Source organism: Salvia splendens, chromosome 3, assembly GCF_004379255.2.
Source record: "Salvia splendens isolate huo1 chromosome 3, SspV2, whole genome shotgun sequence".
NCBI lineage: Eukaryota > Viridiplantae > Streptophyta > Magnoliopsida > Lamiales > Lamiaceae > Salvia > Salvia splendens.
The window spans coordinates 3,596,882-3,648,097 of NC_056034.1; the positions used below are offsets into that span (position 1 = coordinate 3,596,882).

General features: G+C 36.6%; 5 protein-coding genes and 1 pseudogene across 5 annotated transcripts; 1 reads left to right on the top strand and 5 right to left on the bottom strand.

Annotated features, from left to right (window-relative positions):
- Positions 1-1,196, bottom strand: part of LOC121794427 — a 2,439-nt pseudogene extending 1,243 nt beyond the window's left edge.
- Positions 1,197-12,460: 11,264 nt separating this feature from the next.
- Positions 12,461-13,812, top strand: LOC121797423 (auxin-responsive protein IAA1-like). The gene is made up of 4 exons (XM_042196179.1): positions 12,461-12,503; positions 12,767-13,046; positions 13,130-13,314; positions 13,399-13,812. The coding sequence occupies exons 1-4, from the start codon at positions 12,476-12,478 to the stop codon at positions 13,572-13,574; spliced, it is 669 nt and encodes a 222-aa protein (XP_042052113.1). The 5' UTR covers positions 12,461-12,475; the 3' UTR covers positions 13,575-13,812.
- Positions 13,813-15,609: 1,797 nt separating this feature from the next.
- LOC121794428 (transcription factor UNE12-like) lies at positions 15,610-18,747 on the bottom strand. The gene is made up of 6 exons (XM_042192585.1): positions 18,254-18,747; positions 17,835-17,954; positions 17,672-17,737; positions 16,924-16,989; positions 16,395-16,472; positions 15,610-16,307 (listed from the first exon to the last, which is right to left on the bottom strand). The coding sequence occupies exons 1-6, from the start codon at positions 18,608-18,610 to the stop codon at positions 16,077-16,079; spliced, it is 918 nt and encodes a 305-aa protein (XP_042048519.1). The 5' UTR covers positions 18,611-18,747; the 3' UTR covers positions 15,610-16,076.
- A 1,064-nt stretch (positions 18,748-19,811) lies between these two features.
- Positions 19,812-26,548, bottom strand: LOC121794429 (histone acetyltransferase GCN5-like). The gene is made up of 13 exons (XM_042192586.1): positions 25,831-26,548; positions 25,041-25,105; positions 24,797-24,877; positions 24,538-24,609; positions 24,041-24,209; positions 23,208-23,251; positions 22,832-22,931; positions 22,596-22,664; positions 22,361-22,412; positions 21,189-21,307; positions 20,729-20,822; positions 20,094-20,235; positions 19,812-20,016 (listed from the first exon to the last, which is right to left on the bottom strand). Exons 1-13 carry the CDS (start codon positions 26,395-26,397, stop codon positions 19,950-19,952), a joined length of 1,641 nt encoding a protein of 546 aa, XP_042048520.1. The 5' UTR covers positions 26,398-26,548; the 3' UTR covers positions 19,812-19,949.
- A 2,187-nt stretch (positions 26,549-28,735) lies between these two features.
- On the bottom strand, positions 28,736-29,197 carry LOC121795595 (3-ketoacyl-CoA synthase 9-like). Its single transcript, XM_042194128.1, has one exon. The coding sequence runs from the start codon at positions 29,195-29,197 to the stop codon at positions 28,736-28,738; it is 462 nt and encodes a 153-aa protein (XP_042050062.1).
- Positions 29,198-43,406: 14,209 nt separating this feature from the next.
- Positions 43,407-46,692, bottom strand: LOC121797369 (protein LONGIFOLIA 1-like). The gene is made up of 4 exons (XM_042196124.1): positions 46,347-46,692; positions 45,084-46,283; positions 44,816-44,972; positions 43,407-44,167 (listed from the first exon to the last, which is right to left on the bottom strand). Exons 1-4 carry the CDS (start codon positions 46,461-46,463, stop codon positions 43,623-43,625), a joined length of 2,019 nt encoding a protein of 672 aa, XP_042052058.1. The 5' UTR covers positions 46,464-46,692; the 3' UTR covers positions 43,407-43,622.
- Positions 46,693-51,216: the final 4,524 nt, after the last annotated feature.

The window sequence follows — 51,216 nt, forward strand, 5'->3', positions numbered from 1 at the left end:
ATGGATTTCTCGGACTACATATTGAAGAATCAGAATGTATCATATACGAATTTTAATTATACTGACCAAGACCAAAAAAGGAAAATGAAGAAACACAAAATCAACTCAATGTATCTTGCCAATGCAGGATAAGCAGAAATCTCGAGTTCTCTAGTTTGTGCATCGAGGGAGCTGCAAACGCCTTCTAATGCTACTTCTAATGCTCGAAATTCAAACGGGAAATCTAGCATAGTTTCAGCAAACACCAACAATCACAGAGATAGAAAAGAAATGTAGGAATTGTCAAAACTATTTTGAAATGAAACCTGTTACTAGTTCATTAGAGTCTACTTCACCAATGCGCGTTTCAAGCAGCTCCTCTTCTTCTCCTTCACCGCGACCAATGCGCCTCTGCAGCTCCTCAACAATTGGGGCCACATTCTCATCAAGAGGATCCCTCAAGAGAGAGAGCAAACACATTCACTTTCAATTCGGAGATTCATTCATATTCATACCAAGATTTGCACAAAGATCCAATTACACACACACATTTTGCCTTCAAGTTGGAAGATTCAAATTCATATTAAATGACATATGAACACAAATCCAACAACACCTACACAAACACATTCACATTCTAGTTGGAAGATTCATATACATAGACCATAGTGATAACAAGATTTGCATAAAAACATAGAGAGGGAAGCCAAAGAATTTTATAAACTGACCTCATCTGTGGTTATAATCGCCTTGATATGCTGCAAAACAATAAATGAATCAAATTAAAAGAGTAAATAGGGAGAGAATTAAATAAAATGAAAAAAAAGAATTACCTCCAAATTGAGGACAATGGCGGTATCTCTGACAAGAATAGCAGAAGGGTAAGAGAGGAGAGAATCAAGAATCCTAAGGTCTCTGCCATTAATGGGGAGGCGTCTCATGATATCAAACTTATCCCAATCGACAATCATCCCCTCACCGCAGCTTTCTTCATCACTACTCTGCTCCATCATCATCAACAACAACAACTATCTTTTTTGCAGCCAAAAACAAACTCACTAGTTGAGCGGTGGAAAAGCTCAATCAAATCTTGATAGTAGTATTATTTGTGTGATTGTGATTTGTGAGAGTGGAGGGGCCATGTTGATCTATCTACTGTGTATGTTTGCTTGCTGCAGTTTGCATGGTTGTCTACTCACCTTGCCCATTATAATTGTTTTTGTTGCTTTCTACACTTATGGTCCACTTTCTTTATCCAACATACTACTCCTATTATCTTCTTCATCTAATGTTTTAGACAAAACTAATTCATAAGAGAAACAAAACAACATATAATTAGTGTTGCTTACATACACATTTATATTCTTATTTCTACTTGAAATAAAATGTTAAATTTTCTAAATAGTAAATGCCAAAACTGGTCAATGATGGTCATTTTATGATCTTGGTCCTAAACTTTATCTTTTGAATTTTTTGATCATGTACATTTCAAATCGGATCACAACTGGTCATCCGTTAACAATTCCGTTAATATTTAACAGTCAGCGATTTTAATCACAATTCTGACCAACTTAAGTAATTTTTAATTATTTAATAATCAAAATTATTTTTTGTAAGTAAAATCATAAATTATTTATGATAAATACATGAAATGAATCTAAGATTCATTCACTTTCAAAATCGCGGCTCATCTTCTTCCTCGCTGAAAAAAACAAAGAACCCTAGCCGCTCAACTTCGTAATGCTGGAGCGGTCGTCCTGCAGCAGAGGTTCCGCGGCCAGGTCCGGCGAGAGTGGTGGCCGACGTGACCTTCGATTCATGTATGAGTCTTGCAATTGCAAGAAATTTGCTTCACTTCGAATCGCAAAAGCCATGGCAAACCTACAAGGGGTAAGCTCTACTTTGTTTGTGAGAGAAAAGAGTGCACTTTTTTCAAATGGTGCGAACCAATCAAGCCAATTAAAGAAGAAGAAAACGGTGTGGATTCATCACTGATGCAGGCCGAGATGGATGGGGAAACTTTAGAGTTGATTTTGGCATCGATCGATGAGAACTACTCTAATCCCTCGTCCAAGAATGGGATTCGCCGGTGATCGAAGTGAGGGGGAGGGAGATGGAGTGTGATTCGTCGCGGGAGGGAGAGGGTAAAGTGAGAAGACGATTCGTTTTTGGCTAAGTGTTAGGGAATTTGTTTAAATTTCATTTTGTTATTTTAATTTCATTTGTTTTTAGTATATTTATTGTTAATATATTTTTTTGTTTTATTAGGAGTAATAAATAAGAATAATAATTAATGATATAATTAGTGAGTTAAAAATCATAATTAAGAGCTTTAATCGGTCAAAATTAGACCGTTATAAAATTAACGGAATTGTAAACGGATGACCAATTGTGATTCGATTTGAAATGTACATGACAAAAAATTCAAAAGATAAAGTTTATGACCAAAATTGTAAAATGGTCATATGTTCTGGACCAGTTTTGGGTTTGACTTTTTTCTAAAATTCAAAATATAACAAAAAGAGAATACTTGACCACTCACGTACAAATCTATGAATATACTATTTCGGTGCAATGAAAACCAAAGCGAAGCTAATGAAATATCTATGTTAGATATGGAATTAATTTTGGAAGATAAATAATAAAAGTAGTTTATATTGAAAACAAAAACATAGCAATTGGAGGCGATGAGGTAGGCCACGATTATACTAGAAAAGAAAGCAGGCGGTGCAATTGTCCATTCGGTGTCGTCTCTCTTTCTCAATTTCGTGCAATTATTGTGAATCACCTTTCCCATACCTATAATTGCCCCCAAATTAGTTTTATTGCAGCTAAGATATTTTAAATTATACTCCTACTACTTCTATGTTAGCGAAATAATTAGTGGGATTCTATTGTATCGAGTAATTAAATTTCTATTCGCATTGAAGAATGAAGGTAACTAGGTAAGCATAATAAAAATAATAATTCAATTTTAATTTATTAAGTATATAGTATTAATTTAATGGGATCAAGAAATACTTTCAATTAGATGTCAATAAATGGCATCTAATTAATTTGGCTAAGAAACTTACTAAAAAATCGATGCAGCTTGGATAGTATTAGGCCAGTTTGAGACGGAACATGAACCAGATGATCTATGAGTGAAGAACAATGCAGTCTATATTTTAATTGAGTAGTGGGCTGTGGCGGTAGTTGAATTTCTTATTTTAAAAATAAAGGCTTCCACATTTTGGGCTAAAATGAGATTCCCAACTTTGGGCTTTTTATTTTTTTAGAATTTTATAAATATTTTGTGGACTTAAGTTTTTTTATTCAAAAATAGATCAAAGAAATATGTTTAACTTGGTCTTATCGTATAATATGAGTAATTTTTATAAATATGTAGTACATATTTTTAGAAAAATCTTTTATCCCGTCAGAGGATGTGAAATGACTGCAGTTTGAATTTGAGTATGGAAACCCATAAACAATAAACATGCCAACATATTTGTAGCCATGGCCCATGGTGAATTGGTGATGTCTCGTGTGTAACGCAATTTTGATTGTTGAATGAATTTTTTTTAGTGTTGCTCAAGTCATAATTTATTTACTGTTGCTCCTTTGTTCTTTTATTCAGGAACTATTTAAGTTGGTACATATTCGATATTTTAGGACTGATATATCATGTGGATTGAATTCTTTATTGAGTTAACCTGATAACAACTCAACCTAATACGACCTAACTTGAACCAACATTTTAAAGGAAACTCTCGTTTCATAATCAAACTCGACATGATATACTATACTTTCTCTCCCCACTTAAGATGACACGTTTTCCCTTTTAGTTTGTCCCATTTAAGATGAAACATTTTCTTTTTTGGAAATTTTCTATCTCCAATTATACACTCAACCTCTTTTTCTCACTCCTGTTAAAATATTTATCTTTCTTTCTCTCTATATTTTAATACTTACATCCACCTCTTCTCTCTCTTATTAACCACATTAATCAATAACTCCTAACATCTCGTGCCGACCAAGAATGTGTCATTTTAGCCGGAGCGAAGGGAGTATAATATGGGTTGATACAACACGATAACAACCTGATAACGACTCAAACCTGATTTACATGATTAAAACATAATACTTTTACACAATAAAAACATAAAAACACGATTAGACCTAATTAAAAATATACAGTAGTAGGGCTATAGTTTTAAAAGGAAATAATAATAATTTTTAATAGATCACCCGAATCCAACCTAGAAATTAGAATTATCGAATTTCTAATTGGTGTACACAATAAAAAGACTTGATCCAAATGGTTTAATATTTTGCATATTCATGTCCATTTTTAATCGTTTCAAAAATTTTCAACCCAACTTTATTTATATACATATCCAAAGCACGGCTTTGAAAGGGACTGACGAGTTCATCACATCCAAGTAAAAATGTTTGTGTTGATGGGAGAAAGAAGATAGAGTTTTATAGTATTATATTTATATACCAACAAATGAATGAATTAGATATTTAACGTCCAAATCCAATCGTACATATCTGCAACACACGTACGCATGCGCATGCACCCCCACGTGTGTGGTGTGCGCGCGCTACACACCAGTAGTAGGCCTAAACGACACTAAACCAGCAAGAAATTAAGTCAGTTGGGCCTGCTTAATGGGCCCCGTTTAGCCCAAAAGTCCAACTCCAAAAGCATAACACGTGTGTGAGGCCCACAATTGGTTTAACATACAATTGAAAATGACTCGTCATTACAAAATTAAAGAATTAAATTACATACATAAAAAATTTCGTGATATTCGCGCCTAAATTTTATTTGTGAATTTCTAATACATAGCGACTTTATACATGCGTAATTTGTATTTTTATATGTCATTTTCAACTCTCACGCTAATATTGAGCCCTTCAATCATAAATATTTATAGATTTATTATGATTTTGGACAAATTTCAAAAGTTGATGTTATGCATACTCAATAAATCAGTCTAAAACTATACTAATAGATTTAGAAATAAATAATCACTGAAATCTGGTAGTATTTGGTTTAACTAGCAAACAATACTTACCTCTTCATGATCACATTCAATGTTATACCATACTTCAACGTTATCAACTCTTCAAGATATGAATAACATTGTATTAACATTAACAAACGTTCGCGATATACTATGTATATCCAGATTGAAAATAGTATAAAAATAGTACTCCCTCCGTCCCGGGCTACTCGCTCATTTCCTTTTCGGCTCGGAGATTAAGGAATGAGTGTATATGAAAGTCAAAAATGACGGCTGTATGTAAAATTTTTTACTAAAAATAGAAAAAGTGCAAGTAACTTGGGACGCCCAAAAAGGAAATAAGTGCGAGTAGTGCGGGACGGAGGGAGTATAATTTTAGTTCTACAAGATAACGATATAATATTTACTATAACCAGGAGTCTACCAATTAGTCTACATATACTATAAAAGAAGGACTTATTTGTTCAATTTACTTACTACTTATTTTTTATGAATATACTCGAGGATAATAATAAATGATAAACTATTCAAGCCCATTGGCCTAGCGGTAAAGGGTGCTGGATACCGCGTCCATCCTGGATGTCTCGAGTTCGAACCCTGGGTGGCGTAATTTGTCTTTCCTCCTTGTTATAGGAGTTGATTTGTAATTTCCTCCTTCATATATATGATATAAATATATGAAGTTAATTTAAAAAAAAAATAATAATAATAATAAATGATAAACTATTTGTATGAATAATTTATTTTCACAAATTATGATATAAGGATTTTACAATACCAGCTGCTATAAACTTACTTTTATGTATACACTTAGCTTGTCCAACCATCACCACCTCATTTTTATCTCTATTACTTAGTTTTATCTAACTAAGGAACAACATGCATAAAACATATACTAATATAATGTTTTTTTTATCTATGCAGTTTACTTTTAGAATTTAATCTAGATTTATTGTAGCAATGAACCAAAAAGTAGTACTAGTGATTAAATACTAGTAGTACTAAATTATGCCAATATATTTGTGGCATTATATACATAGTACTCCAATGATGAATTCGAAAGTGGGTCTTTTTTAAACGTCTTCCACTGGAAGTGTTCCCTAAATTTTAATATTGTTATGGTAGTTTAAGAAAGTATTTTCAATTCATTTTTTTCCAACACATTATAATATCGATTAGGTTAGTCAAAACTAATGTCCCAAAAATTCGCAAAATACCATGTCGTTTATTCGTGGACAGCAAAAAAAAGTTTGATCAAATCAACCTAAATAGTGGACCATCTTCTGTCTGTATTAATCAAAAAGCAATTACTGCAAAATGAGTTGGCTTTCGTCCTTTCTTGGAGGATTTAGCTGGTAAATTCAAGCTTTCGATGGTTTATAATTCATGGGGTGATTTTCAAAGAATATACTCATACTCCCTCCGTACATCCTTTATAAACATATTTTAATTTAATATTGATTTTAAGAAATTATTCCAACTCTATGAAAAAAGAAGAAATGAATTAGTAGAATACAGACTTCATTTTTATACATTGATTTTATAATAAAATATTAGTGTAATGATTTAGCAGAATGATAAGGTCCATTTACTTAAAATTAAAAAAGTAGATGAGTTTTTAAATGGCAGAAATCACAAAATGAAAAAGTGAAACTTTTCTTCACAAACAAGGGGGGTAGTTTTTAATTTTTATATCATGGGTTTGAATATTCTTATTGCATTGAAATCTAATTTCTATATAGTTATAACATACAATACTATATTACTATGCTATATACTACTATTATGTTTTCCATCCATTCCGAATAACGAAGATATGTTACTTTTTTATACTTTTGAAATGGAAGTCCAATTTACAAATTATTACAGCTTGAGAATTAAATATTTTACCAATTAAATTGTACTACACCATCAACTATACGTGTAACTTTTTGTGAATATGTATTCTCATATTTTTGAATTCTGTATATTGAGAGCATTAGACTAAGAGAGAGTAAATTTTTGGGGTTTTAAAATCTAACATGGAAATTATGTATACTTCCGATTGTTTGTTAATCATATCGAATTAATTCTTTAGCTCGATGAATTTGGAGCGAATACTCAACTCTCTCTTACTTTACTCTCTCTCTTCACTTTAACTATTTAATATCATTTTTTCAAAATGAGTGCAGAAAATGAAATGCTTATATTATCATGGAACGGATGGAGTAGTAACCATTCTTGACAACTTGGCAATAAGAATTCACACTTTTTGTCTTTCAATTTTATTTAATTATAATTAATAGTCAGTGTGTTTGTTAAGTGTAAACATTGCAACCCCCAACTTTGTAACTAAATCTTTATTATGAAGGACAAAACAAAATTCCCAAACTCGTTTCTCACTCCAACGTCGTAATTAGAAGACACTATTAATCTGCTTTGTCAGCTAAATTGTTTCCAACAATTTAAGTTTTTGTGCTCAGAACATGGCTATTAATCTCACAATACTCAATTTTCAAATGCTAAGTCAACATTTAATAACTGATTTGTATATTTTAAAACTGAATACTGACAATATATCCATATTCAAGATTGCGACGTCATCCATACATGAAAGATTTATAATCACTTTTCTAGCGCAGATTAAACATTGAACGTGGATTGGAGTTCAACAATGAAAAGCTTTGACTCAAGTTAATTAATTAAAAGCTTTGACTCTTATCAACAATATTAATTAATTTTCCTGATTTCGTCAACAGTATTTATATAAACTGAGTAAAAGATTAAAGAATACTTGTAGCTACTATTTTGCACCAAATATACAAATCATCATATTCATACTATTCCGGTACATGTATTGAACATCATCCTAAAAATATAGTAGTATTAAATGAAATATAGGTACAGTAATATTTTATCAAAGAAGAATTGTAACTATTTCATGAATAACACAAAGGTAGTAGTATGAAATTATTATAGAGGATGATTTTGTAACAATGATATATATAGCAAAACCACATGTATCCTTTCAAATATTTTCAAAAAGTTAGGGCAAGATGAGTTGGGGGATGGCCAAATTCACACATGCCCAGTTTTCAGGTGGGACCCACTAATGAATAGCCCACATGGGTCGGTCTGTACCGACAACAACCGGACCCGCCTCACATGCCCTTGTTCATTCCACTTTTCGTCATTCATTTCCATCCATGTTTCTATTCCATACGTCCCATAAATATTCTAATAAGTGTGATGTAACCAATTACTCTCTCCGTCACAACAAAATATGCATTTTTGGTGGGACACAAATTTTAATGTCAATTAAAAAAGTAAGAAAGATAAAAAATATATAATTAAAATATTATTAGTAGAGAATAAGTCTCATCTTAATAGAGATAAATAGTCCAAATTAGAAAGTGTTTATTCTTATGGGACAGAGTTAGTGGTAAAAAGTTTAATGCCCTAAAGCCAAAGATCTCAGGTTTGATTTCTTTATAGCGTGACTGTTAAATTTGAATTAGTTATCCATTCAAAAATAAAGAATATATTACTCCTGTGTGTGAGTTGGCTAAACGGTAGAGAGATTAATGTTTGAGGTCAAATGTCTCAGATCGAATCCTCCGTGACGCATCCTTTAATTTAATTTCATTTCTTATGAAAAAAATATACTACTCCCTCTGTTTTTTTTAAAAATAGAAACTATTTTCTTTTTAAGCTGTTTCCTAAAAAATAGAAGGCTAAAGTTCAATTTTGGTCCCTTACATTTGTCCTAAAATTCTTTTTGATCCCATACATTAAGTTTGTGACCTTGTTTGAGATCAAAAAGTACCAAAACAATATGTTAGTGACCAAAATGTCACAAACTTAATGTATGTGATCCGAAAAGAATTTTATGGAAAATGTAGGGGACTATAATTGGACTTTAGTCCTAGATTATAATTAAGTTATTAAATTGGTCAAAGATTTTGACTGTTAATTTTAACATAAAATGGTTATTTTGGACCAAAACAATATGTTTGGGACCAAAAGATATCAAAACAATATGTTAGGGACCAAAAGGTCACAAACTTAATGTATGAGACCAAAAAGAATTTTAGGACAAATATAAAGGACCAAAATTGGACTTTAGTCAAAATAGAAACACTCCATTTTAGGAAAGCTTTTTCTCTCTATAACGTAGGATCCATTTTCCACTAATACTTTTTCTTTATCTCTCTTACTTTATCATTTTTTATTAAAACTTGTGTCTTTCCAAAAGTTTCTATATTTAAAAAAGAGTACAAGTTTTAAAGCGAATGTAAGAAAATGAGAAAAAGTAGTTGAAATAAAATAATACTCCTCTGTACTCTATAGTGGATGATGGAGTAAATGATATTAATCTATTTTTATGGAACGAATGGAGTATTTTATAAGAATACTATAATTAATAACATGGTTGCAAAGAATATAATTTTCTACTATCTAGAATCTTTAAACATAGTGGATGATGGAGTAAATGATATTAATCTATTTTTATGGAACGAATTGAGTATTTTATAAGAATACTATAATTAATAACATGGTTGCAAAGAATATAATTTTCTACTATCTAGAATCTTTCGTTTAAATTGTAGTTCTGGTAATTAAAATTTAGTAGTAGTAAGTTTTTGTTCATAATTATTATGCAAGACGTCGACTTAAGAGGAGAATCATTTTATAAATTATAATAATGCCGGATAAGTGTCTAGAAGAGTGCCGTGAATCATTGATTTAATCCATATTCTTTAATCCTTATCATATAAGTAGGTCGTTTTGGCAAGAGTAAGCACTAAAAAGCTCAACAGATTATTAATTGATAATATTGGCTCACGGGTATATTAATTAGTGGATAAATGATAATCTAGTAGCAGTATTAGATACTCTTTTTGTCCACGAATAAAAGTCTCGTTTTTCCAACTTTAGTCCGTTCACAAATAGAAGTCTAAAAAGAAGCTGCAGAAGCTATGCAGACACACATACTGGAGATATGTTTAGAGAGAGAACTCAAATCGGCATTTTTCATGACTTCAAATGTAACAAGATGCGATACATATATACTCGATTCAAAGGATCTAAAAACATTGTACTAATCTACTTTAACAAACTCTGCAAGACATGTTTCTTCTTTAAACCGCGCAACACCACGTCGCGCCAAGTACATATGTGGTCCTCCATCTTAGCCGGCTTTCCGTGGTTTCAACGCGTGCGAGGTTGATCATTGGCTCCTTTTGTGCCGCACACCCCTTACTCTTCTTTGTCTCATTCTCAGCTTTAGCTCTCGTGGAGTTCGTGATTGCTTTGGCTCGTGCACAACGCATTGCAGCTCGATCAGCTTGACGGTCCAGTGGCTTGAGACAATATATTGCAGCTTGATCAGCTTGGCGGTCAAGTGGCATGAGATCAGGCATCGCGGCTTGTTGATCAACTCGGCACGTGCCGGCTTGATCAACTTGGTTAGCAGCGGCTTGATCCAGCAGCGACATGCAATGTAAGCGTCGACATGCAGTGGCTTGATCAAGTTGATTAGCAGTAGCTTGATCCAGCCTAGGCGTCTGATCATCTCTTCTAACAAAGTCCAGATTCATTTATACTATAAATGGCAATAGACCCTACATTCCACTAATTTATTCCACTCAAATATCATTTAAAACTGATAAATACAATTGAGGCTCATATACCACTAACTCTTTTCACCCACTTTTCTTAATATTTTGTGAAACCCGTGTCAAAAAGAAATGATACTCATATTTGCGGACGAAGAGAGTAACATTTTTCTTATTTAGCAAACATACATTTCTCCTTACCAAAAAAAAACACATTTTGTCATTTTAATACTCCATAATTTTAAGTTTCTTTTTCATTTTTAGTAAATAGGGAGTAACATATAACTAATTTTTTCATTCACCTCACCTTTATATTTTTCTAGAAGTAGTATTTAATTATTTGAATGTATTGTAATCTTTGAGTTAAAGTAAGTTTCTGAGAAAATAATGATTCTTCAGAAAACAACATTTGTTAATATAAATAAGCAAAATGAGATTTGTAAATCAAAATAAAATACTATAAATGTACAACAATGGCTTTGGGTGTTAAAATAAAAACAAACACTGCCATTAAGTTAAACAATATTTAGGGCCTGTGCAACTAAGTACTACTATTTCACATATTATTAATAAATCTCGTTGTCCCAAAAAATAGTAGTCTATGTTATTATTTTAGTTCGTATCACAAAACTATTCCAATTTTGAGGTATTTAGTAGGAGTACATTTTAGTCATGCATTACAATATTATTAATATCTACTTATCTACAAGCACTAATTTAATTTTATTGTTTCATTTTCACCTAAAAATCCTTGTTTTCAGGGAGCAGAAGAATGTTACAGTATTATTAAATTAATGAATGCAATACTTTATTACTCCCTCCGTCCCGCACCACTCGCACCTTTCCTTTTGGGCACGGAGATTAAGGAATGAGTGATAGACAAAGTCAACAATTACGGCTGTAGGTATAAATTGTTACTAAAAATGGAAAGAGTGCAAATAACTTGGGACGCCCAAAAAAGAAATAAGTGTAAGTAGTGCGGGACGGAGGGAGTACTTTAATCCGTCCCATTCCCACTGCAATGGAGCGCTCGAGTGGTGCGATGAGAATGGATAGAAACCTAATCCAACGGCCAAAACCATCGCTCTACTGGAAAAGAAATCTGATCCGTGGGATTGCGTTAAAGAGAAAGGCGTTTGGCGTGGGCCACCATTGTCCCCACACACTCACACTCACACGCACACGCACACGCACACGCACACGCATCCTTGTCTTGTAGCCGTTGTTACTATACTTAATTGACATCAACTTTTACTACACAATTCAAACTTTTTAGTTTTTCTATGTCTGTTAGTTAGTAAAAAAATGATAAATTCGTGTCGGAATTTATAACACGATAATCCTCTAATTTTATAATATTTCCTAAATAGGATTTTGTCGTGTAACATTGAATTACAATCGAATTCTTTTCGTGTTCGTTGCAGCCAAAAAAAAAAAAACGACTCCGTCGCCCTGGCGGTCCTCATACTCCGGCCCGACATCATATGAGGGGGTTTAATCAGGGTACGCAGTAGCCCGTTAAAGGGGAGACCTTAACCCACTGACTGCCAGAAGCCCATCTCCCAAGGCCTCACACTTGTGCCTGAGAGATAGAAGCAACTACACGACAACAATGAGATTCGAATCCAGGCTCATTGCAGCAAGATCTGCCCCACGTGTTTATATAAGTTGCATTGCGTCCTTATCCTTTAATTGTCAACTTTAAATTCGTACGAAATGCTTTTTATTTTTTGAAATGCTCTTATTAGTTGAAGAGGAAGTTGATTTTCAAATCTATTTGTGGTATTTCATGTTAAACAAGTGATTACATCTGAAATTTATTTGAAGGTTAAAAAAACCTACACTTTTTGTGTTGTTTTTGTCCGTAATTATCCGCACATCATTATGAACCATCAATCTTTTATTCGCAAAGGTATGATAGTGGAAATTTAGATAATCGCAAAGTCAATTATGAGAGGCATTTTATTCTACTTTCATTTCCCCTTTTTTCTTTTTATTAGCTTTTTAAAATATGTTGGACATGTAATTATTCGAATTATCAATTTAATAACAAAAGAACAACATCATATTAACTAAATTGGCATCTCGATTAATTATGAATAATATTTTAAAATAAAATAAAATTGTAAATAATTAAGAGGGCCATGATTTAGCTGTCATGAAATTCATGTACAGGCAGAATAAGGTGCTGTCTCACTTCTTCTTCCTATAAAACTAGTCCCCAATTTCACACAACTCCCATTCACATTCCAAAATCCAAACAATTTCTTCAAAGTTCGAAAATGGAAAAGTGTTCATCAGCAGCTGTTTTTGAGAAGGACGACCTGAATCTGCGATTAGGCCTTCCCGGAAGAGACGAATCGGAGCAGCCATCTTCATCTTGTGTGAAGACCAACAAGAGATCCTCGTCGGAGATGGAAAATCAAGTCCAACAATCCGCCCCTACCCCTCCTAAGTAAGTCTCTAGAGAGAGAGAGAGAGAGAGAAATCCAAAATCAATTAAAAATTCTTTGGCTAATGAAGAAATGTTTGTTTTAGGGCACAAGTAGTTGGGTGGCCGCCGGTGAGATCTTACCGCAAAAACGCCCTTCAGGCGGAGTCAGGGATGTTGGTGAAGGTGAGCATGGATGGAGCTCCATATTTGAGGAAGATTGACCTCAAATTCTACAACAACTACTTGGATCTTCTCATGGCCTTGGAGGCTATGTTCAAGTGTACCATAGGTAATGAATCTTGTACATTTTCTGCTTATATATATATATATATATATTGAAGGTGTTAATGTAAAGTTTGGTTGATGTGATCAGGTGTTTACTCAGAGAGGGAAGGTTACAATGGGTCTGAATATGCACCAACATATGAAGACAAAGATGGGGACTGGATGCTTGTTGGAGATGTTCCATGGGAGATGTTCATCACTTCTTGCAAGAGGTTTAGGATCATGAAGGCCTCTGAAGCTAAAGGATTGGCTGGATCTTTGTAGCCCTTCTTCCCTTCCACAATTTTTACTCACCAAAAATATTCAATTGACTCCCTAGTTTGGATTTGAGATGTGGATGAATCAAATTAGGAAACACGGCTTGTACAAATGATAGAGAAGTAGTAGTTGTTTATGTATCTGTTTGCTTTGCAAATTGTTTGTGTTTAGGAGGAAAGAATATTATGTAATGTGAAATAATGATACTACTAAACAAAATATAGAATACAGTTCAATTTTCTTATTCTTCTTCTTTGCCAATGCCAGCCATATGAAATGGATATTATCAAAGTTGGTCTATGTAAATCAAGAGATGAGCTCATCTCATTTTGTTTGCTTATCAATTCTCTTAAAAAGTAGTAGTATTTTTCTTTCTATGCTCTATGATCCATTGCAACTTGTGCTCTCTCAATTACTATGATTTTCTTATCAATTCACCATTCTTTAGTTGATTTCATATTTATTTTCCAATTAGGGAATTTAAATAACATATTGAAACTAGAGAGTTTAAATAACAAATTTATTAGGGAATTTACATATCTCAACTCTGCAATTTATTAGAAGAAGCAACAAATTGAAAGCTGTTGTGGAATTTCAATATGGAGAAACAAAAATCATGGAAAGGGAACTGGGCTTTGACTTAATGTTGATGAAGAATTAGATATGAAGAAAATAGAGAAAAATTGATAATGTAAAAACTTGGAAATAACTAAAATATTTATCATTGTTAATTAAGCCTTTCGTAATACTCTCTCTCAGAGTCCCAGTCATAGCATTTGTTTGATAGATAAAGAATGAGAGATAATAAAATAATAAAAAGTAATAGTATTTCTATTAATAGCCATATTATTTTTGAGGATAGCATTGGTCTGGATATTTCGCGAAATGGATTGGGCCCTTAAATTCTTAGTCCATTCGATAAAAACTCCATCTCAATAGTCATATTCTTTTAGCATGCATTGAGTAAACTCTATTCAAAATTTGGTAAGACCAGATTTCAAACAGAATTAATTTCACTTGTACTACTATTATGGATTTGTTGTTTACCATGCTTGTGTATCTAAATTCTTCAACGTCAGTAGTTGAGTCGTGTGATAATTTTGGAAATTTTCATATGGAGATTATAAAGTAAAGAAAATAATATAATTTTCATTATCTAGATGAATAAGTTGTACGTGTACCGTGTGTGTAATTTAGAAGAAGATAATGGGCCCATTAAATTTTGTATGAAAATCCAGATTAAATTCATAGTCAGTGCCTAGTTAGTATTACTTTGGTGATATATTACTCATTCTTGAAACAAAAATCCCTAATCATATAGCAAAAATTATGTGAAACACTTGCCATAAGATAAGTCCAGATCCGGGTATATCTATATTCACAATTTCTTTGGTATTATATTATTAAAAATCAATCAAACGTATACTAGCTAAAATAGCTATTCAAATGCTATTGACCCCACGAAATAATTCGAAAAGCTGGATGTAGCTTTTTTTCTTTTTTTTAGATTAGAACAGAGCTCATCATCATATATGCTCAGCACATTTCTAAATATTATACTGAAATATAAAATTTGACAAAGCATAACTTGATTGGAAAAAGGAGACTTAGCATCTATCTTTATGATCCATATATGCATACATATTCGAATGTATAATAACTACCGTTAAGTCTTATATGGAAAGCATCTTTGCAAGAAAAGAAAGAAACATCAACAAGCTTATCATATTAAGTGTGAAGCATCATAGCAATATACTAGTATAAAATATAAAATAGTGTAGAAGTTTAAGTTCATCAGTTTAAATAAAAAATTTTGAACTCCGCTCTATGTACTATAAATCGTGCTTAGATTCTTAGATTTTCATATGATTACAACAGTAAACTATGTACAGCCATCCTTGATGAAAACTAAATTACGCAATTATTAAAAATGTAAAAAACCAAGAAGCTATTTATGCATCATAGATAGTTGAACGTATCACATTTCTTGTTGCTGCAATTCCTCAAAATCATTTTGAACAAGTATGCAACACAATGATGATACAGTAGAACAAGTAAAAGTCAGACTGCTTTTAGAAACAAACCAGAAAAATTCAAATGCTACAATTGATTTGTGTTGAATTCAAAACTCAAGTAAACCATTATCTAGTGCAACTATCCATTTCCACCAGACAATGAAAACGACACCACTCTAAAACAATTTACACATTCATACCTTTGAAGGGCCCGTGAATGCACTACCAACCCCACTATGAAAAGGTGCTTTGCTCATTCCACCATTGATAGCAAAAGAAGAGCATCAAGACAGGTTTGACTTTGCTTTCCCTTCTTTACTTGAATATTCCGAGGACATGAGGCGCGGTATGACATGTCAGCGCCTTACGTTGAGGCGGAAAGAAGGTGAGGAAAGGTTGGTCTGTGGGATATGACTAGGATTTCAACTAAAGAGGAGTGTAAAATTAGCAAGTTTGGATTGGGTGAACTTAGCGAGCTCATGGTATTGAGGGATTAGGATGGGGGGTCGGATTCTGGTTTCACTAGGAAGGTAGTGTCTGGAGGTTGTGTGTTGTAGATAGCCGAAGCAAGAGATATTGGCATGATACAGAGCGCCTTGGATTGAAGAAACTGCATTGCAGCACCAACATTTTCTTCCATAAGCTTTGCTACCTGCCTCTCCGTGCCATCATTTGACCATTTATCCCAAGCCGGCTGAGCTCTTCCACCGTCACTGCATTCTTCCTTCAAAAGTCACATAAATCAAATGTAAGATATCAAAAGGCTAGGTCCTCAATAAATCTAGCTTTTACAACCAAATACTGATGTTACCTCTACTGATGATATTGGGATGTCTGTCACAAGCGGTGCCACAGCACCGGCCCCTCCCAATCTACTCATGCTCAATACCTGTAGGAACAATGTTGCTGATAAGGATATAAGTTATGCAAAATTGTTAAGAACTTACACTTGAGGTTACATGAAATAAGTAGTCAGGCAGTGACCATTGACCCCTTCCATTTTTATCACGAGATGAGTAATTTTTTACACAGATGCTTTAATCATGATTACATCAATACATGGAATTTTTTTAAACAACCATATTATGACAACAATTTCTACATTTGCTACTTTCATAACATCAATGGAGTCAGGTGCCAATTCTTTAATTATCTTGGCCATTACATACAATGCCAGGTAAATTGCATTTAAAGTTTTTCTTGCATGCTTAAAATCTTGCAAACTCTGTTTTGAATTCAGTGCTGCTAATGCAAAAGATGATCTCTATAAAATTGACAGTTTTTTTTTCTGTAATTTCATCTTAACTTACTAATACCAAAAGGGGTTTGATCAGTGTTACCTTCACTTGGAGCCTTAAGAACTTGACATAATCAACAATTTCATCAAGCATAGCTGCTCTGTCTGTCTGCATAAAAAAATTCAGTTGGAGTATGCATAAGCATAAAGAAGCTCCATTATAAATAATAGAAATTCATAACACTTTTAGGGGTATAAATAATAATTAGTTGAGGTTTGGCAGGAAGGAAATGGATTTTAAAATTTTATAAAAATATAAAAAGTCATGCATTACAGGCCATGTCAACTCCCCCCACCCCCAAAAAATTTTCCTTGGAAATAAATTGTTATCAAATAACTAGGTGAAACAAAACAAGATGATAACATTTGTCATGTAGGTTTACAAAAATAGGATAGTAGAATTACAAAGAATACCAAAATCCACTTTTTGCTTCTGAAAATCCTGGGAGAGAATCAACATAGCATAGATGGAATGGTGGATACAAACAACAGAATCAACATAACGTAGATGGATACAAACAACAGAATCAAAGTAGAATATTTAAAGAGAACTATGGCAAGCAAAAGCGAAGGCATAGACAGCTCCATTAACGGCTATACAACTCTACACATTGAAGTTGAAAACACAAAAGTAGAGCAAATTTCATATAGCCTCCTAGTAAGAAAAATATATAGAAGAAAATAGCAAGAAACCCAAACTACCGAGGTTCTAGTTATTCTGTTAGCCAGAAAAAACACAAATTTTGAGTACTATGATGCTGAGCTAGTTAGTAGAGAGAAAAAAAGCACACCTTGTTGACACTGGGAACTAAATCTTGCAATGCTCTTATTCTTTCCGCTATTCTTTCTCTCCGCAACTACAACAAGAGAAAACAACATTAAATGAATTATGATCACATTTCTAATTATGCACTTGCATCCTGAAAGCTTATCTCCTGAAATGACTAGGCATACCCTTTCAGCTATACTGTGTGGATCAGTAGCTTGGCCTCGTCTAGCACGTACCCTCGGACGAATTCCAGGTGGATGGGGTGCCGCCTGTACAGTGTTTATCATCGGCTGTCCATGGAAACCCTGAGTAGAAAAAAGAGCAATTCTTTTTATCAGGCTTGCCATTCTATACATTAATATGGAAATGGCATCACAATTTCAAACCGATCATCAGGAAACAAACATCAATAACCTACATTCCACACACTTCAAAGCAAACAGATTTTCATACTTAAATAACAAATTGACTATACAATAGTAGAGTAAAATTAGTGCATTTGCAGCGACAAATAGCTAATCATGAAAATCAGAATTAAATCAACGATAAGCTTTAACATGATAAACATCACAAGACACAAAAAACAAGTTGTCAAGGAATTTACCCCTTTGATGGTAGCAGCGCGGGAATCAACAAAATCATCAAGGTGGAACCTCTTCCCGCTACCCGAGGCGTCGTTGTAGCCTCCCTTCCCCTGCTCCAAGCTCAGCCCCAACGGAAACCCGGCGCCGCCACCTCCAACGGTGTAACCGCTGCCGATTCCAACTCCGAGGCCGACTCCCATCCCGGAGACTCCAACCAGATGAGAGGAGGCGTCGCCCGAGCCGAGCTGCAGCATCATGGCGGGAGAAGGAGCTTCGTTTCCGACCAAAGTAGCGTCGGCTCCAGCGGCGTAGTTCTGATAGCCTAAAATCTGCTCGAGGAAATCGTCGGAGGGGGTTTCGCCTGGATTGTTGGACATGATTCAAGTTACGCAGCCCTTCAGCTGGCTCTCTCTCTCTCTATATATATATATATATATGTATAGAATATGTGTGTGCGAGGATTGAATGTATGAGTGAGAGAGACAGAGAGCAATGCTGTTTCTTTCTTCTGTAAAGAGTGAGAAAGTTATGATAAAGCAGGGATTCTTTGTTCGTCTTAAAAAGGATTCCACTTCTCAAACCAGTTCTGCTTTTTCCACAATTTACATATTTACCATTTTCCACACGTTGCCGAATAATAATAATTTCTCTTTTCTTTTCATACATTTGATTTAAGAAAGAGTTTTCAATATTTTAATATAGATGAAAAAATGATACTAACATAAAATAGAAGAATGGATAACATAAGTAAGAAATACTATATTGTTTTTTTGGCTATTGAAAAATGATTTAAGCAACTCAAAATGGAACACTACTAAATAATTTGAGACAAGGGGAGTAGTATTAACTTTTAGGAGGTTGAGTCACTAGAATTTCGAGCAAGAGAACAATTAATTGCTTAGTCCATCAACTAATATGTATAGTTATTTGCCTCGCTTCTTGATCAATAAATAATAAAAGCTTGAATTTTGTAAAACTATAAGCCAAAAACAAAATATATGAAGTGGTGACTTCAATATATCAAACTTCTAAAAATTAATAGTTGTATACTCAATATTTCAGTCATAGTCCATAGCAAGTCAACAAATAGCATGAATCCATTAAAAATGAACTAGACTTGTAATTTTGTCGAAGAAAAGTATGATCCATTGCAATGCAATAAAAATAAAATGTTGGATAATATTGATCATAGTATAGTTCAAGGGCCAAGAAATGTGGATTTTTTGCTGGGGGTGGGTAGAAAATTTGATATCAACCGACCTCAAAAAACAGAGAGAGTAAGTTATAGTATAACAAGAATCCAAGTGGTAGACTTAGACTACTTTACAAGGTCAAACTCATCACCACTAATTTGAAAGAAGAAAAATAGTGCCTCTTTGACTCCATGTTGAAAGTGGTTGGTGATTTCACACAAAGTGCGTTGTGTTTTACACATTCTCAAGTTTTTCCATCACGTGGAGTAGAGAAATACCATTCTTTAAATTATTATTCTATTGTAATTTTAAATTTAAAATTTGTCAATAATGGAATGACTATATTTGCTTCTATTTTTGTTTTGGGTAATAAAGAAGATAGTAGTAGGGAAGTAATCGACAAGCTTGGTCAGTAGAACAAGTAGAAGTAATTTAAAGTACATTGTTAGTTTGTTACTATCCAATCTAGGACAAATAGTGACAGAGCTTGAAACAAGAGTGATGGTGATACAAGTAACTGAAATTATGGCTGAATCTTGGTACTAGCTTGCAAACCAGTTTGAACTTTGTTTGTAAAATGTGCTTCCAATCTGCAGCCCAACAATCTGAAGTTAGGTTCATGAAAAGAATTCGAATATCTATGTAGCCTATACAGTTCTCATCATACCTGGTGGAACATTTGTAATAGATCGTCTCTGGGGAGTTATACGTGCGTGCATTCGAGAACATTCTCCGAACATCTGCCACAAACATCTCCAAAGTTACATAATACTGCTCGGATTCTACCCGCTTTGACATTGTTTTTAAATCTGCATTTCACATCACAACCAGGTCAGTATATTACGGAACTCAAGATGCAAGCTCCTGCTCCAACATATACAATAAAACCTCTATAAAGCAATATCCTTAGGACTTTCAAAAAAATATTCCTAATGAAGGTTATTTTCTTAATCACAGCTCTAAGAGGGTTTTTTATTTAACATAAAGGCTATAATTACCAAACACACACACACACACACACAATTAACCCAACTACTTCGGATATTTTGGATGGATTCAACAAAAAGATTGAGCACACACAATTTAAAGGATGTAGGTACAAGGTAAAAGATAAAGTTATTGTCACATGCAATCTTAGACATGTATTTTAAATCAACTTATACTACTACGTATATATTCCTAAATGAGGTGTATATCCTTAAGAAGGGACATGAAAAGTATGAATTAACAATTTTGCAGTTTATTCCTAGATAGAGTATTCATGCATAGAGGTTTTATATTATACAAGTCATAGTGTCATACCCATTGGATCCTTAATGATGTTATAGTAATCAGGTACATCTCGTGCATCTACAGGTTCCTTAAATGGCCAAGCATCAGGATGATCATGCATCGCCTGCTCAAATAATATGACCATCATCAGCAGCATGCCATAAAATTGTAAATTATAAGCAGGCAGTAGAAAACGATTTATGACTACCATCAGCCAGAATAAGCGATCCTGTTGATGGCATAACATGTTACTGAATGAACCCAATGCCAAGCATTTAAAACGAAAAGTAAATAGAGATAAGATATCTATGCATATGCATTAAATCACATTTTGTAGTCATGATTGTGAATCAATACACAGGTAGCAACTTGTTTAATCTTATATATAGTGGTAAACTCATAGATGCTAAATCTTTTTTACTTGAAAATACTAAAGCCCAGTATGTCAGTATGGAAATTTAGCAAGTTAAAGATGATTGAAGCGGCTTACCTTAATAAGTGAGCGCATGAATGCAGTCAATTGTTTCTGATGAGAGGTAACATCTGTTGACAAGTTTATTGGTTTAAATTGAGAATGGCCATACTGGTCAGGGGTCCAGCCTGCCTCTCCTGTTCATATTAAGTTGCCGGCAAGTCCAAAATTAGGTCATAAATAAAGAAAACAATCAGAGGAAGCAAATACCAATACTGAATAATCAATATAGAGGACAAAGTATCATATGAGCTACCAGCCTACCAATATGTGATACTTTTGTAAAAAGAAATATCATAAAGATCTCCTTAAATAATGTTCACAAACTTTACTTGTCAGCTTCAAATACTCAAATGAAATACAGTGCTTACAGCCAGCTATGTCAACACAATTGGCAGCAAGATTTTCTAGTAGCACCATGCCATTTTATGAGGAAAATATTAAAAATATCTGATGCCTTCAGGAGGTATATGGTAAGGAGTGAAAAGCGTCGACTCATACACGCGACACACTTGATGAAATAGCAAAGAGACTCTGAATGATGGAAACTACTTGATAAAATAACCTAAGGAACAATGGAACAAAACAGGCAAAAACGTCCCTCTTGCAAGGCCTTGGAGAGACTTCCATCCAGAACTAATACATTTCACACCTCTCCCACGCATCCATAAGAAGGTAAAGAGTTTACATGACATAAGTAACAACGACTGAAAGATAAACTTAAACCTACTCTAGAAAGAATAACGAAAGAAATCAAAAAGATTAGATAACAACTACTACTGAAACTAAATTGCAAAGGACTCCTAACTAACAAGGACTTTGAAATAAATCTACTAATAAATGAAATCTAAAAGATAATAATAACTAAACTAAGATACAGCAAAAGACTCATATCCTAAACTTGCATCTTCGAGACCCCATCCCAAGCTTTCATCTTGGAGTGAGTGGCTATTGTTCCTGATCGATATCAGTATATCATAACAGGAGAAAGTAGCACCTTTATCGTGGCGGTAATATATTAGAAAATATAGGAACTCAGCATTCTAAGCCCCGCAGAACCACATATTATTATCAAATAGTAAGACACAGATTCCAACCAAAGTAAAGATAACTGACGAAATGACAGCAGAAAAACTAAGATAAACATTCAACAGTAATAATAGTTTATGAGAGGGTATAGGTAGACTAACTCAAGCCAGGTATGTCAATGTTGTTTGGCCTTTTGGGAATCCCAGCCTCTTTCTGAAAAGAACATTTTACATAAGATGTGAAAATGCTTAATCATGAAAACAAATTGTCTGAAAATAGAAACATACAAAGGAACCACCAACTGCATTTTGATAGATAAGACGAAAGAGGACATTATATGTTCCATCACCCTGGGCTTGTAGCAAAAAGCAAATAACTCCAATGTACTGCATTTACCTTCTGAAAATCAATGCCGGGGTAGACAATGTGACAATTCGAGAGCTCCCTAATCTTTTCATCAATTGCCTAGCAATAAAAAGATTAAAAGTTAATAGATATATTGAAAATCACCATTATATATGAAACATTATTGCTTTTCAATAGATCTTGCCATGTTAAATGATTTAGTCACACCTAGAGTCCTAATCTAGCAACCTAAGAATATCAAATGGCATAGCACTAAATCATCTTACCTGTCTCTGACGGCGTATCATTGTAGATAAATCAGTGTACGGAAGCTTTGGATCAATGTGGCACTCCATAAGGATTCCTCCGTCATAATCCTTAATATAGCTAAAGGAAAAAAGAAAAAATGAATAAATAACTCCTATCCACTACTGAGACGAAAAATTGAAGTTCTGTCACAATTTGGAATCTGCTGCCTCACTTTAGATCATATCTATAATGATTATGGAAACAAGATGTCTGACACATTTGGAATTAGATGCAAAAGTAAATGAAACTATCCATTTCATCTTCTGATACATGAAATAAAAAATTCTCTAATAAATTATGCCCAACAGAATAAAATCAGTTTCAATGTTATATGAGAAGTTGATTGAAACGTACCCTTGCCATCGTTCTTTGTCCAAGTATATTTCTTTAGTGAAGCCCTAAAAAATAATATACAAGTCAGGAATCTCATTAATGAAAGCATTTCTATATATCAGAAGAAAAGTAAGAGGTGTCTAATTTCAGTATCTTAGAGATAACGGCTGCACTAAACAGAAGCAACTCCACTAGGAATGCTGCAAATTAGGTCCAGAAATGTAATCTGCTAGCCCCCCAGCCCCACCATCTTGGCCCCCTCTTATTGACTCTACGTTCTAATACGTATACAGTTCTGTACTAGATCAACGCATACCTAAAAAAAGGACTTAACATGAACTAAGGATTAACTAACTAAGGTCCTTCATATTTCCTTGACCCTCTGAGAATATGTATGCTAAATCAACCTAGACAACCTGCATTGCATTAGAAATTTGGGAGACAAAGATCCACAGAGTAGCTCTCGCCTAGTGCAGACTTTGTATTCACCAACCATCACCCCGAGACGGAGGTTCCATCCACATAACTTAGTTTTAGTTCTTACTGTAGTTTAAAGATAACAGCCCTCAGAAGAGAACCAGCACAAAATTCAGCGGAAGACTTAAAAGAAGGCCAAGTTGATTAAGGTTTGTTGAATTCTGAAAACCATAATATCATTCCCTTGTGGAAGAGTGGGAGAGACAAAAAATTCAACCATATCTTTGATCCATCTAAATGCAAAACCTGTACTTTCCCAGATCCATTAAGCTATCAACATATAGTAGATCTTTAAGCCTTGAATGGTCAGCAAAAATACTGCACTAAGTCAAACTACACATGGAGCAGTATGCTAAACATGCATGTTGTAAACCCACCTGCTTGACAAAGTAACCGACAGCATTGTTATCAGCATATGTGAGGAAATGTGTTAGGCCATCCATCTCACGTGCGTGCTGCTTTAAGTGATTCATAAGTCGTGTGCCATAGCCTTTAACTTGTTCATCAGCCGCAATAGCACAAAAAGCTATCTCCCCAAAATTTTGGCTACATATGAAGTTGAGTGTAACAACACGTCAAATACTTAAATCAGCAAGAAGTACTACCACATATCCTTTAGGGGAAACTATATTAACAGTTCTTGATTCCATTTGGTCTATATTGATATTAGAATTAGATAATATTGATAGAGAAATTTGCCAGGTTCACAAGACATATAAATAGGTGAACACAAATGTAAGAGAATATGGAAATCCAACACTTCTGAGTAGCAATGCGGCTGATGCCAGTATTGTCATGGAAAGTTAATGCAACAAAAATCTCTTCCGTCACCTTTATAAAGGACAAGTATAACAAGACACGTGACAAATGGTACCTGATGTAAGGGCGATATGTAATACCACCAACCACCGTATTCCGTCTAATAACCATCACAGACTTGTGGTTTCTGCGATAAAACCACAAGAGAAAATGAGATATAGAATTACTAAATTAGTAAATAACAAGCAAACTTAATAGATAATCCATTAAAAATTATCAACAACTGAACTAGCTGGTCTTTCAGATACATGAAAAAACCTAATTGAATAATTGCATATAAGCTTCACAGAGAAGGTTCAGAACCAGGGGCATGCCTATCCATTAGGAGACGTACAATGTACTCTCTTGGCATATTAGGAAGTTGCCTGGCAAAGATGTTCTTCAATCCTATCAGCCTGTAAGAGTACAGACCAAGGTTATTGAATCAAGCTCTAATTTCCTTATGAGAAAATATACAACAATTTGAGTTTAGCAGATACCACAACCTAAAGGAGCATAAACTAATGTTTCAATTCCATGAAATGTAAACGGTTTCAGAGAGATAGCAGAAGTAATTACCAAATCATGTGTTCATCAACACCATCATTGGACGCGCATACAAAATTGAGGTTTCCTGCTTCTTCCTACGAATTTTGGGAAAATAACACCCACATAAATTGCCCTTGCACAGTTTGAATGGGGCGGGGGAAGCATGAAAAATGAAAGAAGACAAACAATCTATAAATGAGAAAAACATAAGTTTAAAGTATAGACACAGTTCCAACCTATCAAGAAAATCAGAAGTGAGTAGAGCATAGTTATGCTAACTCAATCTGTTGAAAGAATCCATATCCACGACCATCTAAAAGACTGCATTAATTCATCACTTTATACTGAACTAACTCAGAGGTATGAGTAGCTTGCGCAGATCTCGTGCAAATGCAGATAGATGGGTATGCACTAAGGTAAATGTGATATGGAGACATGGGAGTAGGATCTAATATAAGAAAGATTACTACAGTAGCTCAGACATATCAACAGCACCGTACACTTATGTCAATTTCTAACCTTTTCTTCTTAATTTGACATAGATTGCAAGTGTAACCTAAATAACCATTGTTCTCAGTTATGGGGGACAAGATAAGAGTTCAAACTATTGTAAATGATGAATCATGCTCAATCATTTCTCAGCAATTCAATAACCGACAACAATTGAGTACTTATTCATTCACTTCCAAACCATTTTCATTCCAAAACTAAGAGTGGAAGCATCCACAATCAATCTTATCCAATTTATAGAACTTTCTAAGTATCAGAGATAGATTAAAAATACTACTAATATGAAATTTGAGAGATTGATTATGCTTACTTCTCTCTTCAAACTCTCCTCTCTTGCACTATAAGCACCGCTGGTCTGTATATTATCTGTAAAAATGCTCTTCACAGTATCCTCCTTCACAACAATGCCAGGAACCGATCCGTTTGCCCCTGTCGCCACAGCAGTGCCTGAGCAACTGTTATTAATATTGCCCTCTTTCACTGAGTCGGAAGGCTCAACCTTGACCGAATTCTCAACCTTGATCTTCGTGTTCCTCGCGGCGGCGGCGGTGTTGCTGCTCTCCAGCCGAGAAGCGGTGAAATTGCGCATGGAATTGTCGTACTCCTCCTCCTCGTCTTCGACGACCTCCTCCGACTCTTCATCGGAGTCGGAGTCGGCGCCGCGGAGGCTGTTGCTCTCGAGGTCGTCGTTGGAGGTAAGAGGGCCGTCGCGCGTGTCGGAGAAGGAGGGCGGAAACGGTGGCGCGTGGTCATCGGGCTGCAGTTTGCGCTTGTGGATGGAAGAGGTGGCAGAGGCCGAGGCGGAGTGGGAGGGCGACGGAGACTGAGAGCTCCGTGAACGGACCGGCGCCGTTAAATGCGACGAGTGTCCGTCCATTGCTATATCTCGGTGAAATCCAACCACAGTTCACTTTCCAATTGAATTTTTGAAGAGGAAAAGGAGGGGAAATTGGGGGAGATGAAGATCACAATTGGATTGTGTACCCTAACTAGCTTATCAGTATATTGCTGAACATTTTGACTATACATTTGAAAATTCCTAACATATACCAACTTAGTTTTAAAAAATATCAAGAACAGTAAATTGAAAAAGTTAGTGCATATATCTACAATTTTTATACTATTAATTTTATAATAAAATGTTAGTCAAGTGAGATAATGGAATGTGAAACTTACTTACCATTTATGATAAAAATAAAGCATGACTTTTATTATGGGACGAATCAAATAACAAAGTGTGACTCTAATGGTGAGATTAAGGAAGTACCATTTTACTATTAGTACAATTTACTTTTTACATAATTTAATTATTTTTATTAAATAAAATTCGTTAAATTCACCTTTGTGTCATTTATTTTTTTCCTTTAAAACTTTATTTTATATACTCATAAAACTTAATTTGTCTTCTCCTTAATTTGCTACTTCGATCGACAAGGCAGATTAATTTCATTTTTTATGGGAATTCAGATAAATTGAGTCATAATCACATATGCAAATCCATTGCCAACATCTTTGCGATACTGAGAGCATCCGCCACAATATCCACAATGCATATGCCCTAAACCCTAAATGCTCTAAGAGCATCCGCAATGGCGCCCGTCCCAGCGGACGTCCGACCGGCGTGCCGGACGTCCGCACGGGACGTCCGCTGCGGATACCGGAGTTCCGCGGCGTTCCCGGGACGTCCGTGTGGACGTCCGTCATTGCGTTGACACGACGGACGTCCCGATTTTTTATTTTGTTTTTTATTTTTTAAAAAAACTCTATATATGTTAGGGAGATTTTTAAGGAGTTTCGAACATTGTAAATCAGTCCTTCGACTATCAGAAATTATATTTCCGGATGAATTTTATACACATCAACTTTAATGGAAATAAAAAAAATTCCAAAGGGCTCTGCCCCCGAACCCCCGTCTAATCATAATGAATTCAAACAAGCGTGCACTCCACACTTCCAAACTTATATGATGTCTCATTATAACAATATTGATCAATCAAGTTAATCCAATTGCACTAAAATAACCAACAATATATACGGCTCGTTGAACTATGTATTTTTTATAATAATTATGTAATTTTTTTAAAATAAAGTAGTTGCATTTTCTCCGTATTCGTGTCAAATTGTTTAATTCCGTAAATTGTTTAATTTGGCGAATTTGTGAATTTTTATTATTGTGGGAAGTCCTTGGGGATGTCCTTGGGGATGTCCGCCACTATGCAGTTGGAAGTCCTTATGACGTGGCAGGAGGTGTTTTTGGGATGTCCGCCGGGACATCCGCACCACTGCGGAGGCCCCAACTTCACATTAGGGGATGCAGGATGCGCGCAAGCATCCAGTCCCTCATCCGTTCCTCAAACGAGTGATAGACGCTTATCCCTCTCTCGCAGGTCTACAATTAGAATTTATAAAGTGTTAAAAAAGGAAATTCATTCCAACCTTTTGAAAAAAAAGGATATTTTTTTGTTATTTAGGCCATCCACAATGGGGCGCACTAATGCTCGCCCTATGCACCGCCACGTCAGTATTTTATCCTCCTGCCCTTCCACCTGCAGTGGAGCGCCCTAAGGCGCGCCCTAAGCATTTTGCTATTGTTTTGTTATTTAATTTAAATGTTTTCAAATATATAAATGCAAACTTATTAAAAAACACAACGATTAATTAAAAGAACGGCAAAAAATTCAATGATTTAAAAAAAAGTTACACGAGTTAGAAATAAAAAAAATGACTATCCTACAAAAGCCCCAACTTCCGGCTCAACTCATCGCTCAACCTCTGGAGGCGCTCGGCTTGGGGTATATATATATAACAAAATTTTTGAATTAAAAAAAAAAACTAAAACGCGTTGCATCGTCCGCGTCGCCCAACGATGCCCTATCGTCCGCGGACTAAGCGTCGGGCGCGGACGACGCATCGTCCGTCTTCCGTGGTGCCACAGTGGTGGACGATAGCGCGTCCGATGCATTTGGCGCGCTATCGTCAGCCCCATTGTGGATGGCCTTAAGAATCATGAGTTCTTTTTAAACCAAAATTAATTTATATGATGTGTTCATATTGCATGTTGACTTGTAAAACGTTCTATATTTGTGTTTACATATTGTATCATTTTTTCATAAAATAATTTTTCTCATTCTTTTTCATTAACTGATAAATTATTGAGCTAATTAAGTTAGAGAGCAATGTAGTTTGGGCTCGGATTTCCTTAATATGTTGGGGAATCATGGGCCTCCAAGTACCCACATACTATATGGTTCTGCCCCTAACTTTTCTTCACACCCCGCCCACGTGAGGAATAAAATGCTGCGCACATCGCTTGATTTCGGGATGTACGGCTTCATCTTCATGAGATTTATGGCCACGAGGAGTTTTTCCAAGAGAGGGAGGATGAGAAACCCTAATTTTGCGAGGTTGTGTTCGATGGCGGAAGTAGCTGCGATCAACAGGTTTCTAGTTACTGTTATCCCTGTGGTGTTGTCGGAATCTTCTTCCTTGAATATGCAATTGTACGCGACGTCGGAGCTGGCCGTGTGAGTGTGGACTGCGTGCAAGAGCTCGTAGTTAGAGCGGCGGCGGTGAGAGGGTTTGTTGGAGAAGAGAACAGCGGAGCCGCCGGAGCGGAATAGGCAGTTGAGTATGACCTTGGTGTAGACGGCGCTTGTAAGGTTTTCGGTGCTCACCATCAACGCAAAAGTATTTCGGTGCACCTATCATAGAACATTGCTACAAATTAAATTAACTTCTTTTTTTTGTTAGTACTAATTTCCGGGTTAATTGTCTTTAAAATCACGATATCGTTTTGAAATGGACAATTGAGAATTTTTTAAATTTCAGGATTTATTATTCAAATTTTGATAGTGCGGCATAAATCAAAATTTGATCAAACTGCAATTTATAACCCTATTCAAAATAATTTGTAACCTGAAGTTAGTGGTTTGCGAGGCCGGCTGCATTTCTTGGCTCTGAGAATGATCCAAATTTCTTGGCTCGATCGAGCACAGCAGGGACGGAGACACCTGCGGCCAAGCCACCGCTCCAGCGGGGGCTTGGCCGGAACCGGACCCAGACCCCCCTCTATGCAGCCGCATTTCGCCCGATCTCCGCCCCGACTTTGGATGGCCTGAAATTTGATGTAGAAGAAGAGTAGAAGAATATCCCTAAATTGAAGAAGAAGAAGAAGAAGAAGAAGAAGAAGAAGAAGAAGAAGACGCAGTGTAATTGGGTTTTCAAGTGGGTCCCTAATTTTATTTTATTGAACTTTAAGTTGGGCCTTTATATTTTATTGGTATGTAATTTTATTTGATAATGAAAAAAATAATGCAACCCTAATTGAAGCCCAAATCTAAAATTACAATAGCGGCTCTTCTCCTTCTAAAACCAGAACAGAGGCAGCGAATTATAGCATAGCTTTGGAGTCGGACTGTCGAACAGAGGCAGCAAATTACAGCATGTATTTTCCAGAAAATCAAAGGTTTGATTCTTGATTGACGGTTGGATGAATGATATCTTAGTTGTATATACTGAGAGGGAAATTTTTAACAAAATTGAAAATGAGGACATCCTTCGACGGTTTCAAGAAATGGCGACACGTCGAAAAAAGTTATCATCTAGAGTCTCGTAAAAAATTGTAAAGACATTTTATTTGAGTTGAATATTTTACTATAATAATAATAATTATTATTTTTTTTAAAATTTCAGCACCGTCTTATTTGAAAGTCTAGTTCCATCCCTGGAGCACAGTTTCTTGTAGCATGAGAAATCTACTAAGAATATGTGGGGAGACTTTTTGGTCAAGAAATAGAGGAAAATGAAGGATGCTATTATAAGAAATGTTGGTAATAATAGTGTTGAGATGAAACTAGTGTTATTGGGATTGATGTTTTGAGAGAGGAATGGGAGATTGAGAATTGAAGCTAACGTGATTAATATTGATGATGTTCGATATACAAGGGTTTTGTAAAGTTTGGTTGTGATTTGTGAATAATTGAAGGTGCCAAATTTTTTTTAGCGTGCCCGGGCTTCATTAATATATGTATGCTAGCTACTCCATAAATGAATAGTTTTGTAATGGAACGCGGTTTATTTAATGATAATTTTTAAGTATAAATTATTTGAACACACATATAGATAGGATCGGAGCACCTAATACATGTGTACGTGTAGCTAGCTAGCTAGGGTAGATAAGATTTATTATACCGTTTTCTCATTATACTTTACCAGATCCTATTAGTATTAATTTTTTTTGTACTAGTTGTTTTGAAGCACTTTTATTTTTGTAGGAGGATATTATTTCTTCGGTACACATCAAATCCACATAATTTAACAATTACTCAAAAGTAGATAATTTAACAATTAATTTAACAATTAATCAAACCAGAGGAGTGATGCAAAGTACAACCAACACAAATCCTATGACCCAGCTTGAAGAGGTGCGATTATTAATTAGTTAGGCAGAATTGCATTGTGCAGTTAAATTGAATATTTAGGGTTAATTTAAATTAAATTGAAAATGGATAGAGAATGAGAGAGATGAATAAGGAATTAAATAAAAATGAGAATGGGTAAGGGAGAAATATAAATAATACTACTAAAATATCTATTAAAACTAAAAAAATGGCAAAAATGAATGAAAACAGTGCAAAAGTATTTCAAATGAAATTAAGTTTTTGTCCAGAGACCTCTGGTGGTATATTTTTTTGCCAGGTATCGAAAATGTGCAAACCACATTGTCCAAGGACATTTTTTAATTATAGTTCACTCTATTATTAATCATGACTCTTCCTATTGTTTGATTTATCATGTTCTTTTTCGCACACGAAGGGATTCCGGTGGGCTAAACATGCTCTTCAGGCTTAGGCTCAGGCTCAGGCTCAGGCTCAGGCTCAGGCTTAGCTTCTTCAATCATCTATTTTGTTCTCATCTTATTTTCATACCCGGAACTATCATATGGGCTTACCCAGGTTGACTAACCTTACCAATTAGGAGTACCAAATTTGTAGTATTTCAATCCTATTTTTTTTCCAAGTGGATTCACTTTCAGCTAATGATATGCTACGTGACTTATATGAACTATCTTATGTGAAAATTATCCTTATTTGATGCATATTTAGTAGTATTACTACACACTCCCTTCATCCGCTATTAGGAGTCCCGGTTTACCATTTTAGTCCGTCTGCTACTAGGAGTTTCGGTTCACTTTGACTGTAAATAGTAGGTAAACCCCACATTCTACTGGTTCATTAAAAATGGGTCTTACATTCCACTATCTTTTTCCACGTCCACCTTCTTTTATACTTCCTCCGTTCCATTTTAATAGAGGTGTTTCATTTTCTTCACTTGTTTTGAAAAAATAATACTCCCTCCATCCCTTATAATTTTTCATCATTTGACCCGACACGAGTTTTAAGAAATGTAATAGAAAGTGAGTTGAAAAAGTTGGTGGCATATGAGTCTTATTTTTATGTATTAGTTTTATAATAAAATGTGAGTGCAAATGAGTTAGTGGAATGTGGGCTCCACTACCAAAATTGGTAAAAGTGAAATGTGACAAATTTTTAGGGACATACGAAAATGAAAATTAGTGATAAATTTTCAGGGACGGAGAGAGTAAAAAAAATAGTTAAAGTGGAGAAAAAGTAAATTAAGAGAAAGAATAAAGTAGAGAAGACTATTCTCTACATTATTCTCTCTTTTACTTTACTCTTTATTTAATAATTTTCCTAAACGAGTGCAGAAAATAAAATGCCTCTATTAAGGCGGAAAGGATGAAATATTTCTTAAAATCCTGCCGAACTGAAATGAGAGTCCTATATGGTGGACGGAAGAAGTATCTTATATGTGCAACTTATATAAACACCACTTCTATGCAGTTTAGCATTATTTATTTTATAATTTATATATTTTGTTTAATTTTAATGTTAATTATTGACATTTTTAGTTTTACAAAGTTCATAAAAATCAAAGCTCGAATTGTTATTTTATCTATAATTTAAAGAAATAATAATTAACAAATCTAGCTTTAATTCTTATAAATTTTAAGAAATTAAACATAACAATATCAATTTTATATGTATTAGAATCAAATTAAAATATATACTCTTATCGATGGTAATCGAGAGAATCGGAATGGCTATGCATATTGAAAGTGCAGAATCTGGAGTGAAGAGTTTGTATTATTTCTTGTGTATGAATTACATCGATTTCTCTCCCTTTAGTAGGGAAGAGTACACTGTATTTTAGGAAAAGAATCAGCCTATTCTAAGGCAATGTACTACAAATTAAATTCATATCAATTACAAATCTTCCTCCTTCAATTATGCCTTTGCTTTGGTAATTCCTCAAGTTTGGTATGTTTAACTGTTTGACACTCCCCCTCAAGTTGAGCAATGGTATCCCCAATGCTTAACTTGTCCAAGACTTCCTTGAAGACCTTCGGATGGACTGCTTTGGTTAGTATATCTGCAAGTTGTTCTTCAGACCGGACAAATGGAAATTCAACAATACCTCCTTCCAGTTTTTCTTTGATAAAGTGCCGATCCACTTCTACATGCTTGGTTCTGTCGTGTTGTACTGGGTTTTCCGAGATGCTGATGGCAGCCTTGTTGTCGCAAAACAACTGACTCTTCCGAGTAGGTGGGAAACCAATCTCCGTGAGTAGCCTTCTTAGCCAAAGGATTTCCATGAGTCCACTTTTCATTCCTCGGAACTCTGCCTCGGCGCTAGATAGAGCTACCACCTTTTGTTTCTTGCTCCTCCACGTAACCAAATTTCCTCCGATGAAGGTAAAGTAACCTCCCGTAGATTTTCTGTCTACGGGATTGCTTGCCCAGTCGGCATCGGTGTACCCATCAATCTCCAAGTCTTCTCTCTTTGCTAGGAACACTCCGTATCCTATAGTGCCTTTCAAGTACCGCACGATCCTCAATGCTGCCTCCATATGAGTTGTTTGGGGTTGGTGCATGAACTGACTCACAATACCTACGGCGTATGCAATGTCAGGTCTCGTATGTGAAAGGTATATGAGTTTCCCGACAAGTCGTTGGTATCTTTCTCTGTCTGCGAGTTCTGCTCCTTCCTCGATCTTTAAACCATGGTTGGGAATCATTGGAGTGTTAGCCGGCTTGCACTCGAGGAGTCCGGTCTCTGTCAATAGGTCTAAGACGTACTTTTTCTGCCTTAGGAATATTCCGTGTTTGGATCTCAACACTTCTATTCCTAAGAAGTATTTCAATGCCCCTAGGTCTTTCATCTCAAATTCTTTGAATAGGTTATCCTTTAATCTCTGGATTTCCTCTACGTCATCTCCGGTGATAATCATATCATCAACGTATATAATCAGACACGTCACCTTGTTATCCCTCCTTTTTGTGAAGAGTGTGTGATCGGAGTGACTTTGGTGGAACCCGTGTTTGAGCATGGCTTGGCAGAATCTTCCGAACCAGATCCGAGGTGACTGCTTCAACCCGTACAAAGTTCTCCGTAGTCGGCATCCCTCTCCTTTGCTAAATTCCTCGGAAAAACCCGGTGGAACTTCCATGTACACTTCCTTGTTTTCTTCTAGTTCCCCATGAAGGAAGGCGTTAGTTACATCAAACTGGTGTAGCGTCCAGTCTTTGCAAGCTGCCACAGATAACAGTGCCCGCACAGTCTCCATCTTAGCTACTGGGGAGAATGTCTCTTCATAGTCCACTCCATATACCTGTGTGTATCCTTTTGCCACGAGTCTTGCTTTGTATCTCTCGATTGAACCATCTGCTCTTCTTTTTATTGTGAATATCCATCGGCATCCAACTGGTTTCTTTCCTGTTGGTAATGTGCATTTCTCCCAAGTGCCATTCTTCACAAGGGCATCTATCTCTTTTTTCATGGCTTCTCTCCAGTGCTTATGTTTATTTGCCTCCTCAAATGTCTGTGGGATATCTTCTTCTTCATATAACGCAGCTTCAAAGGCTCGAGCCATCTCTGATAGGTGGCCTTGCGCAATATTGGATACTGCGTATTTTGCCTTTCTCCCTTTCCAGTCTGGTGAGTAGCGTCTGGGAGGTATTCCTCTGGTTCTTCTTGGGGGCAGCTCGTATGGATCTCGTGTATCTCCACTAGTTCCACCGTCCTCATTGTTCCTATCAAGGTTAGTCTCAATATCTGAACTAATTACCTCGGGATTCGAAGGCGGGGTTGACGGCCGGGCAATGTCACTTTGTTCTTCGTCTTGTATTACAGGACTTGACGGCCCGGCGGTGTTGCTAGCTGCCTCAGGTGGACCAACGTCTATGACATGGCTTGTCTGTGGATCTCCCCCTGTCTGTGGATCCCCAGTCTGAGGCTCTCCCCCTAAGTGATGGTTTTGAATACTAGGCAGCCAATCTAGGAAGTCACTGTGAGGGCTATTGTCCGAGGTTTGTGTCTCCCCCTGACTACTAGATTGGGTGTAAAAATATTCCCCCTCCACAAAATCGCAATTCATGGTGGTGTGTATCCTACGGGTTTTTGGGTCATAGCATCGATAACCTTTCTGATTTTTTCCGTAGCCTAGGAATACACATTTGAGGGCACATGGGTCGAATTTGGAGCGATCTTGTTTAGGAATATGAACAAAGACCGAGCAGCCGAAGACTCTAGGTTCGAGAGAGAGGGATGAAGGGATTTCAAAATGTTGGGAAAAAATATCTAGGGGAGTTTTAAACTGGAGTATGCCAGTTGGGAGACGGTTTATGAGGTATACGGCAGTGGCGACAGCTTCGGGCCAGAAGGATTTTGGTATTTTGGACTCAATCAAAAGGGCGCGTGTAATTTCGAGGATATAACGGTTTTTTCGTTCAGCTACCCCATTCTGTTCCGGATTATAGGTGCATGAGGTTTGGTGAACTAGGCCTTTACTCCTAAAAAATTCTTGCATTTTCTGATTTATGAATTCCCCCCCATTATCGGACCTAAGGATCTGGATAGTGTGTTTATATTGAGTTTGAATAAGGGTATAGAAATCTACGAACTTATCAAACACGTCATGTTTATTTTTTAGAAAATAAATCCAGGTCATGCGGGAGTAGTCATCAATAAAGAGAACAAAATAACGGAAACCTTGGCCCCCAGCAATGGGTGCCGGACCCCAAACATCAGAATGGATTAAAGCAAAAGGTGATTTCATTCTTGTATTGTTTAGCTTGAATGAATGTCTATGGTTTTTAGCTAGCACACAAGTATCACAATGAAAAGAGTTTAAAGATCTAGCTAAATTAGGAAAAAGAAGACGAAAATATCCTAAAGATGGGTGTCCTAACCGACGATGCCACAGCCAAGCCTGTCTGTCAGTTGGTCCGGGAGTCAACATCAATGCAGCACTCTGTTGGGCTATCTCGTCCACATAATACAGTCCGTTTCGCTCAGTGCCACGCCCAACTATCGTCCCCGTCTTGATATCCTGTAACATGCAAAAGCGAGGTTGCATTAGTAACTTGCAGTTCAGTTCTTTAGTCACGTGACTAATTGATAACAGTTTATGTGACAGAGATGGGACAAAAAGGCAATTTGAGAGGCACAGAGTCGGCGAAATATTGATGGTGCCAGCCCCCATGACTTTTGCTAGGTCCCCACTGGAGGTTTGTACATACGATTTTTTTGATTTGGCAATGGATACAAAATCTGAGGCTTCGAATGAAATTGTATCGGTTGCCCCGCAGTCAAAAATCCAGTGAGGGTCTTTTTGGTCGGAAGTGGATGTGGAGGAACAGGCTAAGGCATCAAAAGAGTTCTGGCAGGGTATTGTGGGGTTGTTTTCGAGGTGTTTCAAAGGCTGGGGTGTAATCTGCAAAGTTTTTGCAAAGGAGGGGTCTGTGTGTAATTTTCGTGTTTTGTGGTGGTTAATTCTGAATTGTGGTTTTCTGTGGGGCTGAAATTGAAGTGAATTATTTTGGTGGGGTAGATTACGGAATATAGGAGATTTTAGGGGTGGGTTGTGAGAGGTAATTTCCGGGTGGGGTTTTTCCCGGGATAAGGAAGGGTTTTGGGGCTGGTTTGAGATTTGGGGAAATTGGGTAGATAAATGGCTTATTTCGGAAACCCTAGCCGCTCCCCCTTCGTCGCCTGTGGGAACCCTAGCTCCTTCTCCTCCTCTTTCTCCGCCGGTAACCCCGGCGAAGTCACCATTGGTTGCCGATTTACCTTCGAACCAAGTCCTTGCGACGGACACGGAGCCGATTTTGGGTGGTTTCTCCTCGGTTTTGGCCTCGCCACCGCTACTGCTGGTGCTGGTGCCTCCGCTGCCGCCCGTCGGGCCCTCGACGTTGGTGGCGCGGTTATGAGCGACGGCGGCTGATGCCCTGCCGCCTCCTCTGCCTCCTCCGGTTCGTCCTCCATTTCGGGCCTGCCTCGCCCTTTTCATTTCTTCCCACCACTCGGGGAACCCGTGGATGTGGAAACACGTATCTCTGGTGTGTTTTCTTCCTCCACAATGGCTGCATGTTAGTTTACTTTTATCATCCTCCTTGTGGTAGCTAGGGTTCCTCGGTGATTGATATTGTTGTGATGTTTGTGCTCTGTTCCGATCGAATACCGCAAGACCCGCTCCTATTCCAGGCTCCTGTGTATCTGGATTGAGTAGTTTTTCATTGACGGATTCCCTCCTGACCAATCCGTATGCCTTCCTTGCGGTTGGAATGGGATCCATGTTAAGGATTTCCCTCTTGATTTTGCTGTATTTGTGATCATCCAGTGCCCACATAAACTGGTACAATCGGTGTCTTTGAGTGTGTTGATTGTACTTCTCTATGCTCGCCGGAGTATCCATCGGGTTTGGGTCTCTGGTATCGATTGATATCCAGAGATCCTGGAGTTTCTGCCATAGTTGTTCTAGGGTTAAGTCCCCTTGTTTGATACTGTATGCCTGTCTGTGCAGGTCTGATATCTGGAATTGATCGGCGCCGCTTCCATACGTTGTGGCTAGACTATCCCACAAGTCGTAAGCCGTCTCGTATTGGGAAACCTCATTCACGAGGCTGGCGTCGATATTGCTTATGATCCAATTGAAGCAACAATCGTCTCTCTGCTGCCATCGGTTGTAGTCTGGATCTGTCGGAGAGGGAGGGTCTGTAACTCCAGTAATGTGAGATGCCAGACCCTTCCCTCGGATCCCCCGACTCATCAGTTTAGCCCATAACGGATAATTATCTCCGTTGAGCTTCTCGGCTAGACGTACTTCGCCTAGTGATTCGTTTGATGAAGGCTGTGGATTTTGGGTTTTTTGAGACATGCTCAATCTCATAAACTCAGCGAATTGTTCGGCTGAGAGTGTAATTGGTGGGTTATTGGATTCTGACATGGTTCTTTTTTTGGTTGGTGTTTGCAGGTTCAAATGGTCGGGAAAGGTACTTGAGACGGTGATGATATTGCTCTGAGTCTCAAGCCCGAATCGTCCCGCTCTGATACCATCTTATCGATGGTAATCGAGAGAATCGGAATGGCTATGCATATTGAAAGTGCAGAATCTGGAGTGAAGAGTTTGTATTATTTCTTGTGTATGAATTACATCGATTTCTCTCCCTTTAGTAGGGAAGAGTACACTGTATTTTAGGAAAAGAATCAGCCTATTCTAAGGCAATGTACTACAAATTAAATTCATATCAATTACAAATCTTCCTCCTTCAATTATGCCTTTGCTTTGGTAATTCCTCAAGTTTGGTATGTTTAACTGTTTGACATATACGCCCAACAAATAATATTAAATATAGATTAAATAATAATGATACTCGTATATACACATTCACGCAACGGTTATAAGAATCTAGCAGAATAGGAAAGAAAAGAAGAATAACTTCTCTTTTTAGGAAAGTAGGGTGATGAGATAGGCAACATGTTGACTGAGATAGACAATGCTGACCACATTCTTCTTAATATTGTTATTATTATTCTTATTCTATATTTAGATAGCTATATCTGGAAATAAATTGAGTTATACTTTCCCTTGAAGAAAAAACTCATTTGAAGACTGAAATGAAAATTAGGAGGATAAACGTATTCTACGTTTTGATATTTTAAAGCAAAAAAAGTTTTATGTTATTCTAACTTTTTCCGCTATCTTGTTTTGTCGATCCTTTCTTATTCTTAACTTTATTATTATCATGTGATGGGCCCTTCAAAAAAATAAGTGATGTGCCCTTTAAATTTGAATAACACTCTTCCAAATAAAAATTATGAATAGTGGCTTCAAACGATACTTTCTTCAGCGGATTCATTTTTTTAATTTTGAATATTTTATGATAATTGAATCATTTCATTTTACAGTAAAAAAATTAAAATATGTTTTAATTCATATTTTTCTTTCTCTACTTTATACTCTTATTTTATTTTTCATTTATTTAACATATTAAATATTTCTTTCTTAATCATTATTAAAAAAGAAATGTGTATGCTACGTAAAACAGAGGGAGGGGGTGTGATTTTAGAAATATTTATAAAATTAAAATTACAATGAATGATTGTATTGATTTCCCTAGCTATATTCACATGGGGTGTTTAGCTGCGCATGATGTGTAGGTTCCATTTGTGTTTTACGAATTTCCAAAAATTCAATCATGGAAGACACGTAGGGATAATTTCAACATCCATATTTCTAGACCTGCAATTCTAGTATGTAGTCTATAAATACGATCAGAACAGTGCCTACAATAATTCTGAATTTTGTATTAATGCACTAAAATTTATTCTGAATAACAAGGGTCCACCCACTAAATTACAAATAATTTAAAAAAATGAGTAATTAACTTTTTTTAAGAGGTAGGACAAATTATAATGGAGAGTGCACGGCATAAATAACCCCGTCCTCATTACCGGCCTCAAGTCCCATCCACGTCATCATTCCTCTACAGTTGCGGCCCAGACCCCAACTGCTTTAACCCTGCAGGCCACAACCCGGGCCGCAACTAATAAATAACACTATTCACAACTTCAACCTATTTTACACGTAAAATAAAAAAACACCGGAAATTTATAACACGGAAAATTTCATTTATAACACAAGAATTTCATTTTTAATATAAAAACAATAAATTATAACCTAAAAAATATTTAAAAAAATTAGAATATTAAAAAAAATAAATTTTTGTTTTGCAAATCTGCATCACGTCGCCACTCTCCTCCTTCTTCCTCCTTCTTCTTCCTCTCCCCCTCCCTCTTCTTCCTCTTCCAAAATGTAAAAATTCAGAAAAATAATTGCAAATCTGCAGCATGTCGCCGCCCCGGGACCGGCCTAGGCCGTGCCGCTCTTCCGTGTAACGGGTGGGACGGGCCGGGACTCGCGATTTGCGGCCCGTCCCGTAGCGTTAAAGATGCTCTGAGACATTTTTTTTATAAGAAGTTGGAAGTATTACATACGGCCGAATATGACCAATTCGATATCATATAAGATTGCAGATTCTACAATTTCTATTACTAGTATTACTTCAAAACTACACGAGAAAATATAGATCCTACTAAATTAATTTTAGGATCGGATGCATGGTTTCCTGAATTCCTCTACAACTAAATATGGATACAATCTAATTTATTTAATTTCGCGAGAAAATTTGTAACCTCTAGCATTAAAAAATGGAGGAGTAGTATATAACATGCAAATATAACGTGACTAACGTCACCTAATTATATCTCCATCAGTATAGTCGAAGTAAATGTTAGAAGTTAGCAAGCTTGATACACTACAAAATAAACAGTGTTTACCGACATATAAGGCCAAAAGTCTCAGAATATTGGGAAATACCCAGCACTTTCCAAGCAATTCAAGTGAGGATCATTATTGATCATATGGCTTAATTCGCTTCACCAAAATATTGTTAGTTGATTTTAGGGATATTGATCCCTAAAACTATGAACTTTGGTAAAATTTTGGTATTTTCCACGAAGTTTTAAATTAGTCTAAAATATCACAAACTTTATATCTTGTTTGTTATTTCCCATGGTAGCCCAAATAAAATATCTTCAGCAAAAGTTTTATTATACGTGGTCAATCGTAAAATGTTTATGATATTTTAGATTATTTATTAAGTTTGTGACAAGTAGGATAAAAATCTATATAGAAAATCACATTGATTCAGTAGTTCCAAGTAGGAGAAAAAATGCACGGAAGTTGGTTGGATATGGTGATTGACATGTTATGATAAATAACATACAAAATGTAAAGCTTGTGATATTTTAGACCAATTTTAAAGTTCGTGGGAAATACCAAAATTTGAGCAAAGTTCATGGTTTTAGAGACCAATATCCCTTGATTTTATGTTTGTAAATTCTTGATACGATCCGGGTATTTTTTGTATTAAAAAATTAAACAAATAACTTTTGGGATATGAAATACTCTTTTTTCATTACGATTTACGGGTGTCATTTTGACTTAGTTATGAATTTAAATAAATATACTCCCTACTCAAAAGAAAATATGTAGAAAAATTAATGGAGTGTAATTTGATAAAAAAAATGAATGAAATATGAAATTAATTTATTAAAATCAATAAACATAAAATGAGATATTAAATATGTTAATATAAAAAATTTAGACACATGACAAAAAAACAAAGAGAAAATTATTTTCCACAAAATAGCACCATATATATACTAGCTTTGTATACTAGTCGAAGTGATTTCATGTTTGAGTAGGTTCAAAGGCCTGCAAAAATAGACCTGGCAATGGGTACATTTCCCACTTGATCAATTTAATTGCCAAACCCCAATCAAATTGCTCAATCATCAAATCAAATCATTCCATTCCAAATATATAGTCTTATTCTATACTCCATCACTCTCATTAAATATAAAATATTTATTTTCAATTCAAAATTTTATATATTACGGTATATTTTATGTATTACTCTTTTCGTCTCACAAGAATATGCACTATTTCTTTTTCAGTTCATTTTATCAGAATATACATTTATAATTTTAGAAACTTTTTTCTCTCTAATGAGGTGAGACTCATTCTCTACTAATAATACTTAATTACTTTTTTTCTCTATCTCTCTTACTTTACCAATTTTACATTAAAACTCGTGTCGGACTCAAAGTGCATATCTCTTAGGACGAAGGAAGTAATAAACAAAGAATAAATTAGAGAAAAAAATTATGTGAAAATAAAAGTATTAGGAAACGCTTAAAATAAATTAAGAAAATATATTTCTTATTCACCTCTTCAAAAAATCAATATATCTTCTAAAAAAAGTAATTTCCAAAAGAAAAAAAATAAATTGAAAAAGTTATATATATTTGCCTTTTGCATACAGAAGATAAAAAGATATCTCTTTAAAATTAAACCAGGTACGATAACTTCTCAAATATTATTCACATTAGAGAAAGAGTTTTTATGAAAAGAAGTAAATATAAAAGTAGTTAGTACAGAGTATTCTTTTTACCTCTCTATTTATCTTCTCCCTTGAAGAGCATCGCCAAGGGAATGAGTAAATAGAAAGGTAAAGAGAAATAACTATCATATTTACCTCTTCTTTATAAATATTCATTTTCCAAGGGGAATAGTACTTGAGAATGTAAAATACATTCTTTAATTTTGAAAATGTATTTCCTCATACAAAAGATAAAAAGTTAGTTATTTTTATTTATCTTTTTAAATTTACCTTCTTCACTTGAAATTCATTACTCCCTCCGTCTCTCAAATTTTGTCACAGTTTGACCGAGCACAGGTTTTAAGAAATATAATAGAAAGTGAGTTGAAAAAGTTGGTAGCATGTGAGTCATACTTTTAAAGTATTAGTTTTATAATAAAATGTGAATGAGAATAAGTTAGTGGAATGTGGGGTCTACTACCAAAAAAGGTAAAAAGTGAAATGAGACAAATTTTGTGGGACGGACGGAAATGAAAAAATGTGACAAAATTTCAGGGACAGAGGGAGTATTTTATAAGAAGGTATATCTACCTTTTTTACAAGGTAAATGAGAAATATACCTTCTCAATTTACATTTCTCTGTTGAAATGTTAGTGGATAGTTAGACCTATAAATGATTAAGTAAGAGAGAATGAGAAAATATTATATATTCGGACATGAATTGTTTTTATGGGGTGGACGAAAAAATAAATTTATCTTAAATCTATGGGACAGAGGAAGTAGTTAGTTTATGGAATATAATAAAAAACTAATGTCAAATTTTAAAAACGAAAATATGATTAATACTTTATTTTCGCTACTAGTAATATATACTCCGTATTATTCATTCCAACTAAATTGTGTTGTATATTTCTTTACAGGATGTCCCAATTAAATTGAGGCATATTCTATTTTGACAAAAATAAAGTATTTAATCATCCTCATTTTATTCCATTTCCTATTTTAGTACAGTATCTCTTATTCTCGTCCTCTATTTTCTCTTGTAGTACTAGTATTTTATTTTATCTTTATTTAACTTATTTGTCACATTATCTTAATCTCCCTGACAAAAAAAACTTTAATGTAGTTGGGACAAACAAAATATGTTTAATTGGGACGAAAGGAGATAAAACGTCATTGCATATAATCATGTAACTAAGCAACAAACGCTTCATTTGTGGAACGAACAGAATACTTATAAGTTACCAAATGTTCATTTGGAACGAACATAATACTTACTTCATTCTATAGTATCAGTGTAGTTTTGCAGACTTTTCACATTTACAACAATAATTGAAGTTAATTGAATCCATTTTCTTGATAATAAGAAGAGCCATTGGAATAAGAATTGGTTAATAAACACTGAAAGGACTCAAATACTAACAAATTAAACAATAGTCATTGACTCATTGTCCCAAATATACCACACCCCTCTTTTCCCTTTACAGACACGATTCCTTTGTCTCAGTATATAACTCTACAATCACATGCCAACCCACACAACAATGTTTAACTTTAAAGAGAGACTGAGACCTCGGAATCTTGATATTTGGCTCAACTATTATTCCAATAATGTATTTTAGTTTACAACAATCTAGCATAATAAAGTGAGCGTTAAAATCGCAGCATTTCCCATTGATTAAAAAATAGAAAAGAAAAGAAAAGAAGCAAAAAGTAACACACAACAATGCACTAGCACATGAATTAGAATTATCAGTCCTTCCCCCGTGAACAAACCATCCTTGAATTCTTTTCCTCAGAAAACCAACTTCCTCCTAAGCATCATGGTTGATGATGAGGATAGATCCTCGATTGTTTCAGACACCAAATCCTTGAACACCATCCTCTCAATGTCAAGAACGACCTCCGACCCCTCCATCGGGCAATCCCCCCACCCGTCCCCTGCTAGGTCCTTCTTCAGGACTCCACAAATGGTCTCGAACAAATCCTCATGACCAGTCTCACATTCTCGAATCTTTTGAAACTCGGACCACACCTTGTCGAGGGTCATGGCACTGTGGCGTGCCTTCCAAGGAGGCAGCCACGCCTCCCTCGCAAGGATTTCAGTGATGGTGTCGAAGATGAGCTTCCTCTGAAGCCTCGACACTTTAGACGTATCATTCCCTTTGATATGTTGCTGCTTCTCAAGTAAAACAAAGACATCCGACTCCTCTGGGAGATAATGTGATGCCCGTAGGATGTCTGAGATGTACACAAAATCGCAGTCAGAATCGAAGCGTTTGGAGCAGATAGGGGAGACGATGGGGCTCCAGATTTCTTCCTCCGACTCTCCATAATGATCTGTTACATGATGATGCTAATTAGTGCAGAAATTGGAAGCAATCAAGAAGTAACGAATGAACAGAGTAGCATTGTTTTCAACACAGCCAAACGAACCTTAAATGCTAAGGACCACATTATCATTAGAAAGGTGATTGTGATTGTGGTCACCTCTCCTCTGCATTTACATATTGAAACGAGATTTGGTCTCACTTTCACCAAACATGAACAACAAGTTTATTCACATGTTTAGCATATGGATGTTTCTCTTCACTATTACATTTTGTACCTAAAATACTGATCTTATTCTTATATTTTTTCAATCTTTTTTAGTACTACCGAAATTTGATTAATCCAACGAAGAATTCTATGCTACTACTACATTCCAACAACTAACACCACATTAAAATATTTTCCTAGCAGATATTATGAGCCCAACCACTAAATACTCTGCATATTCCTTTTAAGGAGTCACACATTAATCACACAATTGTAAATACTAAATAAGTATACTATATAGTATTCTCCTATTCCTACACCGGTTTACACTATTTTCCACATTCGGCGTTCAAAATTAATGTGCCATAAATAATAATAAGAGGATGGCGACATAAAAAAACAGATTGATGGTGACAGTGGTGAAGAAAATATGAGAATATTTATGATTACCTTTGAAATGAATATTCCGTTTAGTCGTAACGGGCGACGGCGTCAACGAGTCGAAGAAGGGATCGAGAACCGACACCGGGCTCGGCTGCATGTCGGCTGCAGCAAACTCCGCTATGTTGTGAAGCAGCTTATCACACCTCTCTAATAAACTCTTTCCCTGCGCTCAAATTTCACTATTACTACACTAAAATTTATTTATAGAATTATAAAAAAAAAGCTCGATTATTATGGATAATAATAATAACATTGGATTTATTATTAGATTTACCTCTGTATCAGTTGGTGTTTCCACCGTGCCCACGGAAACAGACGAGTAAGCATCCTCAACGGTCTTGATCTTCTCCTTTTGGTTGATCACAACCGTAGGTTTCTTAAACCGCGGTGACCGGTCTGGTCCGATTCTGTTAATCTTCGGCGAACGGACCGGAGTTAACTCATTCACACTCCTCTTCGGTTTAGCCGGAGAGTTTGACCGACTCGCATTCACACTGCCATCAACTCTCCGGGAAATCGGGCTCCCGCTACGGCCTGAACGGGTAGGGCTGCGAGCATTTCGTTCCCTCCGGGGACTAGGAGACGGGGAGGTTTCACCGCTGAGGCTGTAATTCCGGCGAACTCCGTTCACTTGTTTGGATGGTTTTGAAGGCGGCGGCCGTGTCGGTTTCATGAGAACGATCGGTGAGTCGTCGTAGATGAAGTTCCGGTGGCGGACGTGGTTCGGCTGCGGCGGTTTGGAATGTAGAAGCCCCTTGAGCTGGAGAGCTTCGAGTATGTGTTTCAACGTCTCTAAATCCTTTGATGGCTCGTCGACTCCTCGCATTCTGAGACGCTTCTCGATTTCTCCGTAGATTGATATGTTCTGCTTCGGCTCCGGGAAGACGTCGAAGAAATTTTTGCGCGGCTGCGGAGCTCGCCATGGCGACACCGAATTCACACCGCCTCTGCTTAATCCGATGGAGACGTCGCCTTTTTTGACGGATTGTTTCCTTGGGTGTGTGTAATGTGGATTGAGCGAGGCGTTGTTGTGATGAGTTGATAGCGATTGCGGGGTGGGAGACTTGGGATACGGAGTGGTGGAATCAGCTGCCATCAATCGCGATTGGAATAGATCTCTGGAGACTCTGGATTCAGAAGCGGATCGCCGGAGCTCCGGCAGATTCGAATCGGATGAATTTGGCAATTGGTCCAGCCCCATTAGCCTGGCAATGACGCTAGGAGAGCGGTGTTCCTCGGTGGTTCGGATTTGTTTGGGGTGGAGGCTGCCCTTGGCATCAGTGGTGGCGCGGCTGTCGAGCGAAAGCCGCGGCGCTTCCTTCCGAAACTTCCAGGACGATCTGACGCCATCTTTCAATTCGAATACAGACAGCGGGAGTGGGGATTTGGGTGGAAGCTCAGGCGGCGGAGTCTGCTTCCCCAAATCAGGCGAATGCGGGGCTGATTTTTCCGAATCCGACGTGGCGTCACTGACCTAAATGAGAAGCATCGTCAATTACTGAAACAAATTGAATAGAAAAGTGATTGAGGAGCATACCGGAGGGAGGCGCTTTCCGGTGATAATGTGGTGGCGATCGAAGATTTGGAGGAATCCTGCCATACAACCCATTTGCTTGTGGATATGCTTCTCCAGATTCTCGTCTTCCGTCGTCATTTGGAATGGAAGTGCACTGAAAATAACGTCACATTTGGGATCTCTGTGAGTGAGAGGGGGAGAGTGGTAATTAGTGTTGATGATGGGATGGGTGCAGCTTCATAAATCTTGACTGCTTTTTATTTATTTCTCGCGATGCGTTTTGCCAGAGAGTGCAGAATCGGCTGCACTTCCGCCACTCTTTCCCTCTCCACGTGGCAGTTTCTCATCACCTCCACTTCGTCTTTTACAACACACTCCTTTCTATTTTTGCATTTCTTTTCCTCTTTTTTCTATGGACAATCATTTTAACACACAATTCTTATATTGCTATAATATCTTTATGTTTATTTTCCATAATTATATTTTTGTTCTATTCTGTATGAGCTGTTGTTGTTATCGAGAGCATCCGCAATGACGCCCGTCCCGACGGACGTCCGACAGGCGTGCCGGACGTCCGCGCGAGACATCTGCCATTGTGCAAAGGTGACGCGGATACGGATGTCCGCTGCGGACACTGGAGTTCCGCGACGTTCCCGGGACGTCCGTGGCGACGTCCTTGGGGACGTCCGCCATTGCGATGACCCCACGGACGTCCCAATTATTTTATTAATTTTTTTTCCGAAATTCTATAAATACGGCTCGTTAAATTTCATTTCATTCGTCTCACTTGTATTAACGAGTATCTCTCTCTCTAAATACTTTTCTTTCGAAGATAAATGGAGCACCACGATAGTGATTCTCCCGCCACGAGCGAGTCACATGGACCGATCTTTCCCGTTGGCGGAAGTACTCCAATGTCCGCCACGATGTCCGGAATGGCGGGGATGATGCCCCAACCCCAAATGACGGCGGGGATGATGTCCGGGTACTACAACATGTACCCACCTTGGTATGGGATGATGCCCCAAATGCCCGGGGTGAGTGCCAGAATGACCCCAATGCCATGTATGATGCCCGTAATGCCGGGGATGATGCAGGGCTCGCCTGTCGCTGCGGGGGGAGTATGCAGGAGGTCCCCTAATCACCGGTGGACAATGTCTATCGCCACTATATGGATTTACTGTCGACGGAAAACCCCCAAGTACTCCTCTCGAGACTCAGTTCACTGGCATCGAGACGTTCTCGATGGAGGAGTTGGGGCTATCTCCGATCCGGGATTCTCCCACAGATGCACCAACAGAGACAGGGAGGAGGGGGAGGACAGGGAGAGGGAGGGGCAGGGGGACGGGGCACTACCTCGCCTGCGGCGGGGTACGATGGCGAGGCGGTGGCCGCTGAGGTGGGGGAGGGATCCAGCGGGAAAAAGAGGATCGTCTGGAGCACAGAGGAGTGCATCGCGCTTGCGAAGGCGTGGATCAGTATAGTGGAGGATCCATATATCGGGGCTAACCAGCATATCGACAGGATGTGGTGGCGCATTAGCCAAAGCTACCTCCAACTCAAACCGCCAGGGGAAGCCTCACAACGGAGAGCAATGCCGGAAACAGTGGGAGCGGCTGAAGAGGCAGCTCAGCCGATTCACCGGCATTTACACAAACAACCTCCGCTCGGCAACCAGCGGCATGTCTGCCGAGGATGTGAAGCTTCTGTCTCACCATCAGTTCATAGACGCTGCGGTGGGCTTCGGGGAATTCAAATATTGGGAGGTGTATCTTGTGGTGCAGTCTTCGGCCAAGTTTACTGCGGGTGTTGAATCTGGCTGGCCGAAGCGGACGAAGATCAGCGCCTCCGGGGAGTACAGTAGCAGTGCTGGTTACCACGAACTCCCCCCGCCGAGGCAGAGTTCCCGACACCTTCATCGTTGGCCTGCCGCCGTCTCCCTGTGGGGCAAAAGTCCGCGGCGCGGATGCCGAGTGGAAGCGCCGGCGGGTCCGCCGAGGCCTAATCAGCAGCTCCTACCCAAAATGATCCTGAGCTCCCCTCACTCGCCCGCGTCGCACAACATGAAACCCTGTTACGTGCAATGGTTGAATGGCGGACATCGACCGATCGCCATTACAGGTCGTCGCTGAAGGATATCATCAACAGTATGCGGCACGATTTGGGGTTGGGAGACATGGCGGAGAGTGGCGACGAGGGGACTACCGACGGGGACGACGAGGGTACTGGGGCGGGGAATCCGAGGAGTGAGACAGCGGTTTTTTTTTAACTATGTAATTTTTTTAATAATTATGTATGTTTTTTTTGTACTATGTATGTTTTTTAAATAAAGTGGTTGCGATTTCTCCGTATTTGTGTCGAAATTTTAATTCCGTAAATTATTTAATTCTGTAAATTGTTTAATTTGGTGAATTTGTGAATTTTTATTATTGTAGGAAATCCGTCGGGGTGTCCTTGGGATGTCCGCCACTGTGGAGTGGGATGTCCTTATGACGTGACAGTGCAGTGGGAAGTGCTTATGACGTGACAGAAGGTGTTTTTGGGATGTCCGCGGGGATGTCCGCCGGTACATCCGCACCACTTAGGATGTTTTGAGTGCTATCTTCTTCGTATTGAAATTTATTCGGGATAGATATAGATGATAAAAAAATAAGATAATTTTGGCTAATTCATTGGTGGACTACTAAGTTTACCATGCCTCCAACTCAACAGACTGTCGAGTTCACTTCATGTTCAACTCACCGGATTGCTGAACTACGTTTGGCCTTCGATTTGACTCTATTATTTGTATCTTCTATACTTAACCTCTATTCACTTTTTTTTAAATACATCAAAATATCCCAAAGTATTGAAATATAAATTCAAACATTTGTAATTTATGCAATTCTTACTCAAAGCATACCGAAATTCAAACATTGTTGTACCAGACCATGCGCTTAAGAACCATATGCATGTTGTATGCACTACCATGTAAACCATAAATTGTATCCTAAAGCCTAAAATCAACTGGATTATATACAATTTCTAAAAATATCAAATATAATATGTTCAATTAAAAATATGAACTGTATCGTTAAGAATCTCAACTATGTCCTTATGAAAAGGCATTGTTAAAAGTTCACATACAATTTGTTGTCAAAATGTTGGTCTTTTTTTTCCCTTGAGTTTTTTCGACCGTGTTTGGTGGCGTATATTCGAAATCGTTTTTTCGTTATCCACCAAAATAATTTTCTATAGTTTATTTAATATTGTACTCCTATATTAATTGTATCTGTTTCACGTTAATAGAGTCATTTTTCTATTTTGAGAAATTCCAAGTCAATTGAGTCATTTCTATTTTTGATAAAAATTAATTTTCTCTTTAACTTTATTCTCTCTTATTTTACTCACTTTTACTTTTTTCACCATTCATTTAATACACTATTTTTAAACTCCGTGTCGAAAAGAAATGTCTCTATTAACAAGGAACGAAGGGAGTGGTAGTAAGTATTTTTTTAAACAACCCCTATTTTCTTTTTATGGACCAACAATTATAAATTTTAAATATATGGTTCGATTTGTTGGGTTTTAGGATTTTTTAAGGTTATATCTACATGGTCGTGCAAGGTTGGATTGAACGGGCACAGTTGGATACGACCATGTACGCGCACTAACATATCCAATTGACATGAAAACAAAAAAAAAACAACTTTTCTTGCTTATACCCTATGACATTGTTTTCGATTGCTCAGGGCTGATTCAGCATACTAAAATTCCATTCTGTAAGTATAAAACGTGCCAAATTTACAATAGCCTAGTTTCATTCTATTCATTTAAACCAATTGTCATGTAAATCGTGAGTGAGATGGATGAGATTGATGCTCTAATTATATTCCAAATTTGCTGCTGACTAGCCAAAGCGCAGGCGCTTGCTAGTTTGTGTTGTAGTAAAAAATTCACAACAATATTCGGAAGATTGGAAGATTTTATTCATATAATTAAGTTAACACTAAAATATTCTAAATATGAAGAAAAAAAGGAGATGAGTGGGCTATCTTTTTATAGTACTAGCGTTTTTTTAAGGCCAAAGCATGGTGCATTTTTCCTAATGCAAGCAAAGATGTAAAGTTATGCACTTTAAAATGTGCATTAAAAATTTGGTGACTAGTTTGCCGACACTATAAATCAAATGGCGGGAATACAATTTCATATTTACCTACTGGCGCTAAAATCATGCATGGCGATTCTGTAAGCCACACTAGGGGTGAAAATTTAGTCGTCGTGTTTCGGGTATACCCGATCCCGATCCAATACCCGGCGGGTGTTGGGTACCCGAAACCCGAAATTATGAGTTCGTGTACGGGTTTGGGTAGTTAATGTTAGAATTTTTCGGGTTCACCCGAAACTCGTATTAGGGTACTCGACTAATACTCGATTAATTATGTATTTATGATAATTATTTTGATTTAGTATAGCGCCTACTGTCCGTAAGATAAATTTAGGGAAAATTTATATAATCACATTTAGATTTATGAATGTTTTTAGTATAATGCAACCCGATTTAGGATTGCTTTGACATTTTATTATTCTATTATCTAGACTTTAATACTTGTTTACATTTGTGTTCTATTTTATTTAAGCATCATGTTGCATTATTTATATTCTTACTTATTATTTTTTCAATATGTAGTTATGCTTTATCCATTTTATTTACCGATTTATTTAAAATCTTAAAATTTTTATTTTAATCTCTTTTGAGTTCAATTTGTACCAAAAAATTCTTTATTTTTAAATTAAGTAGTGTCTATTTATATAATGTGATAGAATCCTAATCTAGAGAAAGCTAAAACATTAAATTAAAGATTAAACTTTTAATAATAATCAATAAATAGTAGTATTTTGTTATTTTAAT

What these genes read in the sequence shown, in the direction of transcription:
- LOC121797423 (XM_042196179.1), top strand. Translation starts at nt 12,476, where the DNA reads ATGAACCATCAATCTTTTATTCGCAAAG. An exon ending in TCAATCTTTTATTCGCAAAG is followed by an intron (nt 12,504 to 12,766) that starts GTATGATAGTGG and finishes ATTCATGTACAG; the next exon opens with GCAGAATAAGGTGCTGTCTC. An exon ending in TCCGCCCCTACCCCTCCTAA is followed by an intron (nt 13,047 to 13,129) that starts GTAAGTCTCTAG and finishes TGTTTGTTTTAG; the next exon opens with GGCACAAGTAGTTGGGTGGC.
- LOC121794428 (XM_042192585.1), bottom strand. Translation starts at nt 18,610, where the DNA reads ATGTCCAACAATCCAGGCGAAACCCCCTCCGACGATTTCCTCGAGCAG. An exon ending in GCGCTGCTACCATCAAAGGG is followed by an intron (nt 17,955 to 18,253) that starts GTAAATTCCTTG and finishes TTTTCTACTCAG; the next exon opens with GGTTTCCATGGACAGCCGAT. An exon ending in TAGTTCCCAGTGTCAACAAG is followed by an intron (nt 16,990 to 17,671) that starts GTGTGCTTTTTT and finishes TTTTTTATGCAG; the next exon opens with ACAGACAGAGCAGCTATGCT.
- LOC121794429 (XM_042192586.1), bottom strand. Translation starts at nt 26,397, where the DNA reads ATGGACGGACACTCGTCGCATTTAACGGCGCCGGTCCGTTCACGGAGC. An exon ending in TGATACGCCGTCAGAGACAG is followed by an intron (nt 22,665 to 22,831) that starts GTAAGATGATTT and finishes TTTTATTGCTAG; the next exon opens with GCAATTGATGAAAAGATTAG. An exon ending in TATTACAAATGTTCCACCAG is followed by an intron (nt 20,017 to 20,093) that starts GTATGATGAGAA and finishes GTTGGGCTGCAG; the next exon opens with ATTGGAAGCACATTTTACAA.
- LOC121795595 (XM_042194128.1), bottom strand. Translation starts at nt 29,197, where the DNA reads ATGGTGAGCACCGAAAACCTTACAAGCGCCGTCTACACCAAGGTCATA.
- LOC121797369 (XM_042196124.1), bottom strand. Translation starts at nt 46,463, where the DNA reads ATGACGACGGAAGACGAGAATCTGGAGAAGCATATCCACAAGCAAATG. An exon ending in CCGGAAAGCGCCTCCCTCCG is followed by an intron (nt 46,284 to 46,346) that starts GTATGCTCCTCA and finishes CTTCTCATTTAG; the next exon opens with GTCAGTGACGCCACGTCGGA. An exon ending in ACGGAATATTCATTTCAAAG is followed by an intron (nt 44,168 to 44,815) that starts GTAATCATAAAT and finishes ATCATGTAACAG; the next exon opens with ATCATTATGGAGAGTCGGAG.